Source organism: Anopheles arabiensis, chromosome 3 (genome assembly GCF_016920715.1).
Source record: "Anopheles arabiensis isolate DONGOLA chromosome 3, AaraD3, whole genome shotgun sequence".
NCBI classification, from domain to species: Eukaryota; Metazoa; Arthropoda; class Insecta; order Diptera; family Culicidae; genus Anopheles; species Anopheles arabiensis.
In genome coordinates this window covers 58413592-58485680 of record NC_053518.1, presented here as the reverse complement: position 1 = coordinate 58485680, position 72089 = coordinate 58413592, and the positions used below count along the sequence as shown (strand labels likewise).

The 72089-nt window shown below is 42.4% G+C and overlaps 1 protein-coding gene and 1 long non-coding RNA gene across 2 annotated transcripts; both read left to right on the top strand.

The window, feature by feature from the left end:
- The first annotated feature begins 44703 nt into the window (after positions 1-44703).
- LOC120901082 lies at positions 44704-46092 on the top strand. The gene has a single exon (XM_040308788.1). The coding sequence runs from the start codon at positions 44704-44706 to the stop codon at positions 46090-46092; it is 1389 nt and encodes a 462-aa protein (XP_040164722.1).
- A 3320-nt stretch (positions 46093-49412) lies between these two features.
- LOC120902730 lies at positions 49413-50339 on the top strand. The gene is made up of 3 exons (XR_005739467.1): positions 49413-49617; positions 49706-49777; positions 50233-50339. It is a non-coding gene; the product is annotated as an uncharacterized LOC120902730 (long non-coding RNA).
- The last annotated feature ends 21750 nt before the right edge of the window (positions 50340-72089 follow it).

The window sequence follows — 72089 nt, the reverse complement described above, 5'->3', positions numbered from 1 at the left end:
TGTGTATTGATCTTTATCCGTACCCCCACACCATTCGCCATCATCTTCACTCACACCCTGCGCGTCATTCTTGTTTCCCCCCCCGTGTGTGCCTGCTCCGTGTGTGCCTACTGCCGTTGCCTTATAGCAAGTGTAATAGTGATAGTGTGTATATATATTCATAGACGGTGAGTACATATTTATTTTTCTATTTTATTTTACACTGCGCGCGCGTATGTCGATATTCGATCGCTGGATTTGGTGAATCATCGCTGGTTGATCCTTCCCGCAGCCAATTCGACCATCTCGCCGCGGTGACCATGAGCTCGCATGATGCTAACATAATTGCATTTGTCAACCCTTTCAGATCATGAATCGAAATTTTACCATCGATGGGGATGATGAGATGGATATAATCTACTTGGATCCAAGCATTTTGGATCTGGATGATCTGCCGCCCCAGCACGCCCCATCAAACTTCGGGAGCACCAGCACGGCCACTGCCACCGATGCGTCAACCGCCACATCGAGGCGGTCTATCATACCGCATCGCAGCATAAACAAATCCACAGCACCAAAACGCATAAAGATGGAATCCGCAGGACATGTGTATAAGCCGGCAGAACAAAATATGCAATCGAAACGGTTTGATTCACCGTCGACATCTGCTGCCGCCGCTGTACCTGGGCCGTCACGAAACCTAAATGTTTCTGCCGCGCCGTATACACAGCGCCGCAGCGCCCAGCCGCTGACTGCCGCGTCGACTGTAACGGCCGGCGCTGTACCTGGGCCGTCGCGGAACCTAAATGTATCTGCCGCGCCGTATACACAGCGCCGCAGCGCCCAGCCGCTGACTGCCGCGTCGACTGTAACGGCCGGCGCTGTACCTGGGCCGTCGCGGAACCTAAATGTATCTGCCGCGCCGTATACACAGCGCCGCAGCGCCCAGCCGCTGACTGCCGCGTCGACTGTAACGGCCGGCGCTGTACCTGGGCCGTCGCGGAACCTAAATGTATCTGCCGCGCCGTATACACAGCGCCGCAGCGCCCAGCCGCTGACTGCCGCGTCGACTGTAACGGCCGGCGCTGTACCTGGGCCGTCGCGGAACCTAAATGTATCTGCCGCGCCGTATACACAGCGCGGCAACGTCCAGCCGCTGACTGCCGCGTCGACTGTAACGACCGCCGCTGTACCTGGGCCATCGCGGAGCCTAAACGTATCTGCAGTACCATCGTCGCCTGTCGGTCCAACGAACGTCGCAGAGGATGCCTGGGGCACATTCACCACCTCTCCCTCCGTCGCTCCATCAGTGGTTCCTCCACTGAATGATGTGCCGCAGCTTATTGCGGATTTGAAGGCGTACGTCGAGCGCAGGTTTGACGCGATTGACGCCGCCATCGAGTCCCTTGCCTCGGCTCTGCGGAATGAGGTGCCCATCATCCGTCAAACCACTGGCACAACAGAGGTGATGGTGCGCGACATTAAAGATGTGGTGTGCGCGGACCTCGTAGGGACCGCGCCACCCGTACCCGAGGACTTTACGCTGCAGCCCATCGATTCAGTGGAGGAACTGCACAGCATGGAGCGGAAGCTGGGAGAGGCGCAATAAATGCGGGATGTATTGGCCTATTTACAGTCCCAGGTGTTAGTTAGGAAAGTGTTAGATTAAGGGTAGTATTTTGTTTTGTTGAATTTTTTCTAGTTTTAGTTTGTTTGGTTTTAGTTATTTTAGGTAGTTAGTTAGTTAGTTTTAATTAGCGAAGTTTAAGTATTTGTTGCATTTTTTTGTATGAATTTTGTGATATCAATGAACATTTTTAAAATGAATTATCATTCCAACGAAAACCGACAATAGTTTATTTGATTTAAACACTTCCGAAAAGCTTTTCTCATTATTTGGACCCTAGGTAAGAGAAACGCATCTTTTGTGTGTTGCAGTTTCAGTGGTTTTATTGCAAGTAAGTGTGGGGCAAAGGTACGAACACATATTCTCCCGGATTTTCAGTTTCCACTGCAGCCAGCTTACACATCAACGTGCTGCTGGGATAATGCTGCAGTGTGACGGTGTCCAAATCGTCCATACTGGCCGCATATATGTTCAGTTCTGCTGAGGAGCAGGGTTCGGTGAAAGCGGGCACCTGGTTTGAAAACGTGTACCCATGCACGGTCACGTTTGGTCCAGATTTTGTGGCCGTTTCGTACATGACCACATCACCCAAGCTAGTCATGCACCATTGGTCGCGGAAGTTTTTCCGCAGCATGAAACCATGCCGCACAGTAGCAACTGTATCGCTACCAACCGGGCGCACCGATTGCTCTTCTCGACCTGCCGAACTGCATCTTGGCCTGGCATATTCAACTTGCCACAGTTCTTGCAGGCGATTGGCCGCTTGAACCAAGCTGTTCCTCCCGGAATGCACCAGCTGCTTAATATCGTGCAACTTTGCTTCGTACTTTTCCGCAGATATGGTGCGCAGCTCACCAAATCTGTGGACATCTTCGTACGCGTGAAGCAAATTATGCACGTTGCTGTTTAACAGCACTGGACTATACACTGTTCCATAGTCTTTCACAAAACGATGCAACAGTGTATTGGCCAGTTCCCATTTTGCACGATGGTAGGAGGTGGACAGTAAGGTAACGGCGACAAACAGCAACATGAAGTGTTGATACGCCGCATTATTAATTCTGCCCTTCAGTACCACAAAACCGGGGACATGCAATAACATCTTAAACTCGGAAGCTTTCCAAAGTTTGACGTATTGCAGGTCGCGCAGTTTCCGTTGGAAATCTGAGGGCAGTTTTAATGCACGCAGGTGTGCCGACAATTCACGTTGCTGCCGTCGCGTCATCTTACAGCCCAGGTCACGGAACCCTTCCGTCCACAAGATCAACAATTTGCACATGACACCCTTGTAAAAAAGGTGCATGGCCTCGGCAACCACAATGTCACATATGATGTCACATTGGTCGAGCCTTACAAGGGGTGTTATATGGATCTTATGGTCCGGATATTTGTCCTCGCAAAACAGACCATGTAAGCGCGATTCGCAAGGCGCCCCATACGGAAAGTATAAGCGACTACCGTCCCTTTCCGTGATGATGGTGCACTTCATACAGGCGCTGTATGCGTTGTGCGATTTAACACCTAAAAGAATACAATTAAAAAAATATATAAATTATTTGAATTGCACAACATTATTGACTACGAACACAACTCACCTTTGATGAATGCACGCGCCGGAGAATCTGCTATGATACTTCGTAGGTGCACAGTGTAATGCCGTTTTCCGATCACGATCCCAACACGCTGCAGCTCGTTCATTTCTTCCACAAACTGTCCTAAATATTCCTCGGCGTATAACGGTTTTGACTCGCCGCAAAAGATCGCAACCGTCATCACCGGGGCATTAGGCAGGTTGTGGATGCCCATGAGGATGGGCCAGAATTGTGTCCGACTGCTTTTGTAAAGCGGAAGACCGTCGACAAAAAAGTCGATCTCAAACCGCTCTACGGCCGGCTGCGTGTATCAATGGAAAGAAAACATACACACCATGGGTGAGCATAATGCACATTGTCTCATGCATCAATACAGTTGGTTTAGCCTACTTACCGAAAATAGGACCGAAGGCATGTTTCTATGCCCTGGTACCATATCTCTCCACCAGAGATAGGGGTAATCGCGGACTGTGTGGATCTTGCCACGGGCGTGTTCAGAAACGTCCGTGCATCCCGTGGCAATTTCCTGTACCATTTCCTGTCTTTCAGAAACAAAAAACAAGGCACCACTTGAAGAACGGAAGAACCATCTCACAATGGATATGAAAGGGTCTGGTCCAGCTTCATTCCCTTGCAGGGCACTCGCTCGGTTAGCTAAAACATATTTAATAAAATGGCACAGAGTCCATTTTTAAACATTGACCTTCCACACTGCTCCCAGATTTCACATACCGGCATTGGATGGTTCCGGCTGTTCTGCTAGCCAACGTTCCCACTCCAACTGCTGCAAACGGCGCTTACGGTTGCGGGCACTGGCGTGTTGTACTCTACCGCTTTCAAAGTCCCGTTTCGAGGCCATTTTCACACCAAAATCTTCGGAAATCAAAACTTGCAACTGGACAGCTGAGCACTGTTGAACGATTTGTTTATGTTTTTTACAAGAGCCGCAACTGCCATTGAAAACATTTTAAAGTTAGAAAGAGACAGCCTTAGTTGAAAAGTGACAGCACTACGGCTGACGGTTGGTTCGAACGTCCTCGCAGCGAAATATTTCACAGCCATGGGCCAAGGGAAACGAAGAAGCTTGAGGAAGGGGTAGCTCGATACCCTGCTCGAAGCCTCAGCCATAGAAAAAGAGAACGATAGAGCGAAATATGTCAAATCCAGTGAATTTTTCGATCGCTTTACACTGCGGGATCTCAATCCTAAAATTTCAGCGCTGAAAATTTCGAAATAATTCATTTATAAATTTGCAACAATTTTGAATGTAAAATATTTCACAGCCATCGCTGTGAAATATGTTTGCAGTTTTAGTTTGAGAAGTTTTCGATCGCTTTGCGCAGCGTTGCGGGGTAGTGAGTCGAAATCGTCATAAGTCGAGAACAACTTGTTCATAACCACAGGTTGTGAGTCGAAAGCTTAATTCAAATATTCCGTTAAGTTTTATGAATTGCCCATACAGTTACACGATTATACTTCACTATTTAAGACAACAAAAAGCTATATTTTGTAGCATATTTTATAGTTCAATGTATATTATATTTCGTTTAATATAATTAGTGTAAAAAGAGGAAATATAAATGTAAAGAGCAGTATTATTTATCATCTGCTTTATTTTTTGACGATGAAATTTTCTATAGACAACTGCTTTAATGCATTTTTCTTTTCGTTGTAAATTGCCTTATAATACGCAAACTCATCATTTATACGGCTTTTGAATGCTGCGAAATGCTGTTCATCGCTTTCCTGTGCTTCGATTTCTGATAAAACAATGCTCAGATGCTCAAATGCTTTAGCTAATTTGGCTGCCGAAAAATCTCTCTTATACCCGTTAGGCACCTCACAACTTACAGTAGCAACCTCATCATCAGAACTGTTGTTTTGTTCCTCAATAGATTGCATTTCCAACAACTCGTTATTTGATAACGGCTCATTTTGATAAATAATAAGCTCATTGATGTCATCAATGTTTGCCTCAATATGTAAATGCAATAGTAGGGATGTTTACTGTTGTCTTATTTGTAGCACGTCATCTGCGCTATTTTCTTCTAGAAAATCGTAATTTTCCTCTTGAAATACATTTTTCCAACATCGATTCAATGTTACTTGCGTTACCTCATTCCAAGCCGCTGAAATGTCGTTAATAGCGTCATAAACATTGTATTTTTTCCAGAACTCGATCAATGTCTCATGGTTTGTTTCTATGCTCTCAATTGCCTTTGAAAATGTTCGACGTAGGTAGTAGGATTTGAAAGTGGCAATCACACCCTAGTCCATGGGCAGCAATAGTGCAGTCGTTCTGGGAGGGAAAAACACCACCTCTACGTTAGGATGAATTTCATTTAAATCGACAGGATGTCCTGGGGCATTATCCAACAAAAGCAGAACTTTGAAAGGAATTTTAAGCTTTTACTTCTGGAATTAAATTTTCTTTAAACCATTCCAAGAAAATTACTCTGGTCACCCATGCTTTCTTGTTTGCTTTCCATATCACTGGAAGCGTCTGCGTGTCAATATTCTTAAATGCTCTTGGCTTCAGTGAGTGATACACTGCAAGTGGTTTAAGCTTGCAGTTTCCAGATAAATTACCTCCTAACATTATGGTAATCCGTTCCTTAGCTATTTTGAAGCCTGGCATTGATTCAACTTCCTTGGAAATGAAGCTACGGGATGGCATTTTTTCCGCCGTCTCATCGACGTTAAATATCTGCTCAACAAGATACCCTTTCGTGTTTACAATATCGGCCAACTGCTTTGGAAATGATATCGCTGCAATTTCCTCTGCACTGGATGCTTCGCCAGAGATCTTTATATTATGCATATTCGAAGTTTTTTTGAAACGATTAAACCAACCAGCGCTAGTTTTAAAATCTTCAAGATCCTCTATTCCTAACTTAGATCTTAAATCTTCGTACAATGATTTGGCTTTCTCCAGGATATTTCTAGTTGCTTAATGGAATTCTTTTATCCGTGATATCGTCTATCCAAATGATTAATAGTCTTTCCATTTCGGTTAATGTACCTAGCCTTTTTTGGGTTACAATCGTTCCTTGTAACGATATATTACCTTTAGTACAATCTTTGATACGATCTTTGTTTTTTACGATTGTTTTAATCGCCGATACCATCCGTTTCTTTTGTCTGGCAATAGAATCAAAATCTTTCCCACTTTCATATATACGTATTATCTCCAGCTTGTCCACAAAACTGATGGTACTTCTTTGCTTTGTTTTGTTCTCTGCTATTATCTTTTTTAAACCTTTCTCCATTTTTTACTCATTTTAATGATCTATAAATAATATTAACACAAAGCAAAATACGGCAGTGTAAGTACGTTTGAAGAAAAAGTCTCCAGTGAAGAAAAATACCCACAGTTCACTCTTCAATACCAAACATATGTGAATAACAACTGCAAGCCACGAGAGTTGAAGCGCACTAATTCAAATGCTAGGCCAGTGCGCATTCATACAAGAAAATGTAGATGCATTCACACCAATGCACGGGAACATGTGTTGGAGTTGAAAAAACCATCGATCTCCAACACAGGCTAAATTGCATTGTCTGCGCCCCACCGCAGACCGTATTATCTATACGCCAGTGCCGACAGTATTGTTCGCACGCCAGCACAGACAATAGTGATGGGTAAACTCGACAAATCGCAACATCGAAGTGGCTCCCGAAGGTATGTGAAAGGAGTGTGGTATGTGGTATAGTATGTGAATACTCAGTGCTCCAACCCGTGTGCTAAACCATTTGGAGCCGCCGGGATCATTTGGCTCCGGGTGGAATCGTGGTGGAATTACTGATAATCAGAAACCTTTCGGCGCTGTGGGTACGAAATCGAGAGCCCATCACTAGTAGCCAGGATTGTTTTCTACCTGATTCAACACATATATACATGTTGTAGCACACACGGTTTTCGCGCAAAACGTCGATGATGATCACGAGACACACGAAACCGACAACCAAGGGAACATTCCCAACAAAAAAGAATAGAGGAACAAAGAATATAAAAGAAGAAAGCATGTGAAATGTGTTTATACTCTTTTTTTGCTAGGAGTTTTTGCTAGGAATACAAAGGATGGCAAATCCAATACAGAAATCTAAAAATTGTCGTTACGGATAATATGATTTAGAAATCGTTTTCAATTGTACATTATTTAATCTTTTCCACATCATTTCGATATTCCCTTAAAGTAATTATCGAGAATGTATTAGTTTATGCCAACCATTTCATTTTTTTTTATTCAGTGAAGGCCATTAATTTTTAACGGTTGCTGGTGAAAATTAAAAAATAACTGTCAATTTGAACAAAATAACAACTGTCAACTGTCAACATCAAAATCGTCGTATCTGCGAATCGTCGTATCTCGAAGGGGTCGTAACTCGGGGGACGCCTGTAGAAGAAAGTAAGATGTGTTGCCAAAAAGCGGGTGAGAAGCTATGGAGGAAGCAAACAGCAACACATACGGAGTGCGAGGATGCTATAATGAGCGGTGACAAAGAAAGAGAAAGAGTGATATAAAACAAGGAGCGTGACAACACATGGAGAGAGTGTAGCTAAGGGGATAAGAGAAGAGCCACATATACGAAGAGCAAGAATATTTGCGCTTGCTATAGCTTGCTCAATTTTCATGCATGCCGCTCATATTAAAAAGCCGGTAGGTCTTTGCTGATGATCATTTGAATCAATCAAAAACTTTTTGCGCAACGGTACCGTTTGTATTTACGGCCATTTGTCCGTAAAATCGGAAAGTTTGAATGACTACCTTTGCCCATCGACGCATTCGCCTGGATCCGTCCGAAGCCATCCGCAGCCGTCACGAGCTGTTTGGAATCGGCTTCGGATGGATCCTACGAATACGACGGATCAAGTTACCGACTAACGCAACCGGCCAGTCCTGGTCGGCTACAACAGATGACACCAAACATTATCGAGATTGCATCTACCTTTCACAACTTGCGATTATTGTGGAGTAATTTGGCAGCGATTCGGTTGTTTTTTCAAATTTATGTTGGGGGCGATATGTTCCAACAACCGGACCGCGATCCTTAGTTTTAACCCAACCAGGTTCAAACTGAACCTATTTCTCCCACCGTTCTTTGCGATCCGACCTGAACCGACTGCTATCAACGCTCAAATCGATCCGATGTGAACTGGTATAGAACGTCGTTCTCTTTTTTTATGGTTTCTGTATGGATATACATACACATTCTGTCGATGTGATTGATAACAGAGCAAGCCATATTCTCTCAATCACAGAGATAATGGTACAACACCAGCGCTTTGGAAGCCAGAAAAGGATAGAGATTTGTAATGAAGTGAGGAGCTAATCGCCAAAATTTAAAGAGACAATCCAGCGCTTGCGGTAAATGCAATCAATGAATTGCTTCTCTTCTGCCATATGTTGTTATAGATGTTATACGTATTGGTGAGTTATTTTGACTGGATTGTGATAATCAATGAATTGCTATGTGTTTGGTGCTAAGCTGTTTCGTTGCGCATTCAATAAACTCACTTGAATGTTTACCTGAGATCTTCGTTATTCAACTAAAAACTTAGGGTGCACAACACGTTTAGCCTTCCGGAATACTTTATTGAACATCGTTTATAGACCCGTGAAATAGCGCTATTGTTATAACCAATTAAAGTGCACTACCGGACAATTGAACATTCCGGTAGTGCACCGTACAATAGAATGTCAACCCTACGGAAACAACTTAACACTCTATGTATTTGTTATAGACCGATGATTTGATGCTAGTTGCTTCTATTAAGAAATATTGATTCAATAAGTGCAGTGTGCGTTGCAAAACATATCTAATTTAAATCATAAATAAGAAGAATAAAAGAGAAAATGATAAATTTTAGTTAAATAATCCTTAATAAATAAATTTAACAAAAACAAAAAAATGTTTCGACCTTGTAATATAACATGCACTGTATAGCGGGTTACTTAAGTTAAGCGTTTTTCTTATACCAGTAGAATAGTTTTACACATTCAATAAACTATTATTTAGCTTTGCTTGAATTGAAACTGTGTGATTATTGGACATAAAATATATTACACAGTATTGAATTAATACTGTTAAGTTATCCATAAATAAAGTGAGTAACTGAACAAAGTGTAACCATGATAGGTTATCTTGAACCTGTGTTCCGCGTTCCGTTCTTTTCCTCCAGATTGGCAGGTTTGTTTCGTTCCTCAATTTTCGGAACTATTCCCATCACTACAGTGAACCCTCTGTAGCGACCTTAGCCGCAACAAGCCCTCCACACAAGCGGCTGTATGTAGATCGAGCTGAAGGCGGCATACATGGTTCGGGCGGCTGACACTCAGTGAGAACAAATTATGAGAAGAAAGCGAGAAGCGAGCGAGATGAGCGAAGTGATGGCGTAAAAAGGCCATTCTGGTGTCGGTGATCGCGGGATAAGGTGTGAAAGTAGCGGGAATATAGAAATAAAATAAATTAGTTGTAGTCCTTAAAGAAGCAAAAAGTTAGTTTTATTTAGTAGTTAAAAATAGTTTTCCTCGGCCATTCAGTATTAGTTATTTCACCTCTTTCATTTGAGAGTCATTGAGACCGGCAAGTAAGAGGGGTTTTAAAATTAGAGAGTTTCTTCATGGATATGGCAATCTGATCATGCCAAAAAAAAAAAAATCACATCGCCTATGAGATCGGTTATTATTATTATTTGAAATAAATAATTACGTTATGGTCAAAATGCCTAAACATTTTATTGGGCCCATTTTAAAAGTGGGAACAAATAAAAATATTATTATTGAAATATAAGATTTTTTGCCACTTATAATTGTGTAGCATGCACATGCACATGCTATACTGTTTATGATCAGTTCACACACAATTCTCATCACACTTAATAAACACAAATTGTCAACACCACACAACACACAAAAGGATAAAATAACCACTCAAGAAATTAACACAAACCAAACCACATAAATAACCTTACGCCAGGAATTGTAAGTCAGCAGAAAAACCCTTGTCCAAAAACACTTAAACCACACAACCCGCACACAGCCCCGTAGGTGCGAAAACAGCAGAAAAACATTACCCAGCACAAAAACGTTTCAAGTGCGTAAAGTGTAAAAAAAACACAGCATTGCATAATAGCAACCAACAGTTAATAAATAATGAAATAGGAGACACCGTACCTCGTGTGTACAAACAGAACCGTTAATCGTAAGCGTAGGAAACAAAACACCGCGTAAGCGCCAGAACCCAGAACTGACCTTACATAATAATTGCAACCATATGTAAACCAGAAAAACCTAACCCTCAGCATAACCGACACAAAGCGAAAGTAAAACGCAAAATCGAATTGAAGAAAGGTACCGTATAAATAAAGATGTAAGATGAGACCAGACACAGACAGACGTACGGAGACAGTTAGAGTCACAGTTACGCACAGTACGTGCAGTCGTGAAGTGATACTGCTAAGTCTTGGTCGGTCAAGTCTCGATTTTTAAACAAAGTGAAATGTGTATTTAATTCAGTTGTGTTTGTCCGAAACCTCCACCATCGTGCTTACAATTATACCTAAAGAGTGATGTCTATAGTATGGCATTGTTGAACTATCCGTCGCGTCCGAACCAAACTTATTACAATTGTTTAAATGATGTAATTATAACCGTAGGTTGGTGTACTTAAGATCATTAGGGGAAGGTAGGTAAAGACGGACACTGCGAGTAAAATGGATCATAAATGCACAAAAAGATAATTTTCCAAAACTTTAACAATGCATCATCCTAACTTCAAGTTGAATAACATATTTGAGAACATTTTTGGCATAATACATGCAAAATTGGTGAAATCCACGAACAAAACAAATTTTCAATCATGTGCACCCTTGTGGATCTAATTTGACTACTGCGGATCTTAAGCTCTACAATTTGTATTGTTTATATTTTCGGAAGTTTTAATTCATGAATGAGTTGTCGTAATCATTAATGAAAGAACTGGCGGAAGAACAAGAATGAAACAAAACATGTTTTTAGGGTTTTGAATCCCAACACCAACACGGTAAAGATGGACACTTTGTCGAAGTGAAAGATGGACTCCGAATTTATTGATTTATTACTTATATCTATTGGCCATGAATTCATGATTTCTTCAAATACCTTAAATAAAGGTATTCTGAAGCTATACACCAATCAGTAGCTAGAGAAAATATTGAAAAAAGCGAGAAATGAAACACCGGTCAAATAGAAGCCATTCGTTATGCTATTACTCTCTCGACTCTGATGAGGCGCTTCGCGAATTCGGACATAAACCTAAGGTTTTTAGTTACTGATTGAATAGTTAGAGGCAATGATTCTACATTTTCTGATTCGTTATCTTCTGTATCCATGTTTTCATTATATAGCACTGCTCATTTAATTGAGGTTCTATGTTTGCAATGGACTCCAGAATATCCAATTCTATCTGCATTTCGTAGCAAACTAAAGATTCATCGATGTTCGATTGCACAACAATTAGGATCCAGTTCCGTTATAGCTTTCTCTAAACTTGTATCTGTTTCCAAATCATGTTCAATATATTGGTGATTAGTGATGGGCATTTCGGAGCGCACCAACGGCTCCGGAGTCGGCTCCGCTCCGACGGCTCCGGAGCCGGCTTCGCTCCGACGGCTCCGGAGCCGGCTTCGCTCCGACGGCTCCAAAGCCGGCTCCGGTCCAACGGCTCCGGAGCCGGCTCCGCTCCGACGGCTCCGGAGCCGGCTCCGCACCAACGGCTCCGGAGCCGGCTCCGGACTAACGGCTCTGCACTCACGGCTCCGTTCCAATGGCTGCGGAGCCGGCATCGGGCCCACCGTTCCGGAGCTGGTGACGGAACAACGGCTCCGGACCAACGGCTCCGCACTAATGGTTCAATAGAGACATCATTGTATGATAGCGTAATAAAAAAATGAATATATATTCTCGCACGTGTGGAAGCTAACACACGATATGATTGCAGTATTTACATACAAGACGTTGTGTAGCATTTGTTAGTCTTGTCTTTCTTAACAATATTCAAAACTAATTGATGTTTTTTTTTTATAAATTCTTTTAAATATGACGTACTCCGCTATTTACGGATCTTTTCGATTGAAACTTAATTGAAAAAGTTATTTTGGTCCTTTGTGTTAAAACCAGCTCCGGAGCCGTCGGAGCGGAGCCGGCTCCGCAGCCGTCCGAAGCCGGCTCCGCAATTGTCTGGAGCCGGTCGGAGCCGGCTCCGGCTTCGGAGCCGTTTTGCCCATCACTATTGGTGATCTTCAAAGATCACTTCATTATTATTGAATGTCACAAATCCGGCCTTTCTAAATAATGCTCGATTGTCTTCGGCCTAACGTCTACCGCCCATACGTTTGCCACAATTTTGATTGCTTCCAAAACTGTAACTTCTGATGGACTCTGAAAATAGTAAGGACCTTTAGCTACATCATCTCATTAAAAATCATTAAATGCTTACCTCTTCCTTTTCAAATATTTTGATCACACCCAAGTTCAATGGCTGGAGAATAGATGTTGTGTTCGGTGTAAAATATTCTAGTTTAATGATATCCAACCTATCTTGAATGTTATCGGGTGAGCTGGGCAATTGTCTATGAATAAAATGGCATGCCTCTTCTGTTCTCCAAATTTTTCGTCCAACTCTTTCAACCATTTCTCAAATATAGCTGTGGTCATCCACACTTTTGAATTGCTGTCATATAGGACTGATAAGAAATGGCAGTTTTTCATGCACCTTGGATTTCGGCTTTTGCCAAGCAAGGGTAGCTTTTCACAGCCGTCCATATACGTAGCATACAATATGGATAATCGTTGCTTTGAATATTTTGTTCCACGGCATTTTTCCGTCTTGTAAGCGAATGTATTGCTTGGAAGACGAGGTGACGAAGTGTTGGCAAAATATTAGTTTGCCAATCACTCGTTATATTCATGTCTACAGAAGCACTTTATTCACATTTTTTTTAAAAGTTAAATTGCTCCATTTCAAGAAACGAGCAAGCCATCCAGAACTAGCTGCAAAGTCAGAAACGTTCAATTCAATCTTAGTTTCAAGTTACTTTTAGGTTCACTTCAAATTGATTCCCTCATGATCACAACACTGGAATGGCTTAAAGGTTCATAATAATGTTTTATAACATATCGTATTTAAATTAAATTTTTAAAAATCCTATCAAGATTTTTTTTTCAAACAAAAATATGTTCTAACTCCACCACCATAACTGGGCAGGCCGCATGTTTAAAGTGGATGATTAGTCTTTTATAAGTTTTACTTACGTTTCTTTCAAAAGTTATATACATTTTTCAATTGTTTTGCTTGTTGTAGAAAAATATATGTTGACGATCTTTTAAATATGCTCATCTTCTTTTTCTTCTTTTGGCTCAACAACCGTTGTCGGTCAAGGCCTGCCTGTATCACTAGTGGGGTTGGTTTTCAGTGACTTTTGGATTACCCCCCATATCAGAATAGTCAGTCCTGCGTATGACGGGCATGTTGTTAAGTCGTACGAGTTGACGACTGTACCATGAGACCGGTTAAATATGCTCATCATGTTTTATTAAAAACCGGCTACGACCAGCTCCAGACAATTTCGGAACCTCCTCCACTCCAACCTAACGGAGCCGGCTCCGCATCCACGGCTCCGAAGCTGCTTTCTGAGCCGGTTTTTACAGATTGCAATCATAAATAGCTGAGTAAATAATGTTGAAAGGAATCTATAAACATCGATAAGTTTTTAACATTGTTCATCAATCACACAATTACATCGGGTGTTAGTTTCTACTCTTGCGAGAAGATAGATTCGTTTTTTACGAAATCATACAATGCCGTCTCTATTGATACGTTAGTCCAGAGCCGTTGGTCCGGAGCCGTTGATTCACCGCCGGCTTCAGAGCCATTCCCTACAGGCAAAGAGAGCGAAATTTACAGGCGAGGGGCATTTAGAAACAGGGGGAAGGGGTTCGGTCGATTTTGTATTGGCCGCCATAGTCGAGCCGCAGTGATTTTTTTCCGAATTGAGAGTCAGCGCGCGCAGCGCTCTCGAATGCCTTCAAATTACACGGGGCGCTCTCGCGATACAAAACAGCTGATCAGCTGATACCCCCTCCCTCCCGTTTCTTTCCTCTCGCGCTGCGCTGGATGCGCGGATCAGCTGTTCTTGCTCTCTGCCGTTTCTTTCGGTTTGCGCTGCGCTGTTGCCGCACTTTGCAATATTTCTTTTCCGTGGTGTGCGTGAAAGATCGCTGAACTACATTTGTGTGTGTATCGTCGCTTGCGCCGGTTTATTTCGACTGTCAATTCACATTTGTTTGCATTCCGGTACCGACAACATCGTATAGTGCGTAGGTCCTGAAAATAGTTAAAAGTTTGTGTTAAAATAAAAGCAAGTGATTTGTAAGTTAATATGTGAAATACAAAAGTGTGGTTACCTTTTATTATTTGTATTTGTCATTCTTTATTTCAGTCCGCATTCGTTACAGTTTGTTTGTTTCGGCGAGTTAAGCAATCGAGCTTGTGAAGAAAAAGGAACAATGTGAGTTATGTGACATGTAAAAACAACTATTATTAATAAGCATAAGATGAAGTGGATTTTAATATACCTTTTCAAATTGCAGATGTCGATGCCGGCTAAACACGCGCGCCTTATGGCAACGGAGACTAAAAAAGGTGCGCAAAGTGCAATCCATTAAATGTCGGCCTTGGATATCCTTGCCACGCAAGCAACGCTCAGGTCCCATCTGCCTAATACGGCTATGAATGATCTACCACCGTTGGAACAGGTTGCAGTGCTGCCCGTGCAAGATGCGTCCACGCCTAGTTCGAGTGTTGCTTCGTGTAGCAAAGATCAAATCCACATTCCATCGGCCGCAGAATTGACACATGGCCCCGGTAAAGCAGTTCGACTGTTTAACACGTCGGAACATATTCCTACGCATGCTATTACCCGTCGTCCAGGAAAAAAAGAACTACCGGGCCGATATTGAGGCAAATAGTGGTACGACGGAATAATATCCGACCTCGACTGGTGACGCAGAGGGAGCAGTTATAACAGGGCTTACCACATCCTGCCTTTCTGGTCCTGCTTCCTGGATAATGCAATGTGTGGAACCGTTGACGTCGCCAGCATCATACACAGCATTATCGTCAAACATTGAAGAATTTTCTTTCGTAGAAAGTTTTCCTGACGCCACGACGATTTGTCGACCGCGTCGACTGTTTTAAATATCAATCCACAACCAACCTCGTCCAAAGCACCTGAGCAAAGTTTACCGGATATTGCCACGCTGGCAGCTAGCCTTTCTCGTGGCACGATTTTAAGGTGTTTAAATCCGTCCACGTCGACAGCTTCAACATTAGCCGCATCTGTAGGGGATTCCTCATTGCATCCAACGTCGAGCGGTTCTACAAGTGTGTTGTCAAATCCGTTGAAAAAAACTACGTGTCCGGTGATGATATTATCGGATGAGATCTTGCCGCCGAATTCCGCATTTATTTCAAGCATAGAGTCCCGAGAAGCCATAGAAACAAATCAAGTAACTTCACTTAACCACATGCACCAGATTTATGACAGTGATTCAGTAAACCAGACCTCCAAAGGACATACATGTTGCGAGGAGTGTCGTGTTGAAAAAAAAAAAGAAAAAGCACAAAGTGATCAAGCTTTCGTGATGATAACCGAAATTTTTAATATCGTGAAACCAATGCAAAAAATTCGACTAAATGCATTTTCTCTTCATTTAGAGAAAATAAGAAATTTGGAAATGTTGGAACAAATGGAAGAAAAATTACAATCAGACCCAACATATTTCTATGCAATAGTGCAACGCATTGATTCTGAAATTAATTCTCAATATGCCAGACATAGATTGCACTATGCAATAGACATACTTTTCGATAAAAAGTTTTTTGCGAAATTCAGCTGGTCTGGAAGGATTAATGTTGTTGCTAAGTTACAGTTTAGCAGATATGTAAATATTGTGCGTTTGTTTCAGGCTGTGGCAACAAACCATATTGGTGTCGAAGTAGAATTGGAATATGTTGAGAAAATAATTCAACAAAAACTTAAACATGCTAGTGAAAGAAGCGAATATGAGGAATCAAAATTAACAACACCTCATTACCGTCCTCGCGAATGAACTTTTTTTTTTGATAAAACGAACTGTGATGTATATAGTATATTAGAATTACAATTAGTACAATAAGCTGCAATGAATGAAAATAACTGTGATGTACATATTATAATAGAATTACAATTAGTATGATAAGGTGCAACAAATAAAACGAACTGTGATGTATATAGTATATTAGAATTCCAATAAGTACAATAAGCTGCAATGAATGAAAAGAACTGTGATGTACATATTATAATAGAATTACAATTAGTATGATAAGGTGCAACAAATAAAACGAACTGTGATGTAAATAAAAACATATCTTTTTAAAATTTTAATTTTTTTTGTCCGCGCAGGACTTTGCGCCAAAAAATAATTTAAATATCTTTTAAATCATTTCATCCAAATGATAAAAAGGCTGTATGCTAAATATTTCTCCTTTGAAACGAGAAGGAACATAATATTTCTCCCCGGTAGGATAAGTTTTATTAAAGTAAAATAGCTCTAGAAAGACTGTGCACCTGTGATGGAGGCTGGTTTACTTGATTGACCACATGAATTATAATTAAAGGGTACATGTTACTTTTTAGAAATAGAATTATCTGAAAACAATATACTAGTTCATTTATTCTTATCACAATGCGTTTGAAAAATCCTTGTATTTTCTTATGAGATGGATAGAAAATAATTTCCTGAATAAAAATAAATAAATAAATAAATAAAAAATGAAAACAAGTAACTACAACACAAGTTATGCGTTTATTCACCGTTGTATATTATAACATTTTAATTTATTGAAATGTTTTATAATAAAGTATGAAGCATAGGTACTAATACTATTCTGCTATCACTAACATTAATTGCTACCATTTTAAATTTTATATCTGATATTAAAAATACCAATTCTTCTGTGGAAAGATCGCACACATTCGCTTCATATATATCTATCATCCACTTAGAGGAGTGGTATGTGGTAGTTTCATCTATTTCACTAAAAGCTTTTCCGCTTATGTAAATAACTGATCCTTCCACTTTGGCACTGCAATATTGAACAATATAATCATCGTGAGTTAAAAACCAATTTGTTTGTTTACTGGGATATAGAGTAACAATCGAGCTGACGTGCACAACTACCTCATTACTTTTTGATTCAATGTAAGGAAACGGTGAATTCTCACTGCTTGATGAACGTGTTGGAATCTGTTCTGAAATCCTGTTTGCTGTCTGTACTAAAACTTTATGGCCATTTCGTAGGGTTTTACCGATATCCTGTAATTTAGCTTCATAGCGATACGAAGAAAATTTAACAAGAGGTCCAAATTTCTGCACATCTTCGTAAACATGCAATAAATTATGCACATTGCTGGTGATACGATGCTGACCGTAAATTGTTGCATACTGTGCAACAAACTGTTTAAGCATCAAATGTGCAGCTGGCCAATGCTCTCTGTAGCATTCGAAAGAGAATAGTCTAATCGCACAAAAGTATAGCATGAAATGTTCATACTGTTCTTTAGTTAACACTTTGACCGCCGGCCTGACGTCACAGTTTTTCGAGTGAGCACGTAGCGCATGGCAAGAGAGCGATGAGAGCGACAATTTGTCGTGCGATTGTTATCTTTCTTTTGTTTCATTGCGATAAGCGGCGTAGCACATGTCGTTCTCGTTCTCTCTTTCCTACCTCATTCGTTCTCAAGAGAATCACTGAGCGTCAGATACAAAGCTGAGCGGTGAGCAAAACCGTCATGCGATTTCATATGACGCGGCGCTTAAAGTGTTAACACCTCGTTCAACACTATGAAACTGGCATAGTCCAAAAACATATTAAATTCACTGGCTTTCTAAAAACCAGTATCTTCAATACTACGCAATTTGCGGTGAAATTCTAAAGGAATTTCCACCTTGTCAAGAATGTTATTGATTGTATTTAATGTATCTTGACTCCATTTAGGACCTCCACCTAACTTGCCGGATTTCCAACCAGTAATTGACGTTCGTGTTACTCCAAAGTCAATCAGGTGCAACAGATCAGCAATAATTACATTCTTTATGATATCGAAGTGAAGAAGACGAATAAGTGGCGTTGTTTCCCTGTGATGTTCACCGTACTTGGAGTTCTCAAAATCATTGTCAAATTTACCTTCAACGGTACTTTTCTGGCATCCATTTTTGTGATTGAAGTAGGCTACTCCTAAAAGTAAAATAAAAAAACCATATTAGATACAATAAGCACATGTTAATATTTTGTAATACCAAAATTATAAAAAAAATAATATGTCATGATTTTTACATGTTTTGCGCAACCTACCTTTTATAAATGCTCGCGCAGGTGAGTCAGCGATGATAGCCCAAACGCGTATTGTTATCAGTTTATTGGCTATTTGAATGCCTTTCTCCATCAATTCGTTGAGTTCATTTACCAAAGGGTCAAGGTATTCCTTTAGGTTTGCAGGTTTTGATTGCCCCAAAAAATTTCCAACCATTAATACTGGAACCTCGGGTAACTCTTCAATGCTCATTAGTATTGGCCAAAACTGCTTACGAGAGCTTTTGTGTAACGGCAGGCCATCCATAGAGAAATTTAATGAAAATTTGTTTACTCTTGGCTGGACATTTCCAAATTGTTTCAACAGAGCTGCTTTTATTCCTGGATACCAAAATTCTCCTCCAGCTATTTTCTGTATTTCTCTTCCACATTGCTTCGTTCTTAGCAGTGTTCGCGCATCTTTGGGTAACTTGTAACTGGTTGTATCCCGTAATATTTCTAACAATCCGTTGAGAGCCGAATGCGTTTGGTTTGTACCAATTGCCCAATTTCGGAGTCGTTCCACCATCGCCTATTAGTTGGTGCCGTTTGCTGTGAACTATCGGAGGCTGTCTCTAGTATGTTTTCGGTGTCATCAATGCTTTCATAATTTTCTACATTGTCACACTCTTCAAAATTGATCCAATCACTAATGTATTCTGCTTCGACGATCCGTTCTTCTTCAACTGTCTGTTCTTCTGGGTAGCCGATAAATTCTTGATATTCACTTGATAACGGCATGTTTCAAGTACTAGGGATCTCTTCATCCGAAGATGCCACATTTATGCTATGTAGGTCAGATGTGCTAGTTTCGCCCAAGGATTCGGCATCGTATCGGTTGTTGATTTTTTGAATGATTCTATACATCGAACCTGTTTCCCGCATCTTTTTGTCAGAACTTGTTTCACGCATCCTTTTTTCCGCACTTGTTCCACGTTTTCTTTTTTCACATTCACGATTTTCACAAATCTTAATTTTACAATTCTCAGTCTCGCGATTCTCCATTGTTTTAATATTGGTAACACACAATTTACGTAAGTTCACAAAAAAGGTGTATTTGTCTGACAAGTCACTATTTAACTATATAACAGACTTTTGAAGGAATGCGACTGTTAAAGTCCTTATGAGGTCACTGCCCGAATGCAATTGACAGAATAACAGTATTTGTTTATTTTTATAAGCACGATAAAGGTAACAAAATTATTCGCCAATACTTTGAGTAGTAGGTAAAGGTAGATTTATTTTTTAAGAACAGGTAAGGATACACATATATCCAACCTTCGCAAGGGGCACTATCCTTAACCGGGCAATAATCCCAATAAAAGGTCTGCAGTGACGGAATCGCAACCCCGTATGCAAGCGGAGTAAGTAAACGCTACACTGTTCTTAGGGAAGAATGGAACTAACTTTATTCATTCATTTCGGCGTAGCCGTTCTACGCCGCTATCTTACTCTAGCGATACCTAATCCTAATTTTCCTAATCCTAGTTTCCTTATGCCCTATGTCCTTATGATGAATATCCCCACCCTTATTAATGTGACTTCTATGCCCACGCACTCTACGCGCGCATCTTAATTACTAACACTACTTAAACTACTAATCGCACTAGCTGTCCTAATCTATAAAGTGGGCGTGGCCTTTCTATCTAATCCTATGCTGTAGTTCATCCTACTTCCGAATTCATCCTAGTTCTAGTCTTAATCCTAATTAGTTCATTTCTATTTTTAGAATCCACCTAGTTCATTTCTGTCGGAGACAGGCACGGTGTTTTTAATTTAGGTAAATATTTTAAAACAATACTACTATACTTTTAATAACAGGTAAAACCGGGGTACAAGTTACACCATTTTAACAAAAACATCTAATGGTCGAGCCACTAGAAACACACCTGAAATATTTTTGGAAGTTGCAAGGTGCAACAAATAAAAAAAAAAACTATGCAACATTCCACACTTATTTTCTTACCTGTAGTTCACAAACACTGCACATTTACAACGATTTTGCGCACTCTTTAAAACACTTCACACCTTTCATAATTAATTGGAGAACTTTACAACGTTTTAAAAACAAAAATTTCACGCAGACGCTAGTGGATTAAACGCAGCAAATTTTACAAGTGTCAACTTGCCTGCGTCGCTAAAAATATACCCACGGTAGTAGAGTGAGAAGCCTACGGGTGCTTTGATCATAAGTTGTAAAAGCGAGACAGGGCAACGCGCAAGCAGCCGGCGAGAAAACCAAACTGAGCGCGCAGGCTGAGAAGTGAACGCACACATTCACACACGTGTGATTGTGTGAGTGCAAAAACTGTGTAGAAAGCAAAACACGCTCTCGCCTTCGAGCAATTCCGCGTATTTCCAGCCGTCTCTCCCTGCTTCTACATGCCCCTCGCCTGAAAGACGCACACTTTGACATTCTCTTTGCTAGTAGGGTTGATTCGTCGCCGGCTCCGGGGATATTGGTGCGGAGCCGGCTCCGGAGCTGTTGGTGCGGATCCGGCTGCGGAGCTGTTGGTGTGGATCCGGCTCTGGAGCCGTGAGTGCAGAGCCAGCTTCGGAGCCATTGGTACGCTCCAAAACACCCATCCCTATTCGGCAGTAACACTATGACAAAAGTATGAATGTGTGTTAACTTTCAGCCAATTCTTTTTCGTTTGCTTGTATTGATTGGTATCATTTTAAAGAGGTGATTTCAGTGTTAATTTCAATATATTGTTACACAACAAGCAATAAAATTAAACTGTACACAACTGTAATACAACATTTGAAGGAAAAGAAAAAGACATACGGCCAGAGCATGGACTACGTTTGACAAAATCCGTTTCGGCGCTCAGTCAAGGACCGTAAAGATAACAGGTCAAGTTATAAGCCCGTTTTGACAGCTAGGTGGAAGAAGAATCGACGAAGAAAACTGACAGCTAGTTTTCCGCGTTTGGCGAACGTTTCAAGTTCTCCAAGGAAAATTTTCATTGGAAATCACGGGCTGTGTTCTAATCAACTAAAATATTCACCCAAATTGATCTCCTCCAAATATGGACCATGCAAAACGTAAAAAAACCCATCAATACATATACCAGCGGAAAACCATCTGTCAAAATCGGAGCCCAGGGGGGGATCGCCAAAAGCGCTATAACTACACCTCATTATACATTCCATCTTGCGCTCAGTACAAAATGAATTATGGTCTATTGAAACATACGTTTATACTCTCCAGATTCAAGTGTTCACATACAAAATACAGCATGTCTTTGTTTACCCATATGTGTCACTTCTTCGTTTATATACAGCACTTGAAATCTTGCCGGAGCTTCTATTAACCCTGTCACTGGCAACCAAAAAAGCATCATATTTCAGGCAACCGGGCTATCCGGGTAGCCAGCGACTAAGAAGGCTTATCATTTTTGAATGCGTTATGGAATATCGATGCAATATTCTGAAGATAATTTAATAGACTTATACAGTTTCTATGACTGTGTATAGATTGGTTCAACTCGCTATCGTTTTTAAGTTATAACTTTTCAAAGTTGACAGGATTTTTTGGAGTATGATGTTAAATTGATTGCAAGTGGCAGGGTTAATGCTTACGCCATTTTGACAGACTTTCGTTTATTTTTACAACTTGTGGAACAGAAACACAAAGTATACCCTACAAACAACGAGCGGGATATTTTATCATGGTGTGTGTAAAAACCTAGAGTTAAGCGGAGAATCGGTGTAAAATACACGGAGGCGAGAGCGCGTTTTGTTTTCGACACAGTTTTGGCACTAACACAGTTATACATGTGGAAATGTCCCTACTAGCAATGAGAATGAAAAAGTGTGCAACTTTCAGGCGAGGGGCATGCCCGCCATGCAATTGACAGCGATTTGCGAGGGCGCGCGAGGGCTCGCACGCCATACAAGTTCACCGCCCCAGAGCCTTCGCATTAAAGAGCTTGCGAGCCTTGGTAGGTTTTTCACACCTAGTTTTAGCAGTTATAATTATAGCACCCCGAGAGCAGGTATAACAGTGTGATTTGTAGCATACTAAACACCTGAATTTTGACATTTTAGTTTTCAAAAATCCACAAAAAATTAAATAGTGATCCTTTCGCCAAATACTACCGCACAAAAAATAATCCTTGAATAAAAATCAACGATTTTTTAAAATACCAAAAGGTTTCGAGCACATGAAAGTTTTCGCAACCCTCGCAATGTTTGACGGGTGTAGAAGCATGGGGAGACGGTTGGAAATACGCGGAATTACGCGGAGGCGCGAGCGTGTTTTGGTTTCTACACAGTTTTTGCACTCACACAATTACACATGTGTGAATGTGTGCGTTCACTTTCAGCCTGCGCGCTCAGTTTGGTTTTCTCGCAGCGGCATGCGGGTATCGGTGTCTCGCTCGCACTAGTGCAGCGAGTGTTCCTCTGTGCGCTCCCCTTCTTGCCACCACACGAAATCGTCAGTTCAGCTCAAGCGTTCGCCGTGAAAGGCTGCGCGCGTGTTAGCCTAAGTCCCGGGCGATCGAAGTTTCGCTAAGTGTTGAAGTGTTGTGCACATTGAAATGAAGCTGCGCTTATTTTTTATCATTTATCCTATATGTGTGATTTGCGTTGCTTCATTTTAATATTTGTTTGCTGTATTGAACATCAACAACGGTATCCATGCAGTTAGGCGACTATTTTAAATACGACGAATTTTTTTATATAAATAATGTGTGTGATTTTGTGGCAAGATTGTGTGAAGCTATGTATGAAAATGCCCCTTTATTTGCAATAAAAGTGATAAAATATAAACCAAGTTGGATGTGTTCAAGTTTTTGTTTTGATTCGGGTGCACCAAGTCCGAATGAAGGGAAGCGCACAGCGCGCTACGAAAGAAACGAGCGGAAGGGGTGTCAGTCCAGCGCAGCGCAATTCGCTGGAATCAAGTGGGAGGGGGTACCAGTTCAGTGCAGCGCAAGCCGAAAGAAACGGGAAGGAAGGGCCCTACTAGCAATGAGAATGAAAAAGTGTGCAACTTTCAGGCGAGGGGCATGTAGAAGCATGGGGAGACGGTTGGAAATACGCGGAATTACGCGGAGGCGCAAGAGTGTTTTGGTTTCTACACAGTTTTTGCACTCACACAATTACACATGTGTGAATGTGTGCGTTCACTTTCAGCCTGCGCGCTCAGTTTGGTTTTCTCGCAGCGGCATGCGGGTATCGGTGTCTCGCTCGCACTAGTGCAGCGAGTGTTCCTCTGTGCGCTCCCCTTCTTGCCACCGCACGAAATCGTCAGTTCAGCTCAAGCGTTCGTCGTGAAAGGCCGCGCGCGTGTTAGCCTAAGTCCCGGGCGATCAAAGTTTCGCTAAGTGTTGAAGTGTTGTGCACATTGAAATGAAGCTGCGCTTTTCTTTCACCATTTATCTTAAATGTGTGATTTGCGCTGCTTTATTTCAATGTTTTTTTTGCTGTATTGAACATCAACAACGGGATCCACGCAGTTAGACGGCTATTTCAAATACGACGATTTTTTTATATAATGAATGTGTGTGGTTTGAAGCAAGATTATGTGAAGCTATGTATTTAAATGTGCTTTTATATTCAATAAAAGTGATAAAATATAAACCGAGTTTGATGTGTTTAAGTTTTTGTTTTGATTCGGGTGAACCAAGTCCGTGTGAAGCAAAGCGTACAGCGCGCTACGAAAGAAACAAGCGGGAGGGGTGTCAGTCCAGCGCAGCGCAATTCGCTGGAATCAAGTGGGAGGGGGTACCAGATCAGCGCTGCGCAAGCCGAAAGAAACGGCAAGGAAGGGGTATGAGGAAAATACGATGAAACAGCGCGAGCGAGCGTTCTTTACAGCGAGAGCTCCTCGTGTATTTTAAAGGCAAACAAGAGAGCGCATTCTCTCCGTGGTAGCGCTCCATCCGCCATTTTTATTCTCAGCCCAAAACAACGGACTTCGGATCCGAGCTTGGGCCGGACCCCCACCGCGTGTTTCTACCTACCCCTCGCCTGAAAATTTCGTTCTCTTTGTCTGTCGGGGGTATGAGGAAAATACGATGAAACAGCGCGAGCGAGCGTTCTTTACAGCGAGAGCGCCTCGTGTATTTTAAAGGCAAGCAAGAGAGCGCATTCTCTCCGTGGTAGCGCTCCATCCGTCATTTTTAATTTCGAGCCCAAAACAACGGACTTTGGATCCGATCTTGGGCCGGGCCCCCACCGCGTGTTTCTACCTACCCCTCGCCTGAAAATTTCGTTCTCTTTGTCTGTCGGGGTGTGGGTTCATTTTCGGCCAGCTCGCTCAGTTTGATCTGCTCGCAGCGCTGTGCTGATGTCGGTGTCTCGCTTGCACTGCTGTACCGAAAGTTCCTCTGTGTGCTCTCGTTCTTGCTACCACACGAAATCGTCAGTACAGCTCAAGGATCGACAGCGAGCGGCCGCACGTGCGTCAGCCTAAGTCCTGGACGATTGATGTTATGATTTTGTAAAGTGTTCAAGTGTTCAAGTGTTGTGCGAATTTAAATGAAGCTGTGCGAATGATTCGTAATGCATGTTATGTACATCGCGCAGCTTCATTTCGTACCTTTTTACAGTAATCAACGTGTGCAACAGGATCTACGCAGATATTCGGCCACTTCAACGTTTGCATCGATGGAGCGATCAATTTTATTTTAGTCAAATGTTTTGTATCAACTTACGTTAATGTGTGAAATCGTGTTAAGTTAAAATGTAAATGTTTCAAAAAAGTGATGAAAAAAAATCTACGCGTGTTTGTGTTTTTGTTTAGCTTTAGATAACAAAAAAATACGCAGCAAGTGTGAGCGATCGCTGAACGAAAGAAACGCACACAGCGCAACACGAAAGAATCAAACACAAGCACACGAAAGGATGCTCGCGCATGGGCGCGAGCATTGAGAGAGCGCACCGTGTATTTTATATGGGAGCGGGAGAGAACCGTGGTACCCGTTCCCGCCCCCTTTTTTAAGCCTAGGAAATCTTCCATCGGCTTAACTCTAGGTTTTTACGCACACCATGATAAAAATTACCCGCTCTTTGTCCGTAGGGTATTGTTTGTTTCAAAATGTTGTTCTTTTATAACAGTATAAACGTAGAAGCTGAGGCAAAGCAGGTATTGAAAAGACATCGTAGGAATCTTCGATATAATACCGATCCTCTTGCTTTAACGGATACAGCGTACGTAAATAAATTGATATCTGTTATTCTAACGTTATCACCTGATTGTCGTTATCTTCGTTGGCAATTACATTACAGATTCGTTAACAACTTTAGGATATCGAAATCTATTTTCATGGATTTGCTTGATGGTATTGATTCTTCGGTAGACTCTCACAGAGCGCATGGAATATCAAAAAAGAAATGTTAACAGCATGTATAATATTCTTCGCATCTGGAAGATATCAGCATGGCGTAGGAAAAGATTTCCATGTCGCAATGGCTCCGACAACTTTTAGTAAAGTTTTAAGAGGAACTTTACGACCACTCCACTCATTAGTTGGGGATTGGATAAATTTGCGAATGACTCAATCAGAGAGACAGGATGCTAAAGAATATTTCTTCTTGAAAAGCGGTATTGAGAACGTCGTGATGTGCGTAGATGGAACGCACGTTAAAATTAAAAAAACCGCAAGAACGTCCGCTTACTTACCTGAATAGGAAATCATTTTACAGCATTAACACATTGATTGTAAGTATTGAATTGAAAAGCTTGTGCATGTATCATGCATTTTAGTGATGGATTTCTGGATTTGTACTCACGGTTCAAAGCCGGTTGGAGTCGTGCAGAGCCTCCCAAAGTTGCTAATTGGCAGCGTAAGCCCTAGGAATTGTCGGAGCCGCTGGAGCCGCTTGCAACAGTTTAGAGCCGCAGGTCGGCAGCCGGCTCCTGTCGACTTCAGCGGCTGCTTTTTCGATCACTATAACGGCTGTGGAGGGCTCCGAACGACTCCGGGGTGTCATTCGTTAGCGAATCTGGATTTTTGTTGAATTAACCGATCACTAATGCATTAAAGCTTAATAATATTCATTATTGTTATTTAAGGTGTGTGACCATAAAACACGAATACGAGTCGTTGATGCACGATTTGCTGGATCACATCACGATGCGCACATATGGCGAGTGAGCATTGTGCGCAAATGTTTCCAACGATTGCACAGAAGCGGGCAAAGGGATAAGATTTTGGGTAATAATTGCATTCATGCTGTTGAATCACTGCATCGTTTTCAGATATTTTATTATTTAAAGGGGATGCTGGGTATCCAGCAGAACCGTGGCTAGTAAGACCGCACAGAGACCCAGACGAAGGATCCGCCGAGGCAGTATTTAACAAAAAACACTCTTCTGGTCGGATGATTGTAGAACAGACAATAGGCGTTTGGAAATCCCGGTTTCGATGTCTCGCTGGGACAGGCAGATCACTTAACTACGATCCTGAAATAAGTGGTCTTATTATTAACACATGTTGTGCGTTGCATAACATCTGTATTGAAAATAGTACAGAGTGGCAACAAACTTTCACAGATTTATTAAAAGATATTTGACAAAAATAAATGCTATTTTTTGCGCAAAAAAAATAAATTTGGTGAAACTCAGTATGGTTTGAATAAATTGAAACATCAGTATGGTTTGAATAAATTGAAATGTGATTCATTTGTTTTGAGAATTCTGAGCATATTTTTTAATTCATAAAATCGGGTAACCATGAAACTTTTAAGCATTTTAGTAATTAATGCCTGGGCTGATTTGCGTTACTAATTTGCTCTAATTTAGCATATTTTAACTCTAGATCCTTTTCGGCAATTTCCTTCCTCAATTGAAAATCCTGCATTGCCAATTCATGTGGCATTTCCATTGCCTTTTGTTTGAGTTCAAATTTCCTTTTAGCATGTTCTTTTCAGTTTCTAACCTAGCTTTGTTTGTTTCTTGTTTTTCAATTTTAACGTTGAGTATTTTTTGTTGAATCATGTTGAATTTACGCAACTCAAACAAGTTTTGCTCCGCCAATGTGCGTCTCTTTCGCCTGCTGTTAAGAGCTGGTTCTGTAGTTACAGGTACCTCTTCGATTTCAACCTCTTGGTCAATTATTTGGGCAGAAGTTGGTTGATGTTCGCTGTTCCGATTACATGCTCCGGATGTAACGAGCTCTATTACTTCTGGGCTGATATTCAAACATTCATTTTCGATTGAATCTCCACTTTCTACTAGACCCATTGGTGGTACGTCAGGTGTTCCCACCACTGAACGTTGCATATCGAGCACTTCAATAACTTTCTGCTCCAGGGCATTAAAATTGCGCAGGGGGAGGGGGACCTCCGGTCGATCTGTATTCCGCATTATTAACTGAAAGCTTCTATTTTAAAGCAGTTTTATAAACCGCCCAAACCTAAAATAGTTAAACACGTTTATGTTATGCAATATAAAAAGCACTTATCAAATAGAGGTAATTTACCTTTTTCCATCCCGATATATCTTTGATAGGGGGTCTCAATTCATTGAGTTTTACCGTCACTTCCTGCCAAAATTTACAAGATCCTTTGATGCGACCACCGGCTACACCTTCATTACCTTCAATCATGGCAATAAGTACCTCAAACTGTCGTTTGGTTGTAGTTTTGCGCTTGTCCTTAAATCAGTGAATAATAATATATTAACCCGTATGTTGACCATATACAATGACATGTTTTAGATTACTTGGATAATGTTATGAATGTTGATGGAGAAATAAGAGTTTTTTTTATAGTATAAAAAATGAAGACTAGAAAAATGCAAGAGTCATACAATTAAGTGGATTAACATTTTACATAAACATAAATTTTAAATAAAAAGTAACAGTAAAAACAACGGTTATGTTTTCTTGTTCGGCACTGTATGAGCGAGAAGGCACTAAAAATTGACAGATAACATTCGTTTCCCCGTCGATTCGTGAGGGAACGGTCAGAACCTCGCCGCATGCGGTTTTGCCGCCAAATCCCATACAAAAGCTTGCGGCAAAATCGCATGCGGCGAGGTTCTGACCGTTCCCTGAAATGAAATATTTGTTTAACCTTTTTCTGTACCGATGCTAATAAATGGGCAACAATCAGCAATTGATTTTTATGCTTTTTAAATGTTTTTACAGTATATGCGGTGCTCTAGGTGAAGTACTGTAAATTCTCGTAATGTAAAATAATAATAATAATAATCGCCCTCGTGCTCCTTTATTTGTTCCAAATCGACGCACTTCAGTTGGTTTAAATGACCCTTTATTACGTGCTGTGAGATTGTTTAATTCATGCGCACACCTGTTTGACCATCACCTCTCCTTACCATCCTTCCGATCCATCCTCCGAGCAAATATTTAATAAGTTTAGTTAATAGGTATGTTGTTAAGAATTCAATTCAGACAGCAGTTATGTAAATTAATAAATAATGCGTAATACTGGTAGGTTCAATAAAGATAACACCCCACGTGGAGGTACCGTTCGCGATCTGCGCCGGCTGTCCTGGAAACCTGCTTTTAGTCCGGTTCCCGTTGGAACATGACTCCGCGGCTCGCTTGCCACCGTGTGTTTGTCTAGCACGTGTACATATCTTAAGATTATTTAAAAACACAAGAAATACAATTTGGAATACAATGTGTTGATAAATAACCCGAATAAAAGAAATACACGGATAAACGCATGTAAACAATACACGATAGAACGGGCCCGTTTCATCCGAACCCAACCCCGAAAAATATAATGTTGGTTTAGCTTAATAAACATTAAAATTAAATGTTTATTTTGCTTTTTCGCACGGCATATTAACCGAAATGAAAAAATAAACCTAATAAACCTATAACTGCATATTAACCGAAATGAAATGAAAAAAAGTTTATGGAGCAGTGACTGCCACATTCTCGAGACGGTACCGGAGGATGAGGAATAGGAACGCGTGCTCTAATTTTGTCTTTGCGGAGGCAATAATCGAAGCTGTACAGGTGCAGTATCCAACTGCAGCGCGATGGCAATTAACCCAGAAACACCAAGAATGGGTACATAAAACACGGGTACGTGATGAGTAGCTCGGCGACATTCGATAGTACAAGCAACAGGCACAATATTCGACATCATACTATATACTATTCCTTCTTCCACTAGTTCTTAGACTCCTCCCACTAATTCATAAGTCTGCGCATCGGCAGCTCGAAATGCACTATAAAAGGGCTAACACTTTGCTATACGATTTAAGTTCAAGTTGCAATTCCGTACACTTTGCAGAAGTTACACCATGTCGACGCAAGATAAATTAACGTGTCTTCGTTTAAAGGAAGAAGTTGTGGAAGAGTCTCAAGTGTCACTTCCTTTACAAGTGATGCCTTCGGCCATTGCCGGTGAGCAATTGTTTCGTCAGTCAGATGTACCAGTCCGTGTTGTTGGACAACTTCCGATGATAAGTGCAGTGCCATCGATGGTTCCAGTTGAACGAGTGAAGGTAACGGATGCAGTGTCAGCATTGGTCTCGAGTGCCAGTGATGGTAACCATCATCGGTCAACATTACCTGGTGTTCCTGCACTATTCCGTCCGTTAGGCCAGCAACATGGACAGCAACCGTCAACTAGTACTGCTGCGTCATCAGTGGTACCAGTTGCTGATGCTTTACCGAATGCTCTGATGCTCTAGGAACCAAGCATGATGATCGGTAGACAACAGGCATTGACGAGATCTGCAGTACCATCGATAGCATCGCTTGCCGAAGTTCATGCTCCGAAGAATCAGCGTGGTATGAAGACCGCTGTTGTAAGACAACAATTACCCACCAGTGCTTCTGCATCGGTGATAGCGGCTGCTGGAGGATCTGTTTGCATTGTGAGCCATACACCAGCCAAAATGATCCGCATTAATATTAAAAACCATCAAAGAGTACTGCTAATCTGAGCAATCTTTTACCGGTGTTCCTAGCAAGATCCGACCGCCAGGCAAGATAGTTGAAGGTGGTAACCAAGAGCCATCGACAAGCGCCGGGGTACATTGTACATAACGGCTGAACGAGCAACTAGTCCTGTTGTGATAAATTTGATTGAAAAGGCAAAGTGATCAGAAACCGTCAACGAGGTCTGCTACGTTTCCGGTGTACGAACCTGTGCTGCCTTCGTCGCCAATAATGATGATCACCGACGATGAACACCAGGTTGCAGCAAATCAAGCAGTCCTTTCAATTACTTCTACAGAACATTCCGGAAGCTGCTACCTTCGTTGTCGGATGCTGTTAATGAAATTAGATGCACGCAGCGCATAGATATAGGTGATTTTAAATGAGCAGTCCACAATACTGAATCCTATGAAGGGTATAAGAAGAAGTTCGCAAAGTTTAGCAATGGAAAAATGGGAACTGAACAAAAGTTTAATGCATTTGAAGCAAAAATAGCTGGAAATAATTTTGCATTTTACAGTTACACTCAAATAATAGATGCAGATATTAGCAGCCAAGATGCCAACAGCAGGATGCATGAGGCTTTAGACGTGTTGTTTGATATGACTTTTCTTGCACGGTGTAGCTGGGAAGGATCATCAGGAAAAAATAGCTTTTAGTAAATACCCAAATACAGTGCGCTTATTTAACCACGCAAACAATGATACCCTAAATTTTGAGTGATTCAGGCCGAGGGGTATGAAGAAGCTTGAGGAAGCAAGGAGAAACGCGCTGCGATGAGAGTTCGCATTCTGTTTTAAACGCGCGCTTCACTAACACCAATACAAATGCCGTGCTTTGACGAGCCGTCAGTGAATGTGTGAGTCTTCTTTTAGCGAGCTCAACAACTTCGAGCTGCTCGTCACATCGTGTTGTCTCGCTTACACTACAGCATCGAACCATCGCTCTGTATTGTCCCCCACCAACGCGTACAAAACCACCAGTACAGCGCGACGCTTTGACGAAGATGGTTGTGCGCGTTTCGTTCTAAGTCCTGCGCGCAGTGTTTGTGCGTTGATGCGCATTTCGTTCTAAGTCTCGTGCGCCGGTGTGTTTTGATAAAGTGTGAAGTAAAAAAACAGTGTGTACAGACGCATATGCATATGCGGGCATCGACAGGTAAGGATCCATTTATTCACAGATATGTGTTTGCTGGATGGAGGTCGTACTTAGCAGGATGACGACATGATGTGTGTTTTGTTAGGTTCTAAATGTGTGACGAAAGTTTACATTAAGTTTCAATAAAGTGTTTAATGTAACCAAAAATGACCGTGTTTGTGTTTGCTTTTAGAATAAGTGCGTATTTGCGATCGTGGTAATGTATGAATACTTACGTTCACCGATATCGGTTCTTGCGCATTTGAGGTATGGTGTGCCTATTCGTTCTACCTTGCACTCGTAATCATCTCTCGTGAAGTTGCGGTCGTGTCAAATTTAACAGTGGATTTAGTGGGCGATCCCAATTACGCCCCGTATTCCTCAAGGCGATAACTGATAATAATTTGGAATTGAAGTATCGATAAAACCGCTACGCAAAGCATAGTGAACCGGAAAAACTTCCGGGAAAAACCGGGATAAACCGGGAATTTAAAATCCTGATTCGTGTGGCCATTATGTAAAATTGGCTTTTAGGCCAAAGTAGGCTCTAACTTGCCAACCAAAACCATTAGGCATCAACTGCGGATAAGTTGCAGCGGGAATGTTTTTAGCTTTTATTATGTGTTGAAATTGCATGCATCTTGTTATTACCTGTTTCATGCATCTGTTGCCTGACTTATGGCGATAAAACCATCGAAGATCGATGAAAACCACCTATACATCGATGAAAACCTGCAAAGAAAATATATCAACATGCGGGATAATCGCCTTGTAAAAGATATTAGTATATTGCTATTTGTATTATTTTATAAGATTTATAAAACTTTAACAAACCTTCACTCACCCAAAATGTTCTCTTATCACGGTCTCTATTCCCTGATACCAAAACTGCCCACCCAAGATTGGTTGGATTTCCATCCCGACCTTGGTGGACGTTTTTAAGAGAGTTCAAGCGCCAGCAGGTAGGCAGAGCTTCAGCTTTTTGCAACAGACCAAGTGTTGCTACGGGTGTAGCTTTATGTTTATTTCAGTTGCTGCTACAGAATTTTTGTAACTGTCGCTCGCGTATTCAGGGTTCCGCCGATCAGTTCAAAAATTGGTCTGTCTTTCTTCGTATATGAATTGCAACTAAGCGTCTTCAATGGCGCTTTGTTTTTCACCAGCTGATCTACTTGACCCTGAGTAACCTCGCTTAACGACCTTTCACGAACTTTTCCCTTATTGGTTATGTTTTTCAACATAGCCAGTTGTTTCATATTTGGGATATATGTCTTTATCTAATCTTTATCTTTATCTAACAACGCCATCTGGATTTTCTTTTGCGAATTATTCGAGCTGATAATAAAATACCCGCTGCGCAAAATCGAGCAGTTTTCTGCGTAGTTTTTTGCGTAGTTTTGCGTCAAAAAATACGCAAAAAAATACGCTAGACTTCAGCCAAAACTACGATAGTCGGCGTATTTCTTGCAGTTTTTAGGTGCGGAACGAGCGCCATCTGCTGAAGGAATGGATGAACTATTTCAGACGGCGGAGCAAAAAAACGGCCGAAAAATTCAAAAAATATTGGCGCCCATTCCTTCCTCCTCTTCCTCTCACTCCCTTTTTCCCCTCCCTGCCTTGCCTTACTTGCGCTTCAGCCCGTGCCTTTCGCCGTCAGCTGATTGTGTGTATGCGTTGGTGTATATGTACATTGCGGTTGTGTATTGTAATTGGTGGGTGTTAGCATTTATTTATTCGTGTGTGACCTTGAAGATGCGGGAAAAGCTGGTTCATTTTGGGATTTAAAGTGTTATCGGCGTATTGATGGTTTATTTTATTTCGTGCCGCTGCCGATGAGACCATTTAATGCCCGTGCCAATCGAGGGTGAAGAAGCCTATTTCAAACAAGCGTAGGAGAACGACTAACACTAATCTAATATTTTTTTAATTTGAACATGTTTCATGCTTCAACGATCTTCTAAGCATCATGTAGCACGATCTATAGTAGCAATAAAATATTTTTTTATGTGCCAAAATCTGTCTCGAGTTTTCGGGTCGCGACACACACACAACGCGGGGAAAGTGACCGTCCACTCTATCATGCCGCGATCCCCCTCCCCTCACGGTGCTTTGGATGAGGATGCGCTACAAGTTAAGCCAGCAATTCTACCGATAAGGTAGCGGAAATCGATCGTGCGTGTACGCGCGTTCGGGGGTGCGTTCTCGCGTACGCGCGTGCATGCGTGCGTGCGCGTGTGTGTGTGCGTGCGGGAACCCCAAAACTGTTTGATTCTGATGCGTGCATTGTCACCGGCTGCGTCTACACACTCCATGCATTCTCAGAAAACGCACTGTACGCCGCCCGGTCGATTACCGCTACCTAGGAGACAATACAACCATTTAATTGGCACCACCATCTTTGCGACCGGTTCTGCTGTTGGGGGTATTAAAAAGACAAACGAACGAGGCAAACGTGCATGTGATATGTTGCACATTTCTTTCCAATTCCGCTAGCGAACGCAAGTGGAAACAAAACTTGAATTGAATTCATACAAAAGAGAATTCTGGTTTGGTTTATTACGGTGCGCGTATGATACTGCACCTGTCCGTCCAGAATCTGGTGGCTTGTTGGTTTTGAGTCGGTATCATGACGCCGTGCGACCGGCACTGCCTTGGAATGGGTTCGGATCGGTAGGTTCATGTTTTGGTCGAGTGCATTCCGTGCATTTGTCGCGTCACAGCGATAGCCCGGCAGCAACAAAGTCAAGACAAACTCTTACCCGGGTGTGGACTGCTATGCTAAGTTCTTCCTCTTATTATTATTATTATTATTATTGGCATAATGGTCTACGCGATCATGCCGGCCTTTTCACGACTTGAGTACCACGTAGCCGGATAGTCACCCCTTGCTACGGCGGACGATTCATACGCGGTTAGAACCCACGACAGGCATGCTTTTAAGATGTGCGGAATGATGGCGGTGCCGCGGGCCCGCTCCTATCCAGCGGGCAACTTGCATACTGCCACACTGTATCCTGCCCGATGCATACGCTGCAGGCAGGGGGAAGAATGCAGCTCCACAATAAAAAAAAAAACACCGTCATGAACACCTTCCTTTCTTTGACCGATGGATCATTACATTCCGGAAGAATACACATTTGGCGTCAGTGTTGCACACACACGCACCCTCACACCCTTGCGCAGACGGCTCAGCCTATCTATGTAATCTACGACATACGAAAGGAAAAGCATAGTGTCACATAAAGTTATGCTTTATGCAATTAGGTTTAAGCTTTCCTATGCACGGCCATGGCCACCTGTGTTGCGTGCGCTACTTCGAAATAGGGTTCTGCGCGTTGCACAGCCAACCCTCCAGCGTGAGCTAGCGATTCGTTAGTTATTTTTACATTGCAGCGATTGAACTCATTGCGCTTCTTTGGTTTGATTTGTGAAAAATCAAATGCAGCGCCACAACAGCTCGCGACCATTGACCACACGCGTGAAAGAGATAGCGCTATGGAGGGAAAAAGCACGGACGACGGCTGACAGCGATTGGCCGTCTGACGCACCAACACATCCAAACCTTCAGCAGCGTGCTCAGGCGAGGGGTAGGAAGCGGAGCCAGGGACGGGTAGCTCGAAACGCTGCCCGACAAATTTGCCGTAGGAGGGAAAAAGAGGGCCTGAGAAAATGCGCGAAAGGGAATGATTTCTTCCGTCGCTTTGCACAGGGGGGATTTTATTATCAGCTCGAATAATTCGCAAAAGAAAATCCAGATGGCGTTGTTAGATAAAGATAAAGATTAGATAAAGACATATATCCCAAATATGAAACAACTGGCTATGTTGAAAAACATAACCAATAAGGGAAAAGTTCGTGAAAGGTCGTTAAGCGAGGTTACTCAGGGTCAAGTAGATCAGCTGGTGAAAAACAAAGCGCCATTGAAGACGCTTAGTTGCAATTCATATACGAAGAAAGACAGACCAATTTTTGAACTGATCGGCGGAACCCTGAATACGCGAGCGACAGTTACAAAAATTCTGTAGCAGCAACTGAAATAAACATAAAGCTACACCCGTAGCAACACTTGGTCTGTTGCAAAAAGCTGAAGCTCTGCCTACCTGCTGACGCTTGAACTCTCTTAAAAACGTCCACCAAGGTCGGGATGGAAATCCAACCAATCTTGGGTGGGCAGTTTTGGTATCAGGAATAGAGACCGTGATAAGAGAACATTTTGGGTGAGTGAAGGTTTGTTAAAGTTTTATAAATCTTATAAAATAATACAAATAGCAATATACTAATATCTTTTACAAGGCGATTATCCCGCATGTTGATATATTTTCTTTGCAGGTTTTCATCGATGTATAGGTGGTTTTCATCGATCTTCGATGGTTTTATCGCCATAAGTCAGGCAACAGATGCATGAAACAGGTAATAACAAGATGCATGCAATTTCAACACATAATAAAAGCTAAAAACATTCCCGCTGCAACTTATCCGCAGTTGATGCCTAATGGTTTTGGTTGGCAAGTTAGAGCCTACTTTGGCCTAAAAGCCAATTTTACATAATGGCCACACGAATCAGGATTTTAAATTCCCGGTTTATCCCGGTTTTTCCCGGAAGTTTTTCCGGTTCACTATGCTTTGCGTAGCGGTTTTATCGATACTTCAATTCCAAATTATTATCAGTTATCGCCTTGAGGAATACGGGGCGTAATTGGGATCGCCCACTAAATCCACTGATAAATTTGACACGACCGCAACTTCACGAGAGATGATTACGAGTGCAAGGTAGAACGAATAGGCACACCATACCTCAAATGCGCAAGAACCGATATCGGTGAACGTAAGTATTCATACATTACCACGATCGCAAATACGCACTTATTCTAAAAGCAAACACAAACACGGTCATTTTTGGTTACATTAAACACTTTATTGAAACTTAATGTAAACTTTCGTCACACATTTAGAACCTAACAAAAACACACATCATGTCGTCATCCTGCTAAGTACGACCTCCATCCAGCAAACACATATCTGTGAATAAATGGATCCTTACCTGTCGATGCCCGCATATGCATATGCGTCTGTACACACTGTTTTTTACTTCACACTTTATCAAAACACACCGGCGCACGAGACTTAGAACGAAATGCGCATCAACGCACAAACACTGCGCGCAGGACTTAGAACGAAACGCGCACAACCATCTTCGTCAAAGCGTCGCGCTGTACTGGTGGTTTTGTACGCGTTGGTGGGGGACAATACAGAGCGATGGTTCGATGCTGTAGTGTAAGCGAGACAACACGATGTGACGAGCAGCTCGAAGTTGTTGAGCTCGCTAAAAGAAGACTCACACATTCACTGACGGCTCGTCAAAGCACGGCATTTGTATTGGTGTTAGTGAAGCGCGCGTTTAAAACAGAATGCGAACTCTCATCGCAGCTCGTTTCTCCGTGCTTCCTCAAGCTTCCTCATACCCCTCGGCCTGAATCACTCAAAATTTAGGGTATCATTGTTTGCGTGGTTAAATAAGCGCACTGTATTTGGGTATTTACTAAAAGCTATTTTTTCCTGATGATCCTTCCCAGCTACACCGTGCAAGAAAAGTCATATCAAACAACACGTCTAAAGCCTCATGCATCCTGCTGTTGGCATCTTGGCTGCTAATATCTGCATCTATTATTTGAGTGTAACTGTAAAATGCAAAATTATTTCCAGCTATTTTTGCTTCAAATGCATTAAACTTTTGTTCAGTTCCCATTTTTTCCATTGCTAAACTTTGCGAACTTCTTCTTATACCCTTCATAGGATTCAGTATTGTGGACTGCTCATTTAAAATCACCTATATCTATGCGCTGCGTGCATCTAATTTCATTAACAGCATCCGACAACGAAGGTAGCAGCTTCCGGAATGTTCTGTAGAAGTAATTGAAAGGACTGCTTGATTTGCTGCAACCTGGTGTTCATCGTCGGTGATCATCATTATTGGCGACGAAGGCAGCACAGGTTCGTACACCGGAAACGTAGCAGACCTCGTTGACGGTTTCTGATCACTTTGCCTTTTCAATCAAATTTATCACAACAGGACTAGTTGCTCGTTCAGCCGTTATGTACAATGTACCCCGGCGCTTGTCGATGGCTCTTGGTTACCACCTTCAACTATCTTGCCTGGCGGTCGGATCTTGCTAGGAACACCGGTAAAAGATTGCTCAGATTAGCAGTACTCTTTGATGGTTTTTTAATATTAATGCGGATCATTTTGGCTGGTGTATGGCTCACAATGCAAACAGATCCTCCAGCAGCCGCTATCACCGATGCAGAAGCACTGGTGGGTAATTGTTGTCTTACAACAGCGGTCTTCATACCACGCTGATTCTTCGGAGCATGAACTTCGGCAAGCGATGCTATCGATGGTACTGCAGATCTCGTCAATGCCTGTTGTCTACCGATCATCATGCTTGGTTCCTAGAGCATCAGAGCATTCGGTAAAGCATCAGCAACTGGTACCACTGATGACGCAGCAGTACTAGTTGACGGTTGCTGTCCATGTTGCTGGCCTAACGGACGGAATAGTGCAGGAACACCAGGTAATGTTGACCGATGATGGTTACCATCACTGGCACTCGAGACCAATGCTGACACTGCATCCGTTACCTTCACTCGTTCAACTGGAACCATCGATGGCACTGCACTTATCATCGGAAGTTGTCCAACAACACGGACTGGTACATCTGACTGACGAAACAATTGCTCACCGGCAATGGCCGAAGGCATCACTTGTAAAGGAAGTGACACTTGAGACTCTTCCACAACTTCTTCCTTTAAACGAAGACACGTTAATTTATCTTGCGTCGACATGGTGTAACTTCTGCAAAGTGTACGGAATTGCAACTTGAACTTAAATCGTATAGCAAAGTGTTAGCCCTTTTATAGTGCATTTCGAGCTGCCGATGCGCAGACTTATGAATTAGTGGGAGGAGTCTAAGAACTAGTGGAAGAAGGAATAGTATATAGTATGATGTCGAATATTGTGCCTGTTGCTTGTACTATCGAATGTCGCCGAGCTACTCATCACGTACCCGTGTTTTATGTACCCATTCTTGGTGTTTCTGGGTTAATTGCCATCGCGCTGCAGTTGGATACTGCACCTGTACAGCTTCGATTATTGCCTCCGCAAAGACAAAATTAGAGCACGCGTTCCTATTCCTCATCCTCCGGTACCGTCTCGAGAATGTGGCAGTCACTGCTCCATAAACTTTTTTTCATTTCATTTCGGTTAATATGCAGTTATAGGTTTATTAGGTTTATTTTTTCATTTCGGTTAATATGCCGTGCGAAAAAGCAAAATAAACATTTAATTTTAATGTTTATTAAGCTAAACCAACATTATATTTTTCGGGGTTGGGTTCGGATGAAACGGGCCCGTTCTATCGTGTATTGTTTACATGCGTTTATCCGTGTATTTCTTTTATTCGGGTTATTTATCAACACATTGTATTCCAAATTGACCGTTACTTTATTGAAAAATTAAATATTAAAAAAAATACACTTTTTCATACAAACCTAATTCAGCGCACGAAAACGGTAATCACAGAGATTTGCAGCATTCACCTGTAATCAAATAAAAAAAAAACATAAAATAAGTAAAGAAAGTTGATTGCGTTTCATATAGATAAAGCGTTGAGAATGCAATACATTACTATTATCAACATGTTTGTTCTATTCAACATGTTCAAACAATATGCTGTTGCCGCCTAGGCAAACATGCCTCCAGTTGGAACGAGAGTATGATGGCGAACATGTAAAAGTTGCGTCATCATCGAGGGCTATGCTAGCTTTTTCGTTTTGGCAGCATTCTGCTGTCCTTCCTGACAAAGTGCAACCAACCGTACACGGTACGGCATCGATGAGAACGGCTTAGCTGAAATTAAAGAAAGAATAATAATATCAGTCAATTGCATTGGATGATAAATGCATGTAAAGTAGAACCCCGCATAACGAGTTCAATCCATTTTAATGACTCACTCGTTATGCGAGAGGTTCTGTTCATACAATTTGTATGAAAAGTGAAATAATTAGATCCAGGTCAAGACAAGTGCAGGTATGTAGGGTAATATGCATCACAACCATACATGACACCTCCAAGTGACAACAGTAATCCTTTGATCACTTCTGAGTACAGCAATTATCCGCAATACGCGATACTCGATATACGCGAATTCGCAGTACGCGATTGCTCTAAATTTGACAGCTCCATGTGTTTTTTGCAAATATTTTAATACTTTGAAATATTTTATGCTCTTTTGAATTTCCTTAATGTTCTTTTTGCATTTTGCATAGAATTTGTGCAAAATATACCTGTTTAATCTCACTATTTCGGATAATTTATAACAGGTGCCTGAACAATACCTGTTTTACAACAAAAAACTTTAATGCAAAACTCTGTGGCGATATTTTTCAACCCTCGAACTGGTAGTGTAAACTATTTTTCCATACAAATCCGCTATACGCGAAAACTCGAAATACGCTATTGCGCTCGGTCCCGTACGATAGCGTATATCGGATAATGACTGTATTGAATTTTCGCCTTCATTCTTCGAGCAAGTAGATCAATAATGCATTAAATTCACCTATCAATACATCTCACACTTGTGAAACACACGCTTCTTAGGAAGGTACACTACACACTAAAATCCAACCACGTCCTGCCCACTTCCACGGCCGAATTCGAAGCGAGCCTCCAATATTGTTAAATAAGAAGGAAATAAATGGAACTAGACAATACCTCGCTTACTACACCTGTCGATAAGCGCAGCAAAACTCTCAGCATCGCTATCTGGTCTGAAAAGAGTTATCTGGACGTGGAGGGAACGCGCACACGATTTGTTCGGTTTTTAATGATTTCGTAAATTTTGGTGTTGTCACATAGCGAACTGAACGACCTGTATTAAACCAGGAGGGTTAACGGACACGAAGCGCAATCCGATTAGGACACGAAGTGACGAGGGAAAAGCTATAAAAGAGTGCAGCATAAGATTTGCACCCTTTTCAAACCACTCGCGGAATCTAGACAAATTTTTGGAAAACTAAAATAAATTGTTTCGGCAAGAAATTATTCTGCGTTGGTTTCATTTTCCTACATTCCAAAAAAATTTGGTCTGACTTAAATTGTCTAACGATTAAACGTATCGTATTTCGATTCGTGGATCGGAAACAAGTAAATCGCGCGTTCGATTAAAAAAAGTGTCCGTGCCCGGTTAAGTGAAGAGTGCAATGGAGCAGCAGTCAGTGCGTCGTATGCCGAGGGGGGAACCAGCTACCCCAGGGGCGTATCAGCAGATAGAGCGCGAGAACGTTCCCAGCGGCCTCAGCGGAGCGTCCACCCCGAGACCATTGCGCGCGGCTGCATTCCCGTCGGAAGTAACCAACGCAGGAGCCACTACCTCCTATGAGTGCGTTGAAAGTAAGGCGGCAAAAATGCATCGGCACGAGCTCATCCCGTCGGAAGAGAACACCCAGAGGCCCATTCTCGAACCAGGAAGTAAGACATACACTGGTGCGGAGTAAGGCGGGTGAGTTGAAAGGGTACGGCACGGAGAGCACGATACGAGATAATGAAGAGACGTGGTCAGCGTCGGAAGGGGCCATGGAAGGCGTCGAAGACGCTGCGATAGAAGGGGACATACGTCGCGTCGCGCGCGCCGCATCAGAAGGAGATATCGAACGCGTCGGGCGCGCCACGACATCATGTGAAGAACAGCGTAGGAGGCGCCTTATTCTCGAACACGAGATGCGATTGCTCGACATTGAAGACGATCTAGGTGGCGAAAGGCCCGTCGAACAGACTCTGGGAAACAGTGTACCTGCCGTCCGGCGGGAGGCCGAGTTTGAAGAGTGGATCGGCGGTATGGAAAATTCTATGCAGCTGACTGCCCGCCAAAAATGTAGCCCTGTGGTGGGCCAATTCGCGAAGGGCCATGATCTCTACGAGAGTAACACACGCACACTAAAGCACTCCGCAACACAACATGGCCATGCGACGTATGAGGCACCCGTACAGCAACAAGGATACGCGACACAATCGAAGTACGTTGCACCGTACGGTCGAGTGACACAATTGGATTACGCGGCACAACCGGACTACTCGGTGCAGTCTAGACTCCGGAAACAGGAAGGATATGCGACCCATCCAGAAAACGCACTGCACTACGAGCATACGGCGCGCCATGCACACACTCCACACACGGGTTACGTTCGTACGACACACGGGGCACAGCGCAACACACAAGTTTCACACGAGGGCTACGGCCACACAATGCACGGTACACAGTACAACACTCGGCCACTAATACACAGCACTACTCTGAGCCAAAGTCAGATAGCGGCCCGCCAGCCGGTACCGAAGGACTTACCAATATTCTCCGGAGTTGTGGATGACTGGCTAGTCTTTATAACGGCCTATGACCGCACAACAGCCTCTTGTGGTTACACGGACGATGAAAATGATGTCCGGGTTATTGGCCTATATGTATGACGTGACCTTGCTGAAGGAGCTGGTGAGGAAGCTGCCCCCCGTCTTATGCATCGACTGGGCACGAACAAGAAAAACGATGCAGGAGGTGACGATGATTGAATTCGGAACTTGGATTAGTGAGTTAGCCAGTGATCTATGTGATGTCATCGATATGACGCCATCTCCGGAAGTACAAAAAGTAGCGCGTCGACAGCCGGAAACATCACTAAACCAACATCGGTACCAGCAGCAGCTTCAGCCCCGTCGTAGTCACCCCCAGCGGTTCCAGCCAGCGACACCCGACCAACAGCGACCGTACGGTAAAGGCCGGGTTCACCCTACCTACTGCAACGCGACGGTTCTACAAGAGGAAAGTGATGGTGTTTTGGGCCCGATGAGTCAAATACGAGTGCTGACGACAGCTTGTGCAGTATGTGGTAAGAGCTGCGGATCCTTAGACCAGTGCGCGAAATTCCTCAACACCACTGTGGCTGCTAGAAGAGCCTTCGTAAATGAACGAAGAATGTGCAGGAAGTGTCTTGGTTATCATGGAGGCAGATGCAGAGCAGCACCGTGTGGCGTTAACGGCTGTAGCGTACAACACCACGAGCTACTCCACGCAAATGATGAACTTCCAGCTAGCACAATCTCGCGGGATTCCTCAGGTTTCGGGGACCGGGACGGGAAACGTTTTCGCACATACAGGAGCAAACGATGGTGCTTTGCTGAAGTACGTGACCATATCTCTCCACGGACCTGCTGGGCGCGTAGACACGTACGCGTTCCTCGACGACGGCTCTACATCAACTTTCATGGACCATGGGTTATTAGCAGAGCTGGGTTTATCCGGAACCCCACACCCTCTGTGCCTGCAATGGACTGGAGACATAAGAAGAGAAGAGAACGAGTCAGTAAAGCTGTCGGTATGCGGTCCGCTCCCCACGAGACATCTACCGTGCACGAAATGTCGGAAGTGCACACCGTGAAAGAGCTAGCGCTTCCAAAACAAACGATGCACATGACTCGTCTGGCTGCAAACTACGCTCACCTGAGAGGTCTACCGGTGGACTCCTAGGAAGAGGCCATGCCACGAGTTTTAATTGGCGTGGACAGTTGCAGATTGAGCCAGCCAGTGAAGAGCGTAGAGGGTAAATGTGACGAGCCGGTCGCCTCGAAGACACGCTTGGGTTGGGTCGTTTATGGCCCTTGCACCAACGTAAGATTCACTCCCGAGTCACAACGTAGCCTTCTTCACGTATGTTCCTGCGATGGCTCGCCTGATGATCGACTCACAGCTGCGGTGAAGGAGTATTTTAAACTCGAATCGATCGGCATCAGCACATCGACCAACAGCCTGCAATCTAAAGACGACGAGCGCGCTTTGGCCATATTGGAACGAGAAACAACGCTAATAGACGGACGCTACGAAACGGGACTCATATGGCGCCGTGACGATCCAGATCTACCTTGTAACAAGGCTGCGGCCACAAAAACGGTACGTATGCCTAAACAGACACCATCTCGATTGTACGGCAGAAGAACGATTGGTACCTTCCAATCTTTCCGCTAACCAACCCGAACAAACCCGGGAAAATCCGTATGGTTTTCGACGCAGCGGCCAAGATGAACGGAGTGAGCTTGAATTCCAGACTTCTTACTGGACCCGACATGCTTGCTGGACTCGTGTCAGTGCTGATGAAGTTCAGAGAGAACCGTGTGGCGATTGTCGGCGACATACGCGAAATGTTCCACCAGGTGGCCTACTTCCCTGGCAGGATCGCAATAATCTTCCTCCGTATGCTGCGCGGTGCCGTCTTCTAGGCCTTGAACCTCTTTCGGTTAGAAGACGCAATGCACAGTGTTCTTTCATCGCTGGATTGCTAAATGGCTCTATCGACTCATCGCCATTGTTGCATCGAGTCGATATCTATGCACCATCCCGAACACTTAGGTCTAGAGAAACTCTACGGCTCGCTCAACCCCGTTCCAGTGCTGGTCGGTCAGACCCTATGTTCCGCATGTCGGCTGTCTTCAACACTGTCTCGGATTGCTTCGACTTCGACATCTCAACTCAGTGCTTCAAGGAACGTCTCCGGCTTTTGCCGTGGCCGCAGTGAATTGCGATGCAAATCTTGTTTTTGCTATGTATTTTTTTTTTATTGAACTGTTACATCTTAATTAGGCCATACGGCCCGTTGAAGATTAATAAATAATAATAATAATAATAATTAAGGAAACGGATCAACGAAGCCAAATGATACTGTGGGACGGCGACGACCCCGATGCCGGATCGGCGATTTACGTAGTGACCGTGATGACGTTCGGAGCAGCGTGTTCACCTAGCAGTACACAATACGTAAAAAAGTGAACGCAGGACGATTTGCAACAGAATACCCCAGGGCAGTCGAGTGCATAGTACATGAACACTACGTCGATGATATGCTAGCCAGCGTCGAGACGGAAGAGGAAGCTAAAGATCTGGCCGACGCGGTCCGTTACATCCACGCGTGCGGTGGTTTCGAAATCAGAAACTGGGTTTCGAACTCTCGGGCCGTCATGCAACACCTGCAAGAGGATATAAAGGGGAAAGATATTAGTGCGAACTACGGTCTATCTGCCGAAAAGGTGTTGGGAATGTGGTGGAACACATCATCGGACACCTTCACATTCCGCTTATCCTCGAGGCATGATCAAGAGCTTTTATCTGGGAGAAAGCCAGAAACGAAACGTGAAATACTACGGACACTTATGAGCGTTTACGACCCTCTCGGACTACTCGGACATTTTCTAATGTATTTAAAGACTTTGCTGCAGGAAGTTTGGCGCGGAGGCACCGGTTGGGACCAAGAGTTGAGCGACCAGACGGCAGGGAAATGGACGGAGTGGTTACACGTGCTTCCCGATGTCGAACAGGTGACTATACCCCGATGCTATCGATGTATATCCTCCACAGATGCCAACGTTGAGCTGCACGTCTTTTGGGATGCGAGTGAGAAGGATATGGCTGCAGTTGCTTACTTCCGTTTCGTGGAAGGATGGGATATGCATATCGAATGCACTCTGGTAGGATCGAAAACGCGCATGACGCAGCTTAAATTTTTATCCATCCCTAGGCTGGAGCTGCAGGCCGCGGTCATCGGCGCAAGGCTAGCGAAAACCATATCGCAAAATCATCGACTGTCGATCGGACGAACCATCTTCTGGACCGACTCTAAGAACGTCCTGAGTTGGCTTAACTCAGACCACAGTTGCTACAACCAATTTGTAGCATTCCGTATAGGAGAGCTGCTAGAAGGAACTAATCTGGATCAATCGCGATGGGTTCCAACCAAGCTGAACGTAGCAGACGAGGGCACAAAATGGAGCAAACGACCAGACCTGCCAGCGCTAGGGCGGTGGTTCCGCGGGCCGTCGTTCCTTTGGGAGCCGGAAAGCGCCTGGCCGAATCAAGAAGGAGTACCACAACGTACCAGTGAAGAGCTGCGGAAAGGAATGAACCATCACCTAGTAGAGAAGCCGTTAATTCATTTGGAACGGTTTTCCAGATGGAGCCGAGCACTGAGGGCTATGGCGTTTGTGACGCGCTTCATAACAAACATGCGTTATCTAGTTAAGAAGGAGCGGAAAGTGAACGGACCGCTGATGCAGGACGAGCTAGCGGAAGCGGAGCGTATATTAATACGATTCATACAGCAGAAGGCGTATCGTGATGAGATGCAACAACTGAGAAATCGAGAGCTGATAAAGCATCCGTGGAAGAAGAGGATCGACAAAGGTATCAGTCTATACAAACTATCGCCCACCTTAGACGACCATGGGATTCTAAGAGTGGGGGGACGGCTAACCGAGTGCGTGGAAATCAGCGAACCTTCCCGCAATCCTATAATCCTGCCTAGGAAGGAGTACGGAACCGATCTCTTGATGCAAGCGTACCACGCCAGGTAAAAACATGTGAATCACGGTACAGCTTTGGCTGCACTAAGGATGCGATACTACATCCCAAAACTCCTAGGGGAATACCGTCGCATGAGCTGCCAGAAATGCAAGGTGGACAACGCGCGCCCGGAACCGCCTTTAATGGGTAATTTACCACTTCAACGGGTCGCAGTTGGTCAGAATGCTTTCTCGTTCACAGGTATAAACTACTTCGGGCCCTTTCTTGTCGCCGTCGGACGACGGGTAGAAAAACGATAGGGCGTCATATTTACCTACCATACGAGTCGGGCGGTCCATCTGGAAATAGCAGCATCCTTTAACACCGCCTCGTGTATCGTAGCCATCCGACGCTTCATCGCTAGACGTGGAACCCCGCTCGAAATCATCAGCGCCGGGGGACTATTTTCGTAGGTGCTTCGCGAGAGTTGGACGAAGCAGCGCAGGAGATCGACCACGACGCAATGATGACGGTGTTTTGCGGACCGCAAACGAAATGGAGCTTCAACCCTCCCGGGGCTCCCCACTTTGGCGGCTGCTGGGAACGTTTAGTGCGCTCGGTGAAGAAGGTGCTGAATCAGTTCGTGTTTCCTAAAAGACCAACGGACGAAATTTTGGCATCAACCTTTGCGGAAATCGAGCTGATACTGTACTCGAGTCCACTTACCTACGTGCCGTTGGATGACGAGATGACGGTGCCTATGACGCCGAACCTATTGCTACTAGGGACTCCAGACGGAAGTAAGCCGCCGGCTGTGTTCTGCGACAGCCCCGCGGCTCTAAAATCGTTCTGGAAGGTGGCACAGCACGCGGCGGATGTGTTCTGGAAGAAATGGTTGGCAGAATACTTACCGACTCTCACCCGTCGAACCAAGTGGTTCCAGCCCGTACGACCACTCGAGGTAGGAGATTTAGTTGTAATTGAGGATAATAATCTCCCCAGAAACTGCTGGCCAAAGGGTCGAGTTATATCGGTAGTGGTGGCTAAAGACGGTCAGGTTAGGCAAGCCACTGTACAAACCGCGAACACTACCTACGTTCGATCCGCGCACAAATTAGCATTATTAGACTTACGAACGAAGAATAGTTTGACACAGTAGCTCGATTGAATTTAAACGAAAAAAACTCTCGATTTTTGCCAAGGCTTTTGTCACCGATACCCCTGCGCGGGCCTTTATAAAATTGGTAATGTACTTTTTGGCAAAACATGGGTGCACGAAGTGTACTCTCGTTGGAGAGTTCGTAAAACCGAAGCGTAAAATAATATTTTGTTCATCACAACCTGCTCCACCACGTACAGATGAAAGTTTTCGACAAAGACACGATATAGAGCATCATAAACAAATTCGATCTCCTTTAGAAGAGATTGGTGGATTAAATATGATAAAAAGTTTTCCCACTTCTGATCGACTTCATCTTATCGATATTGGCAACACTCGTAAATTTTTGTACGGCCTTTTTCATCATAAATTTCTAAGTTTTGTAATATGGTCTAGTGAACACAAGAAAAATGTCTCTCACTTTTTGATGAAAACTGTTGTGGAGACGGACAACGTCGCGCAACATTGTGGCTCTGGGTTGGTCGCAGGGTGCGACAGCCCTGGACGTCACCCGAGCTGTCCGTCGAGGGCGACCGTGAGACGGAGCGAAAGGGCCGCGCCATCGCGGCTAGGGCACGACGGCCGTTCACCCGGGGCATTCGGTTCTCGGGTGTTCAACGAGTGCGGTAACCGTTACGCGGCTGCGCCGGGGTTTTACGTTTCAACAAATATTTAATGTGTTAGGAATAAAGTTTGCATGTCTTGTTTGTAACTTTTTAGTTGTGCTTAGTTCAGTGGGTTATTCAAATAAGTGAACGGACATCCGAACACAACAAAAACGAAACTGCCTTCTGAAATACATCGACCATTTCGATCTCTTGACACTCTTCAGTATTGGGAAGCAACTGAATTTAGGTCTTTCCTACATTATATTAGCCCTGTTATATATAAAGATTTTATGCACAGTGAGGGCTTTAACCATTATTTGCTCTACTTTTGTGGCATAACTATTTTCTCATCGTCAGTATATAAACATTTAAACCCGCTTGCAAAAGAATGCTTCAACAATTTGTTGTTGATTTCCCACTGTACTATGGTCGCACCCATATGAGCAGTAATGTACACAATCTTCTCCACGTATTTGATGACGTTGAAGAACTTGGTCCATTGGACGATTGGTCTTCTTATGATTATGAAAACTTTTTACAGTTTATTAAACGAGATGTTAAGACAGGTTCAAAATGTGTGGAACAAGTAGCGGACAGATGCAAGTTATATGCCTCAATTAATGTGCATCATGGTCCCAAAGAAAAGAAATATCCCTGTTTGACTATAGATGGCTGTGGAGTGCATGTAACTGAAAGCTTTGTTTTAAAACCAAAATTTTGAGATGAATGGTTTTTAACAAAATCAAATGGTATTGTGAAATTTTTGAGAGCAGAAATCTCTCCGCAGAATTCGTTGGTTATCGTTGGAATCAAGTATGATAATAAGGAAAATTATTTTACGGCTACATTCAAAGATAATGTATCTTTTGTAGAGATACAGTCTAGTGAACTGAACATTCATAAACTAAATTCTTATTCACCATCTACTATGGTGACACTTGACCTTAAGTTGATTAAATGTAAGTTAGTTGCCGTTAATTTACCCCCTCGTCCTCTTGTGTACTTTGATGTTGATGAATTTCAAGATTCTATGCCTCCATCTGTATTATTTTTTCCATTATTACACACTTTTCTTCCAAACAAACCATATTTTTTACATTAAAATTATGCTTGTGACTTGTTTTGTCTTAGTGTAAATTATAATATTATTGAGTTTTCAAAGGTTTACGGTAAGGGTTTATTTCAAAACTTGTGGGTGGAGGGTATATCATAGTATATATAAAATATCATATAATGTATTATGTAGAGGGTTTAGGTTGAGGATGTATTACATAGCATTTCCAAAGAGGGTATATCATAATAAAAATATAAAACAGTTTTCATTACAGAGTTAGAAGGGAAAGAAATTTGTTTAATCTACAGGCAACTTCATTGTAGTTTTTTTATTGAACAGATCAGCACGAATTGTCGCATGTACATTCATTTAATAATAATTGTATAAGTTAGTGACAAAACCAAGGGATTCATTTCATGTTTGTTTATACTTTTTTATGTTAACACAATTATTTTTGGTAATTTGGACTTATGCCAATGCCAATCTTTAAAACAAATTATCCAATCAACCTGTGATCCATAAATAGTGTAAGATCCACGACAGTTATAACTAAAATATTAGAACAGTTGATTGAGCATGGTATCTTTTGATAATTCCGTACAAACACTAATCTCCAACATCTATTTTTTTTCGAATACTGCTCAACGTGTTTCGCATTCCATACGAGGATTCATCGAGGAAAAGCTATCCCCTTACGTGACACGACACGACGTGACTGCGCTTAATATGGCGTTTCTTCTAGTCTCAACAGTTCCGCTTGTTTTTTAGATAAGAAGTAAGTTAACATTTATTGTTTCATTTCTACAAATTATTTCAATTACTATATATTCAGTAATAATGCAATCTTATAATTTTTTTTACAGCTCTTTGGAACATTGCTCATAGCAAGGATTTATTTTGTAATTCTATATAATGCATTTACACAACTCTAATAAGTGAGTATTATTTCATTTGAATTCTTTTTTGATATTACAATTCTAATTGAATAGTTCATCTAGATTATAATAGAGCTCCCACTAATTTTAAGAACTATAATCTAAATATCTTCTACTATTTACACACTACTTGATCTCGGCTTATGGCATCTAGACTTATGTATGTATTTGTTTCGTTTTAAATTATCACTATGATTTAATTTTAGCTGCATCCAATCTTTTAATGTTTTATCCGAGCAATTCTCCTAATTCTTGTATAACTAGTACTATATTTTTTATTTACACAAAGGTATTTTATCTCCTATTTTTGCTCTTCCTGTCCACGAACATTGCAATAAAATGTTAGGCCCTAGGATTAAGTGAAGAGCGTCACAAGCACGTTGTTTAAAATCGCCTTCTGCAATATTTTGTTTCACCCATTGCACAAATTCATCACGGCACTCTTTTGTTTTCAGTTTCTCCTCCAGGGTATTCATCTCCTCAATGGACTCCACTGTGCAAAAGGTTGGCGATGGGGTTTTATCTGTGAGGCTCAAGCAGGTGTTTTGATTCGCACAAAAGTTGTTGCATCATACCGGTCAGAACATCGAGCTTGTTGTTCATCACATCGTTCTGGACCTTTAGCTGAGCTACCATTCGGCGTAACATCATGCATTCTTTTGCCAAATCAGTTGGTACTGGCACGTTGTTGTTTTTGTCCTCCATCTAAAAAAGTTCGTTTTATATAGTTTCATAGAGTATTTAAACGTTTCCTATGAGTATTGTTTTACCTTGTGTATGCAAATCTATATCGACCAGTTAAGCTTTTTTTGTCAACCAGAAACCAGAAGCTCTACACGAAGTGAATCTAGTGAACAATACAATCTCTTAAATTCTTTAAATTCAAACGTGACATTTCATTTGGCGCCGAAAGAAAGTTGATATCACAACTACATAAATAAATACCCTCGTACCTCACCAATACATGTACATCAAGGATGGCGCGCGTACACTCACACACTCGGAAAAGCCTGCTGTTCTCATATCCCCTAATTTTACCCTCAGTCCGAACAAAAATGTCCTCATTTTTTCATATCCCAAGGTTCGGTGACACAAAATTAGGGAGTTGTATGCAATTTCGAGCACTTGTTTGTCGAGTGGGAAATTGCCCAGTCAGACAGCCTTCTGTTAATTTACCCATTCGAGCAGTTTTGTGTCTCTCATAACAGTAATTTAAGAGCAATTTAGCGGTACGAAGTGTTCTCGTTTGTTGTCAGTAAAAAGATATAAATTAGAACAAAAGAGTATTGTTTTAATGATATTTTAGTGGAAGCAGACGTCGGCGGTGTGTTTAAAACTGTAAAATGTAAAAAAAACAGCCGAGAAATAGTGTTTATTAGTGCTATTTGTGCACCACCTTCTCCGGGTGAAGCGGCTGTTCAAGTCGAGTTTACTATAAAAAATTCATTGTAATCGTTTGTAAAAGTTAAGGAAAATGATTGAATATAACCATTAAACTGTAATATAATAAATTTCGTGTTATTTATTAACAATTTAGCCGAAAAAAATAAAAACAAAATAGAGGAAGGAATAGGATCTGTCAAAACTGCTCGAATGGGTAAATTAACGACTGCTAATTTACCATTAAATTACTCTTAAATTACCGGTAATTTAGCGGTAAGATAGGGGTAAATTAAGTCCGATTTGTCTGACTGGGTGTACTGATTTGACATTTAATCTGTCAAAGGGGTCCTTTCCGTTTTAAGTTCGTTGCAAGGTGGATTAATTATATCAGGTGGTGGATAAGGGCTTTTGGGGGGTCGCCATAGTTGAGGGACTTTACGTCATTTTAAAACCGTTAACCAATGGTTTCCGCACACAAAGCATGGCAAATAGAAAATATATTTTTGTTACTGTTAAGGTCTGTCGTCATGTATTTAAAATAAGAGGTGGACGAATGCACGCGAATAAGTTAACACATATAAAAGGTTTATTCACTATCCTATGTGGAGGCGCGCCGGAGAGAGAGAGCGATCCTTCGGGGATCACGTCATAAGCCCGAACCTAACGGCATCTCACGAGATGCGTGCACTCATCAGTGAGAGCCGTGAAGCATACAGGTTGGCTCACCAAGGCAAAATATTCACATTAACAGTTACTACGTGTATTTTTTATTGATTGATATTGATTTTATAAAAAAATGAGACATATTAACAAAAGATTCGATGATTTTTTTATGCACGAAATGTAAAATCATGTGAGTAAGAGTTCTAATCTCACGTAAATTGTCTATGCGGCTCGTGGATATTGAGTAATTAATGTAATAATTGCAAAAAGTAATGATTTCTTAGTCTTTATCCTCAAAAATGTCGAAAACACAATGAATTACAGAATAAATTTACGGAATAACACGAAATAATACACTCAAATCTGTATTTTAATGTTAAATACAAACTCGTAAAGCCCAAAATATATTTTTAAAGAATATTTAATCGAAAAAATGTGGTAGAAAAATTAAATGAAACATATAAAAAAATGTAAACAATGGGGGTTTTCACGATTCTAGTTAGTTTTTTGTATGGAGTTTGACAGTTGGAGGCTGAGATCATGTAAAAAATCCATACAAAACCACACAAAAAACTAGCCTGCGATTTTCAGTCTAGAAAATTTTAGCCTAAAAGCTAGAATTAGATTCGAGTACCTGCTCGAAAACACGGTGTTGTTTACATTTATCCCAAGGTGCATTAAAGAAATCAGGTGATCGAATCTGGAATCAAAGTGTATGTAGTCCAGGTGGTCTCATAGCATTTTTTATAACCAAATTTTAATATCACTTTTTGACAGAACGAGTGAAAACTTTTGTTCAAACAAGCTTTTTGAGGCTTGACGAATACTCAAAACACTCTTAACATCTTCATTCATAAACAGAAGCGATAAAAATCAGCCTTCTAAATTCATACACCTTGGGATAAGCCCACCTGTATATTATACTCACTTAGATAGCTGCTCGAAAACTGCTATACAATGCAAACAGCTGACAGACTGAAATTTCAGCCTACGAACTCAAGGTGGATTTAAGAAGATCAGGTGGTGGATTGGCGGTTTTAGGGGGTCGCCATCTTGGAGAGCCCTTATGTCATTTTACACATGAATGTAAACAACGCTCGTGCCGGCTGCAAAAATCATCGTCCATAAACAGTGATATATACACGAGCTGCGTTCATATTATTTTACATATTTTTTTAATTTGTTTAATTTGTTTATTACTCGTTCAATGGATAACAATGGATCCGTGTGAATGTTCTTAAGTCTAATATTAGATTAAAATAAGTAGTAAGATCATCTTAATAATTCGCTTCTAAGGCAGTTTTTAAAGGATTGCACTGAGGTTCCAAAATCAAACAAATGACGAACTTCGTTAAACATCCTAATCATGGAGTTGAGGGGGTCTCTAGATCCATATCCAGTTCGACTACGGTTCAAGGCTAGTAACGGACGAGAGCGAAGCTGAACAGCTGGCGCGTAAAAGTTTAACTGCTGGAGTAGGGAAGGACAGTCGATGTTACTTTGCAGTAAACCAGCCACAAATAGTTGTTGTGCGGTACGGCGTCGGATGTGGAGCGGTTGCAGTCCGAGGAGCAGAAGTCGCGTTTCATAAGGTGGTAACTGACTGCCAGGTGGCCAAGGTAACAAGCGTGTTGCGTATCGGGATAAGCGACGCTGTATCGATTCCATTCTCTCAGAAAGTCTTTGGGTTGAGGGCTTCCAGACGACACAGGCGTATTCAAGTACCGGGCGGATAATACCACAGTATAACGCTTTGATGCAGACTGGGTCTTTGAAATCTCTTGTTATCCGAAAAAACATGCCAAGCAATTGATTACCTCGGGTAATCACCTCCTCTGTTTGCTGGTCAAATGACAGCTTTGAATGAAGTATGACTCCGAGATCCTTCATAACATTAGTGCGTTCTATTGGTAAACCGTTAACTGTGTAGCTGGTGTTCTTAATTTCTCGGGCTCGTGTGAATGAAATGACTTCGCATTTTTCAATGCAGAGGCTCAGGCGGTTTCGATTGCACCATTGGTGAATTCGAGAAGGTATTGTTGTAGCTCGGAGTGGTCTGTGTCTTTTTTTATCGTCATGTAGATTTTAATGTCATCTGCATACATTAAATGATTCGCTGCTGGTACTACATACGATAGGTCGTTGATGAACAGTACAAACAGTAGTGGATCCAGGTTGCTACCTTGTGGCACACCAGATGATGCAATGAAAGACCTTGAATGGCACCGTGAGAAAGATACAGCATACGATCGATTGACAAGGTACGATTCTAACCAGCATATTAAATTTCGCCCAAGTCCCAACTTATTCATCTTGGCTAAAAGGATGTTGTGATCGATGCTATCAAAAGCAGCCTTTAAATCCATATAAACTGCATCTGTTTGCATCCTGCTATCCATGTTACGGAGACATTGTGATGTAAAGTCAACAAGGTTAGTAATCGTCGACCGCTTTGGAACGAAACCGTGTTGTTGAGGGCTAATATAGTGATATGAAGCCGTGAGTAAACTTGTTTGGATCACTTTCTCAAAAACTTTGGCTCCAGCACTGAGTGATTTTATGTTTCTATAGTTGGCTGCATCTTCCTTGTCACCTTTTTTAAATATGGGGACAATCCATGAACTCTTCCAAATAGAGGGGAATTCTCCTTGTTGCAGTGAAAAATTAAAAATTTTGGTGAAGATCGGCGCAATGGACTCACAGCATCGGCTGAGAATGATGGCAGGAATACCATCTGGGCCAGGACTAGCTTTGAGCTTGACTGCTTTGAGCACATTTAGAACAGATTCTTGCGATATATTAGTTAAATTAAGGTCGATGACATCATTAGGAGTATTAATTAAAGCGTTGGTGATAATATTGTCGTCAGTAGTTGAGATTGTGTATGCCTCCTCGAATCTACACGCAAATATATCACAAATATCTGAAGCAGTTGAACCAGCTCGGTCATTGTGGTAAATCGATTTAGGTGTCACATTTGTACTATTGTGTTTCTTACAAAAACTCCAGAGAGCTTTGGGCCTTTTGATGAAATTCTTCTCCAACCGAGACAAGTAGCCACCGTAGCGTATTTTATTGTAACTACGGTACAAGCGAGTTGTTTCGTTTAATATGCTTTTGTTAACAGGTGATCGGTACTTCGTATATTTTTTTAATGCAGCTTCTTTAGCTCTTTTAAGTTTTTTTAGGTGGCGGTCAGACCAAGCAGGGCCGCTCTTTGGTGTGATAATTGGTACACACGAATCAAACGAGGATAAAAGAAAGCGTATAAATATCGATAAAGCTTCATCAACAGAACTAAACTGGCTAATTCTGAACTGGCTATTAAAATTAGCTATGAGCTCATCAAGCCGAGTAAAATTGGTTTTATAAAATTTCATCCTAGGTCTACTTGCTTGAGTCAGTGTAGGATTAGGCATTGTGCTTGGAATTCGAACCGTTAAATCGATGGCTGGATGGTACAGGTCAGGAGAGACTAGTGATGTTGGGCAGGGGTGCAAATCGATGCAGTAAGTTGCAGCAATAAAATTTGCGAATACTAAGTCGAGCTGCCGGTTAAGCGAGTTTTTGATACAGCTTATTTGATAAAGATCGCTAGCGTTAATTTCGTCCAAAAACCGGGATCTGACCGAAGATGATGAATTTGCCACATAGTGCGCGAACGATGATGAGTGACCAAATGTTTGTTGTGATAGTGACCACGATACCGCGCAAACAATGAGACCCCAAATTTTGAGTGATTCAGGCCGAGGGGTATGAGGAAGCTTGAGGAAGCAAGGAGAAACGCGCTGCGATGAGAGTTCGCATTCTGTTTTAAGGCCGGGGGACATTGTCCGTACTCGCTAGTGTAATTTAATTTTTCACTAGCGCATCTGGCGGTGGCTGGTGGAAGCATTTTTCCAAACAATTTGGAGCCGCTTCAGAAAATACGTTATTGTTACATGTTTTTTACTTTAACCGGGCTGAAAAAGCTTTGTAATTGATAGCTAAATATGTTGTGCAAAAATTTCAGTCGTTTTCGCATCAAAAACGATGGAAATATTACTTTATTTTGAGATCCGGCACGACCATTCCCCCGATGACCAAAAAAGCTTCCCCCAGCCGCCGCCAGATGCGCTAGTGAAAATCAAAATTATACTACAGAGTACGATCAATGTAGCCCGGCTTGCTTTGACGAGCTCTTCTCTCTTCTTCTTTCAGCGAGCTCACCAACTTGGATCTGCTCGTCACATCGTGTTGTTTCGCTTACACTACAGCATCGAACCATCGCTCCGTATGTCCCCCCCTCCTACGCGTACAAAACCACCAGTACAGCGTGACGCTTTGCCGGAGATGGTTGTGCGCGTTTCGTTCTAAGTCCCGCGCGCAGTGTTTGTGCGTTGATGCGCATTTCGTTATAAGTCTCGTGTGCCGGTGTGTTTTGGTGAAGTGTGCAGTGAATAAACAGTGTGCACAGACGCACATGCAGTGCGTGGATCGACAGGTAAGAATTTACTGAACAGAGTCAACGTAGATTTTCGACAAGTTTCCCGCAGCCTGGCTCGACCCGGTATGACGTCATTCGTGAGTATGAAGGATTCTAAATGTGTACTTTAGTGTGTACTTTATGTTTCAATAAAGTGTTTAATGTAATAAAACATGACAGTGTTTGTGTTTGTTGTTAGAATAAGTGCATGAAAGAAAGCGAAAAACAAGAAGCTTTTGATGTGTTGGTAGCATGGCTCGAAAGAACACAAACACATTGAGAACTGCAGAGCGCACCGTGCGTTACGGGTGGGGAGGGGGAGGGCTCGCGCGAGGGTGTAACTCATTCGTCGAAGAGACACTGTGTCGCTCACGCGACGTGAGTACCAGTGAGCGTATGCGTAGGCGGTGAGCGTATGCGTAGGCGCCTACGGTGAGCGTAGGCGGAGCTTAGTAGTACCACTACTACTAAGCCGACAAAACTGTTTCCTTGCGGAACACATGCATCAGTGCTGCGCGGCAACAAGCGCAAGTTGGCAAACTTGCGCACAGGAACCCTGGTTCGATTCCGCGTAGCGATTACTGTTTTCGTCTTACGTTCCAGAACAGGATTACACTAAAATACGGAAAAAACGTTTTACTAAATATAATTATATTTTCGCGGAAAATGCTCTAGGCAATCGCTAGAGCAGCATGTTGCTTGTAAACGACTCCAGTGGAAGAAAAATAAAATAGTTAGTAGCAAAAGGAGAAATTTTGTGCAAGAGATTATTACTTCCGATTATTCCGAAAGTATTTAGATCCGTTCCACACAAGCCCTGTACTCCCTTCGAGACCCTACCCAAGGCAATCTTGACTGGACACTACTTGGCGAGAAGGCGTGGTCACCATCCTCTCCTTTACTACCCGGGCTCGTTCCCTCGTGTCAACTGACCAAGGTGTTCGACATTGGCAGGATTCCCCTTCCGTCCGCATAGGCCCCCCGCAAGCTTGGGGCAACTAGCTGGAAGGCAGCCGTGAGGCGCGAATCTCTGTCGGTGAAGACGCTGCGGGAGGGAGGCACTGGTGCAAGACCGTGGTCGGCGGGTCCGCTTCGTCCATCCGCTTCGATAGCACGGGAAGGCAGCGGGCATATATTTGCCGCACGGAAGCCGACGGCATCGCCAGGACCAGTCACCTTCGCGGCTGGTCGGTGCACGACGGAGGCCGGGCGACACACTGTATTTCGACAGCGTCACTCAAATCACTCAAAAAATACACTCATTTTGCCGGACGGGTAAGGATGAGCAAGCGATCAGTGCGCCACCACCACGAGTATGCATACTATTAGACAAGCTACGATCACATCTATACACCGAATAGCCCGGGTCAAACAGTAGCGATGAAATATATGTGTATATATATATATATATATATATATATATATATATATATATATATATATATATATATATATATATATATATATATATATATATATATATATATATATATATATATATATATATATATATATATATATATATTGTATTTGTCTTTGTGTGTGTTATTTAAAAGCATTAACATTTGTTCTGTTGTGGCACATGTAGAGAATAGAATAAGAAATAATAAAAATATAGAAGATCGATGTATAGGCAAGTATCAAAATGATAAGCAACCTAGGACGAGAGACGGAGCCAGAGAAAGGAAGCACAAAGTGCAGAGAAACGAGAGCGGGAGAGAAACGAATTGGAGCGATGACCACGAGAGACGAACGAAAATCGGAGAGAGCTTTGGGGACGACGGAGAGAGAGAACGACACAGCGATCAGTTTTTGCAAAGTCTATGTAATACAGAGGTCGAGTCACCCACAACATTTGATCAAAAAGCGTGGGAAAGTTTTGACAGCTGGATGAAAAAGCTTCTATAGTTTCATCGCAGCATGCATTGAGGTTTTAGTTGTTGTGCATGCAGTGGTCGGAATGCATTTTCGATAATTTTTACAAAGTTGTATCAATGTATCAATGTATGCATGTATCAATTACAACAAGATCAGTGCCCGAAATTACGACGAAATCATGTGCAGTTCAAGAGGACCAAAGCTAAGAGGCTAGATTTCTAATTAAGGTCGTTTTAAGTGATGAATTACTGAAAAAACTACTCCATGCCACGTTCATGAGAAAGAAATGTACAGTTACACTAAGTTTTGTGCACAAAATGCATAAATAGTCCGAAAAAATGTTTGGTTGTTTGGAATCGTTTGGGACGCTTTTTCATCTAACTGTCAAAAACAAGCTTTCAAAATGGTGGACCAAAATCGAGCTATGCATCGACCTCTGTATTATATGGACTTTGAGTTTTTGGACCAATGTTGACGAGAGCGGTCATGAAGCACCAAGCATCTGAAGCACGAGACAGCAATAAAAAAAAAGAGATAATAAAAGAAAAAAAGTAAAGTGAAAAAAAGCGAATGTTGTAATTGGCGAAGAAAGTGGCGGATATCACGACAGCACAGTGCTCATTTTCGGCCAGAATCAAAATGGATTCTTGTTTATTATGTAGGATATATGACCTTCAGTTGCCGGCTGCAATCAAAATGGACATCCCCATTGTTCAACAAAACACCATTGAAGCGCTGTATGTCCTAACCGTATTTCATTTCATAGATGAGCACATTATTATCATCTAATAATCTTTTTGCATTTCTCATCTAGATTTCTGTATTTTTTAGGATATTTCATACGTATACAGGCTGTGTTTTCGTCATGCATACTGTAGTGAAAACGACGGATAATTCCGTAACCTGATTCTACTCCTGCAATTCAACATTATTTCCCATCCGGGAAAGCAATGAACTTCGCGCACAGATGAAAAGAAAAATGAATCTTTTACTGATAGATTTGCGATCGGCTACAAGCTTTTTTTTTGTATTTTTAGGTTAGAACAGTGTATTGTAGCCCTGAGAAATGTTCGCGAACTATGTTCATACATTACGTATTTGGAATTGTAATGGGTTGCCAGAATTGCATTCACGGCCGCTTCCAAACATTCCTACTCTGACTTCGATTCCAGCTGTATAAAACCAACGATAGCCGGTGCCGACTCTGGACGGCTGGAACTTTTCGACGATTCCGACGGCTCCCCTCGGCCCCAGAAGATTTCGAGCAAGTAGTTGTGCAACTACCCTCGATATGAAAAAATGACCAAAAGAGAGATATGAAATGACGAATGAAGTTGCTAATAGCGTGTTGGATCGTATCCTTGCGCTGATGTAATGCAAAAAACAGATGAGAATAGCGGTAGTATCATAATAGAACATACAATCAAAGTGCCAAGGATAAGAGCATTAAGGGCATCAATGAGGATAGCGGAGCCAATGGAGTATTGTGCACAGTAGTGATGGGCAAAACGGCTCCGAAGACGGAGACGGCTCAGGTCGGCTCCAAACAATTTCTGAGCCGGCTCTGCACCAACGGCCCCGCTTCAACGGCTCTGGAGCTGGCTCGTCACCAACGGCTCCGGAACCGGCACCTCACCTAAGGCTCAGGAGCCGTTGAAGCGAAGCCGTGGATGTGGAGCCGGCTCCGGAGCCGTTAGTGCGCTCCGAAACACCCATCACTATGGCACAGGGTCGCCTAAAAGCCAATCCAAGACATACCAAGCATACAAAATAATAAGATAAATCCGCAGACCTATTGCTAGAAAGACTAGTTAGAAAGAAACGACAGGCGGAACCGGACATTATATAACCATTTCTACGAACCTGAGGTGGAGGCCATCTTAACCGGGTGAACGAGGCTTGGATGATATTCAAGCCAGCTCAGTATGATTGATTTAATATTGGTAAATTGACTGCTAACAATTAACAATTACATTTGGGCGGTATGTTTTGCCATTAGTTGTTGAACATGTTTGGTATAATTTTATTAATTAGAATATTCAATAACAATAGAGAGCATTATGTTTATGTTTAGGAACATGTAGCATCGAACGCATTGTTTTACTTTCGGACATAATATGTTCATTGAGGGTCGCTCGCCGTTTTCGCTTGTGTTTACTCTAGGTTGATTTATTTTAAAATGTTTTTTAATATCCTACTAGGATCGTTTAAGTCGTTTGTCCAAGAACATATGTTATAATCAGTGCAGTTGTATTTCACTTGATTGAATTTGACAATGAAATGAACAAAAATTAGTAGAAAAGAGTGTTAAATCTCAACATAGATTGGCGATAATTTTTATTATAATTATTGATATTCCATATTGCAAACTTTTTGACCCGCATGCTGGGATTTTTTTCGTTTATATTAAGTTTTAGGGATTTTTATTACGTTTGAAAAACATGTTTAATTGGCAATAGATATAATTAAATTTGATATAAAAATTCGGTCGAACGCCAGGCTTATTTACAAATTGCACTATATGATTAACATAAATACCCTGATTTACAATTTTCCTCATTTTTTTAGCTCCCTTTCTATTCTCATCGTGTGCTTTCCTTTTCAATGCCTGCCTATTGTTTAACTCCTCTTTATTTTTTAAATTAATGTAGCGCATACGTATAATAATTCGCTGTTTTGAGAAGGCTTTTACAATTTCTAATGGCAGTTCAGACAATTTCCTACTTATCTTATTGGTTAATATTCTGTGTTAGAAACTAACAAAGAAACCGAATTTTTAGGCTTAGGCGTGGTGCCAAAAATTAGTTTTTATTTTATGCGTTTTGTGGTTTGTTGTCTCGGCGAGTTCGTTTTACTGAAAAGGGCCGAAACTGCCGTTCGTTCCCTATTTAAACTATTTTTGTCCTATCCGCGATGCGCTTGGCTGACAGTTCGGCGGAACCCTACAACGGTTACAACATTGTCCCCCGAGCGAGACGCTTTTGATCTAGATCGCTTGTATTGTCGTCTCGCTGCTGTTTCAACTGTCAGCCTTGTTTACTTTCCGCTATGGAAAATGTGGTCGCGATCGACTATTCCCGTAACACAGTCTGCGGTTTTGTGGTAAGTACTATTTCCTTTTCTAAATCTAAAACGGCTATTTTGTGCGCAGGTCTTATGTACGTTCCGCAACCCGTATCAACGGTGGCCTGCCTAACTTGCCCGTCCTTTGCATGTACGACAGAGGTCACACGTCCTTTGGGCCAAGAGTTGCGAGGGAGGGTGTTATCGACTACGATCACGACGTCCCCTTCCTGGATAGGTTGCACCGGCTGGAACCACTTCCTAGCACCTTCTCAGTAGTCGTACCGCTTCCCATGTTGACATTCTTTTCATTTCCTGGCGTCTCTTGTAGTGATGCTACGACCATCGGTGAGTTCGAGACCCAGTTACGTATTTCAAACCCTCCGCAAGCGTGGATGTAGCGGACCGTTTTTTCTAATTCACTAGCTTCTTCTTCTGATTCCACGCTTGCCAACATGTCATCGACGTAATGTTCATCTTTTATGCTTTCCACGGCTCGAGGGTATTCGGCTTTAAATCTGTCTGCGTTAAGATTTTTGACGTATTGTGCGGCGCTCGGTGAACATGACGCTCCAAATGTCATCACGGTGACGACGTAAACATCCGGATCTGAGTATGGACCGTCGCCTTCCCAAAATATCATCTGGCTCCGTTGGTCTTCTTTGCTAATGTTCACTCTATGAAACATTTCTCGGATGTCGCCCACGATTCCTACTCGAAATTCTCTGAACTTGAAGAGTACCGGGAGTAGCCCGGCTAACATGTCGGGACCGGGGAGAAGAAATGAATTTAAAGAAACCCCACGTACCTTTGCCGCCGCGTCGAACACCATTCGAATCTTTCCTGGTTTATTTGGATTGACAACCGGGAAGATGGGCAGGTACCAATCTTTATTACTTCTCTCGTTCAGTTCATCGTCGGTTAGGCGTCTGATGTATCCTTTTTCCTTGTAATCTGCCATTTTTTCTCGTACTGCCTTTGCTAAAATGGGATCATTTTTTAATTTTCGTTGTAGGCATACATACCGCTTCAACGCGACAGATCTGTTGCAAGGCAGCTTGATGTCGTCATATCGCCAAAGGAGGCCGGTTTCGTAGCGATGGCCGTCAAATTTCGTCTTCCGTTCCAGCAACGTGAGAGCCCGTTCGTTGTCTTTGGATTCTCTTAAGCGCACTGTCTTATCGATGCCGATCGATTCCAGGGCGAAATTTTCTTTTACCGCAGCAGTAAGACCATCGTCAGGCTCATTGCACACACATATGTGAAAGGAAGGCAGAGTAGATCCCGGCGTATTGGTGGCCACTGAACATGGTCCCCCAACACCCAACCCAAGCGGGTTTTCGAGGCGATTGGCTCGTCACGTCTCCCCCTCTACACTCCTGCTTGGGAAGAGCTAGTTTGCGAACTGTGCGGACGGCTGAAAGTTCGTATATCGCTGTCGAAGTTTGCTTCCCCGAAATGCGTACCGCTAGTCGAACAGAATTTTTCTCTTCACGTGTGACGTCACCGGTCCATTGGACGCATTAGCGGATGTGGTGTTCCCTTCAACCCAAGTTCGTCTACCAGCTCGTGGTCCATGAAGGTCGACGTGGAACCGTCATCGAGAAAAGCGTAAGTTTCGATTATTGCTTTCGGTCCGTGGAGTACAACTGGAACGTATTTCAATAAGACACTTTCGTTAGTTCCCGAATGAGTATTAATACGAATACCTTTTGTTTCATGTGCTGACGTCTCGGAACTTCCGGGGAGGCCATCGTCCTGGTGCAGAAGCGCGTGATGAAGGAGGTTGCATCCGTCGACGCCGCACGCGTTCGTGACGGGACACCTGCCATAGTGATATCGCAGGCACTTGCGGCAGAGTTTCCTCTCGTTTATAAATGCCCTTCTCGCTGCTACCGACGTTCTTAAGAATTTCACACATTTACAAAGAGATTCACACGTACCCCCCCATTATATGCACGATAAAAGCAGAGAGTCACTAGTCGGGGAATGAGGCAGGCAGTCCTCTTGCACGACGGTTGTGTTACAGTATGCGTTACCTTGGCGACCTGTTGCATGCTGATTTATCCCGACCGTCGTTCGATGTGGCAAATATCGCTGATTGCTGTTCCTGGGGGAGGGACACTCCTCTCCGTTCGTTCAATTCTGTCGGGCATATCGATGACCGCGCACAGATCATCAGCCAACTCGCCAATCCACCGCCCAAATTGGAGCACATTAACATCCCGTGACCGTTTCTTCAGCCGTGCCCATTCAATACACAGCATGGGTGGCAACTTCTTCGTCAGTTCCTTGAGGAGCACCACGTCATACATATAGTCGAGCAGTCCCGACACTTGTACGGTCGCAATCAACCTTTTAACAGCGAACCCAAATTCGACTATCGTGTCGAGCCTCTCCATCCTAGGCGCAGGCAGCTTCTTGACGCTCTCAACCGCTCGATCTACTATCAAGTCCGGTCGGCCGTAGCGAGCTCGCAAAGTGCTCATCACTTCCTTCAACCCATCTGAAAACAAAAGCAAATGTCCGACGGTATCTAATGCAGCACCTTTGAGGCAGTGCTGGAGTCTCACTAAATTGTCGTCGTCGGTATAGTTGGATGCAATAGTTGTGCGTGTATACGTCGCGATAAAACGCGGCCACTCTTCGACAGACCCCGAAAACGTCGGTAAGTCTCGTGGAAACCCTTGACGGGCTGCTATTTGGCTGTGGTTTAAAAGTGTGTTCAGTGCTGGCGTTTGTTGTGCGAATGTGTTAGTGTGAGCGGTCATGTGCGGGTCAGTGTAATTTGTGCGCATAAAGTGTCCTGATGTACGTGGTATACCCGATCCTCTCGCGTCGAATACATTATACCCAGGGCAGGTAGTGCGTTCTCCGTAGGGCACACGTTCACGGTACGTTGCACGTTCATCATAATTCGCGCGTTCGCCGTAAGTGCCGCGTTCTTCGTACGTCGCTTGTTCACCGTGTGCCGCGTGTTCACCGTGTGTCGTGCGTTCACTGTAAGCCGCGCGCTCACCGTACGCTGCGCTCTCACCATACGCCAGGCGCTCATTGTAGTTCACTCGTTCATTTTGCAACGCATGTTCATTTAGGGCTACGCGTTCATCGTACCCTTTATTGAGTGGCGCAGATTTGTCACAAGGCGCTCGCGCAAGACGCCTCGTCCCTTCGCCATCCGTATAAGTAACTCGCGCGCCATGATTACTTTGATGTTCCCGAGGATCTTGACCTCTGGTGACGCCATTTACTCTACGTTCGGTCTGCCTCATAGAACTTTCCATCCCGCGGATCCATTCTTCGAACGCGGCTCGATCCTCGTACTCAAGCGGATTTAACGACGGTGCTCCTAAACGATCCGTTTCCCGGCACCATTCTTCCATCTTTTCGAGTTGACACATTTCGCGAAGTGCGATGAGCTCACGTTCAATCTCCGCTACTCGCTGTCGTCGTTCGTGCGCTGGCATACGAACGATTTCACCCTCCACTCGTTTGTCGTCCCTTGTTCCGCCTACGTGGCTTCGGTAGGATTCACCATCAAAGCTACCAGCGGTTAATCCTGGCGCTCTGGAGCTAGTATCCGACGTTGTCTTGCCTCGCACCTGCCCTTCTGATACAGACTGGCTCGTGCCCGCTACCACCGGGGATACCGCCGATTCCTGCTCTAGGATGGGGCTCGTTGACGCTGCGATGGACCGAGCGCCATCACGTCCCATTGTCGGGCTCATTACGGGGGTAGAGTTGCAATCCTGCCCGACTTTGCACGAATCTTTCGCCTGCTCCATTTAACCTTTCACCGCACTACAGCTCTCCTATACCACCACACGGGAACAATCGCGATCGCGAGAATTGGGTATCGCAGCGCAGTATCACTTCACCGATATACTTTTACACCACACGCGATGAAAATTAGCTTAGCACTAATTTTTTGGAATGTTAGAAACTAACAAAGAAACCGAATTTTTTAGGCTTAGGCGTGGTGCCAAAAAATTAGTTTTTATTTTATGCGTTTTGTGGCTTGTTGTCTCGGCGAGTTCGTTTTACTGAAAAGGGCCGAAACTGCCGTTCGTTCCCTATTTAAACTATTTTTGTCCTATCCGCGATGCGCTTGGCTGACAGTTCGGCGGAACCCTACAACGGTTACAACATTCTGACTATACTTTTTTGTTTGAAAACTGTCCATTCATATGTTTTTTTAATGTTTTCCATTTCACGGCATACATACAAAAATGTTAAAGATAGTTGGAATAAACCCTCAACAGACAAATGCTAGAAGAAGGATTAGAATAGCTATGCTCGGTATCGTTTTCAAATGTTTAACATCCTAAGTATAGATCTGGAAAATTATCTTTAAATTTTCTACCAAGGAATCCAACAACATACTCAAATCCATCTTCCTCTTGTTCATTAAACTCTGTTATTGTGCTGCTATCGGTACTACTATTATCATTCATATCATAAAACAAATTTGTATCCTTTTCTACAACGTTCATGTCTGGCAAAGATGGTTCAATATTTGCTCTTGAATTCATGATAGCAGACACGAAGTGTTCATTGCGGTGGTCATTTCTGTGAGTATGTGAGTCTGTTTCAGCTATCTGTTGCTCATCGTCATTGTCTTTGGTTGCTATGTGAGTTTGGTTTAATAGGACGGATGGAGACTTGCCTAATATAATATTTCTTATTCTAAATAGGCAAGCCAATGGTGAAGGATGGTCATAGACACCCCCACGTTGTCTTAATTGAAAGTTTTCTAATACATCTTTGTTTAGCTGAAAGAGAAAAATAAATATAACAGTAAACCATTGATACCATTTAACATTTTTGACGAAAATATTACCTTGTTCGTTGAAATGTACTTGATTGAATGCTTCTGTACCATATCTCCGAATATTTTTTTAATAAAAGTTATTTGCATGAGGATTGATTTTTGAAATGTTTGATGGTTATTTTTACCTATCACTCTCATGTTATGTACCATTTCAAACATATCATCTAATGCTTTCACCCGATCTTCAGAACAAATAAAGGATTTCTTATAATCCAAACTAGCTTTTGGCGAATATGAGTTTGAAACGCTAAACCAAAGGTCTACTTTTTCTATAAAATCAGCAAGATGTTTCGCATCATCGTTATTTGAATAACGCTTTAAAGTTGTTGCTGTAGTCCTCGATAGTAATTGCGCTGCTAAGCTTACATTCTGCCGTTCGTGACTAGACATATTCAAGTGTTTAGAACTTAGTTTAAATAATGGAGTATATTCTGATCCTAGCCTAGAATCTACTAAGAGGCGCAATGGTTCAATCGTAATATTTTTATCTTTATATCTGAAACCATGATCAATCAACCAGTTTCTTATTAATTTTAAGAGATGTGGAGCATCAGGTATTATATAAACATTTTTTTCGTTATTGGATGCTCGAAATGGGGATTGAAATAGTCATGGGCGCCCAGCTGTTTCCAACAACCAATATTCGCAGAACAGTTATCACTAACAATCGCTGCGACATTTACTCCTTTCTCGTTAAGTTTTGAATTAAATCTACCATTATTTCTTTAGTCATTTTCGTGTCGAATCCGATGAAAACAGGCTTTTTCCACTGTCTAAATAAGCCTCTGGCCATTACCACTTGTATATAATCATGTGGTCCTAAAATTTCATCCGTTGATTGATCATATTCTAAAACCCTTTGCACCTTCATTTCATCAAAACTTAGAATACATTCACGATCTTGTCTGGTTAATCCACTTGAAAAATTGCCAATAAAAACAAGAACATCGACCAATACGCCTTGCTTGAGGTTTATTTTTCTGGCATATTTTTGAAGTGTGGATAAAGCTGGCAAGGGATAGTGTAAGTTTATTGCAATGTACCGATAGGCTCGTTTTCCGAAATAACGCAACGTCAGTGCAGAGCTTATTTCTTCAATTGTCCATTGCACACGCTTCTTTTCCTTCATGATCAGGTCTATTTGATTGCTGGAAAGAGTCCCTTTGAAAATATTTTTAATTTTGGCAACGAACTCTACCGGTTCTATACTCCTTCTTTTGTTTTTTCAAGCTCCTTCTTTAATGTTTTGTTTTCGATTTTCAACGGATTGAGTTCTTTATAACAATCGTTCAGTTTTTTCTTTCAGTACATGATTTGCCTTACGCAACTCCTGTAATGATTCCTGCGATTTTCCTGCATCTACTAAATCGCTCGATCTAACAACTATCATGGGACTTTCTACATTATTCACTGGTTCTATTTGGGTAACATTTTCATTCCTACTTTCTTCAACACAAACATCTGTATTTTTTTCATTTTCCCTAATTCTCTTTCAGTAGTTGAAATGCCTGTTTTGGACGGAACTACTGAAATATAAGTTTAAATAAATCAAACATGTTTTTGTTATTTTAGCGGTATCACCATTAATGCAAAAATTGTTTAGAACAATCAACGTCCTTTTTTCATTGCGGTATCCTCCGACGCCTTCGTGCCGTCCAGATTCGTTAAAGTTGATTACAGTCTGTTCCCGAGTTACACGGTTCTCGACTTACGCGGATTCGGAGATATGCGGTTTTCTAAATTTGACAGATCAAATGTCAAATCAGTACAATTTGCTTCAAGTTCGGTATGAATTGCATTTTTGCTAACAAATTGAAACCGCTTAAAAGCCAGAAATATTAGAATTTTCTGCACGAATCATATCAAATAAATGATAAAGTGTATAAAAGTACTAAATTAAATAAAAAACTCCGAATAATCAATAGTATTTTAGTCAGAAAACGTGAAATTCGACTTACGCGGATATTCGAGTTTTGCGGATTCGTCGGGAACGCAGAAACCGCGTAACTCGGGAACAGACTGTACATTTTAGACTACAAATAAAGCATTTACTATTTTGAACAGGCCAAACCATATGTTTCGTTTTTTTCAGTTCTTTTTTCCCAAAACATACATTTACTACCGACAAAGAACATATTTTAACTCAGCTCTACAACAGTAATACAATCGATTACACAGGAAACACATTGCGAATCCAATGTTATGTCAATTATTATATGTGTAGTACAATTATTGTTTAATCAAACTAAACCTACTACTATTACTACTCTGAACCTACCATGTGGATAAAGTCTATAAGAGTTTGTTTCTGTAGAATTGCGAGGTAACATTTGGTAATCTTCCTCATTAAAATGAAGCGAACAAATCACAGCTCGGTTACAAGGTTCCCAATCCGATTCGCGTCCGCAAAACTGTATCCACTTTGTTCTTAAATCTCCGCCGGGAGGAAATTTATGAAATTTGATATTCAATCCAAGCTTCTTGGCCTTAGATGGGCCATTATTGCAATAAATCACTGAACAGCTACAAGGCATGACGAAAACACTTTTAACTTCCTTCTTCCTGCGATGAAAACTGGAAGAACTGCAAAATCAAATGTAAACAAACCCCAAAGTAAACAAACCCCAAATCTGGGGACCTTACGTCAACTCGCAAAACGTCAAAATGCTCTATATTCCACCACCTGATCTTCTTAAATCCACCTTGCTACGAACTTACAACGGAAAGGCCCCCAATAATAGTTTGAACATTACTGTCCCCACTATTTGTCCTCTTGCATTTTTTAGTGACCGTCGCCCATGATTCTAAATTTACTTCTTGCACTGTTTCGCTAGTTTTCATAGTGTCTGAAGTCGCACGCAAGGCCACTTTAGACATTTTTGAGGCTTCTATAGCACCTAACGTTTGACCTAATGTTGTCTCCAACTTACGCTCCACTTGCGCCCAAAGCTCAGTTTTGAGAGTCTCGATTCCTCTCTCTAAAGCGCTAGAAATCCACACGCTCACATTGACTTCCAAATCCCTCAGTGTTTGTGCAAGCAAATCATTCGAATTAGCTGCATCAATCTCCATATCAACCAAGCCCGCTTTTTGGTCCAAACAGATGTCACAAATATTTGCAACATTGCGGTTCTCACTTAAAAGTTTAACCGCGGGCTTATTGAGTGTGGGTGTAATACACCGACGGTGAAAACTAAACCCACAACTCCCGGCACATACGATCGGGTCACCGCCGTGTACGATCACGGCGGAGCATTTTAAACACTTTATGCCGAAAAACAAATCACGGGAGAAACTATTATCAACTATTTATACTTACATTGATATCTACGCAAGCGTCTTCAAGCAAAAAAAAACACTCACTCTTCGGTGTCACACACACAACACAAACTACGGTACTAAATTGGTCGGACACAAACATAAACATATATCTACACCGGGAAGGATCGATCGTTGTCTCAACGTACAACGCTGTTGACCGCACAATCCACCCGTAATTTTGCATAATAAACAACGTACACAATATCAACAGTGACACCGAAAGAGTTTACAAACATTTAACAGCTCTTGTGAATTTTTTTTTTGAGCGCTCAGCTCTTTGTTTCACACGTTTAACAGGAAAACACAAAGAGCTAAACAGTAACACAACTACACTTGTCACCAGTCATCTGTCAATTGGGATGGGACGGATGGGTACCCACAGACCCTCGAAGTACCGCGAGTTCGGCAATACTGTACCCTCGAAAGTGATCCGAAGTGAGGAAGTCTCACGGAACACCTTCTTTCCGTCAACCATTTTCGAAGCGTACAGTTTTTTCACTTCACACGAAGCGAGGATTGATAAAGGAATGTCCCTTGTCCGTACTGAAGGATATCTTCAAAGGGTTATTCAAAGTCATCTACCACACCGATGACTTCCACCAATTCACCGGGAATATACACCCAGTTATTTGGACGCGGGCGAATGACGTCTAAGACACCAGGGTGGTTTTTTACATCGATTGCTCTTACATCGAGCTGCTTATTTTTCGGCATGAACATTTTGTAATACGTTTGAAGCCTGAGATTCCCTTTCAACGATTGACCCGAATCACGCGACGTTGAAGGTAAAGGGTCATTATTAGTCTTTTTTTGTATTCTGTCTTGGATCAGAACTTTTTCGATTCACTGTAATAAAGCACTCCGATATAGCACACTTCCGATTCATCCATCGGCTCTGCCTCCATGAGAGTGTCGGTGCAGTCGATAAAAATTTACCACCGGTTTGGCTATATCGACCAATACATTTATCTACTCGATTTGGTATCGCGTACGCATTTTACTTACCGGTCGATAAAAAATATATCGACCAATATAAAAACCGATCGAGTAGTTTCGCCACCTGTCAAATTTGCTTGTTTACTTGGGTTTGTTTACGAATGCAAACGCCAGTTTTTTTTTTCTATTTGTATATTTGTATATTTATTAATGATCGACGGACCTCATAAGCCCTCTCGATATATGTAAGGGTACAATAGGAATATAACATGAATAGTCACACGCTTTACAATAACACAATAATAACAACAATAGCAATAACAAGGACGCTAAAGATTCTGGCGAGAGGCGCGAAGTAAATTGATGCGACTCAACACATTTGCCATCGTCATGCCGGGCTCATACGCATCACATTTCGCATTCAGAGCAAGACATACACGCAAAAACGGGACTCGGGAGGCGAAGGCAGTCCTTATCTCTGGGATGGCCAGCATCGCCCGAGGGCGGAGAGTTCTTGCATTCACGTACAGCTGTATCGACGAGAGCAAAACCGGACAATCGATGCTACCATTGAGAAGCCCAACGATAAAAGCCAGCCTAGCATTTCGTATCCGGTTGTCGAGTTGGGTAACCCGAGCAACCCGAGCAACAAACACCAGTTGACACCATAAAGCAGCTCAAAAATGTGTTTTCCGTTTATATTCTGTTTATAAATGATAAATATTACAACTTTCGTGGGCGTTCTGTATTGTTCTATATCTCAGTGACATGCGTACGTTCACAGCTTGAAATTTGCTTGTTTCAATACAGATTCATCAAACCCATGTTTTCGTACGAAGCCAACTGGAGCCACCCGGAGTCGCTAGTCAACATCAGGTGTCGTGGAATTTGATTTGTTTGAATAGTCAGAGCCGTATGCGGCCGTTCTGAGCCGTCTTGAACCGTCCGGCACCACTAGTCTGCAGCCGGAGCTGGCGTCCGACAATTCCGGATACCAACTAACGGCTCCGGACGGCTCGATCAGGACGGCTACGGAAGGTTCAGGACGCCTGCAGATAGTTCCGGATAGCTCCGGAAGGTTCTGGGTGGTTACGGACGGCTCCAGATGGTTCCGGTTCCGGACGATTCCGAGCTTGGTGTAAAACCTTTTTTACCTTTTTACGCATTTGTGTTGATATTAAAGTTAGCTTGTTTCATGAAAATTTACTCAAATGAGAAAAAAAATCTCGTTTATAAACAAATTGTGTGGAAAAAATCGCCATTTGCAGGATCTGCTTACAGGGTTTTCAATGATATTATTGACATGTTCAGCGAGTTGTTGATTCGTTCGGGCATATAATTGACACTTTCAGCGAGATATTGAATTGTTCGGAAGCAGGCGTTGACAAGTTCGGCGATACCATAGAGCTGTCACTTTCGTACCCCTTGGAGTGCAGCTTGGATCATTCTCATCAGAAGGTAAACAAACGGTTTTTGTAAAAATATGTTTGTTTTAACTAATTCATGAATTAAACAGCTTGGGGAATGATTATTAGCTACTTTTAGGACTTTTCAGAATGAAAAATTGAACCCTGCGGCACAGTGTGTAAACAAAACAAATGACAACACTACAGAATTGCTGAACTTGTCAACGCCTGCTTACGAACAATTCAATATCTCGCTGAAAGTGTCAATTATATGCCCGAACGAATCAACAACTCGCTGAACACGTCAATAATATCATTGAAAACCCTGTATAGATATTGTGATAGAAGATAGAAGATATTGTGAAT

Bases quoted from the DNA above. Each gene is read 5' to 3' on its own strand.
- LOC120901082 (XM_040308788.1), top strand. From the start codon at position 44,704: ATGCAACACCTGCAAGAGGATATAAAGGGGAAAGATATTAGTGCGAAC.